This window comes from Scomber scombrus, chromosome 8 (genome assembly GCF_963691925.1).
Source record: "Scomber scombrus chromosome 8, fScoSco1.1, whole genome shotgun sequence".
In the NCBI taxonomy this organism is placed as follows: domain Eukaryota; kingdom Metazoa; phylum Chordata; class Actinopteri; order Scombriformes; family Scombridae; genus Scomber; species Scomber scombrus.
In genome coordinates this window covers 6,070,128-6,142,216 of record NC_084977.1, presented here as the reverse complement: position 1 = coordinate 6,142,216, position 72,089 = coordinate 6,070,128, and the positions used below count along the sequence as shown (strand labels likewise).

General features: G+C 38.7%; 3 protein-coding genes across 5 annotated transcripts; 2 read left to right on the top strand and 1 right to left on the bottom strand.

Moving 5' to 3' along the window:
- Positions 1-20,079: 20,079 nt before the first annotated feature.
- On the bottom strand, positions 20,080-27,021 carry LOC133984897 (kynurenine--oxoglutarate transaminase 3-like). Of its 3 annotated transcripts, XM_062424399.1 has the most exons (15): positions 26,949-27,021; positions 25,977-26,017; positions 25,486-25,576; positions 24,977-25,038; positions 23,933-24,077; positions 23,300-23,449; positions 23,130-23,216; positions 22,901-23,023; positions 22,665-22,785; positions 22,347-22,423; positions 22,170-22,259; positions 21,896-22,082; positions 20,888-20,961; positions 20,689-20,775; positions 20,080-20,557 (listed from the first exon to the last, which is right to left on the bottom strand). In XM_062424399.1, exons 3-15 carry the CDS (start codon positions 25,573-25,575, stop codon positions 20,501-20,503), a joined length of 1,350 nt encoding a protein of 449 aa, XP_062280383.1. In that variant the 5' UTR covers position 25,576; positions 25,977-26,017; positions 26,949-27,021; the 3' UTR covers positions 20,080-20,500. The 3 variants fall into 3 exon arrangements, with proteins under 3 accessions (XP_062280383.1, XP_062280384.1, XP_062280385.1); XM_062424400.1 differs by lacking the exon at positions 25,977-26,017 and having other exon boundaries at positions 26,949-26,992; XM_062424401.1 differs by lacking the exons at positions 25,977-26,017; positions 26,949-27,021 and adding an exon at positions 26,769-26,932.
- Positions 27,022-32,509: 5,488 nt separating this feature from the next.
- lrrc8c (leucine rich repeat containing 8 VRAC subunit C) lies at positions 32,510-41,839 on the top strand. The gene is made up of 3 exons (XM_062423966.1): positions 32,510-32,710; positions 37,395-37,537; positions 39,608-41,839. Exons 2-3 carry the CDS (start codon positions 37,400-37,402, stop codon positions 41,837-41,839), a joined length of 2,370 nt encoding a protein of 789 aa, XP_062279950.1. The 5' UTR covers positions 32,510-32,710; positions 37,395-37,399.
- Positions 41,840-44,986: 3,147 nt separating this feature from the next.
- On the top strand, positions 44,987-50,110 carry lrrc8db (leucine rich repeat containing 8 VRAC subunit Db). Its single transcript, XM_062424162.1, has 2 exons — positions 44,987-45,331; positions 47,553-50,110. Exon 2 carries the CDS (start codon positions 47,555-47,557, stop codon positions 50,108-50,110), a length of 2,556 nt encoding a protein of 851 aa, XP_062280146.1. The 5' UTR covers positions 44,987-45,331; positions 47,553-47,554.
- The last annotated feature ends 21,979 nt before the right edge of the window (positions 50,111-72,089 follow it).

Sequence of the window (72,089 nt, the reverse complement as noted above, 5' to 3'; positions counted from 1 at the left end):
ATGCAGTGGAAACTACAAGATGATGAACGAGGCTACCGACTTATCCATACCAATTACTTTTTATGTGTTGCATCAATATTACATGTATTTGGATGTATCTGCAATATCAACAAGAGTTGAGAGCAATATAAAGGCACCAGTTTCAGTTTCTCACCAGTTGCATGACAATCATCAACACGCCTCAATGGGCTCAATCGCATATTATACGGATTTGGATTTGTACGAGGGACCAACTGATTCGGACATTTGCGTTCTCAAATACAGCTCCTCTGGGTAATGTCTAGATACGTTTAGGTTTGCAGTGCCTGTGTGGAAGAGACTTTTGAGTCTGGCCATGTAAGTAACAAGAAACTATTGGTTGTAATTTTCTGTCTAATGAACCCTTGAATGTCAATGAGGATGGGGGAGGAGGTTTCACAGTATTTGGGGCAATAAAAGATGTATCCTATGTGGGGGGGGGAAATAGATTCTCCTGAAATACAACTTCCCCTTGTCCTCAACTGGCACAATTTAAATTATTGCTCTATCCCAGTAAAGTAGGACACCCCATACCTCCTAATCCATTAGGCAATTAATTTGGGAATTTAAAACATTGCTGCAGATTTTTGTGGAGAAGTTGTTGTAGTTGTACTAGACAGAGAGCACTCGGGGGCAGTCCCTGATACTTGAGTAGATGATTAAGTACATTTCTGCTCCTGAGAAGAGATTATGTCTTGTGCCAGTGCCCGAGTCAGAGGATGGTGCATGGTGTGTGGAACTTGGCAATGGTCGAGGTACATTGAGATAATGATGTACCTGTCCTCAACAATAACGCTAATCATATCTCACCTCCAGGGTATTGCTTTAAGGTCAGAACAAATTCACAACCATACATTAAGTCCTTGTATTGTTTTAATGAAGGTGCATGAATCCCTGCTGCTACGGACTGCACTTACACCTCAAATACCCGGTGTGTGTATAAATGCCTCCAAATCCTAATTCTCTTCTCACTTAACAGGAAAAATACGCTGAAATACTGTACACCTCGGAACACCAAACATTATGAGTAAGGAGATAGTGACATTTAAGACCGCAGGCCCATTTTTAATGAATGTGAAACCTGGCCCAAGTTTACACTGAAGCACAGTTGAGTGCCCTAAAATTATAGCCATGCAACACCTTTCCACTCTGCACACTCACAAGGGCAGCAGCAGCACTCCGAATGTATGGGGCCACAGAAGCGAGCATCTGTGTCGACGCCAGGGCTTGATGGGAGTTTTTCATTGAGGGAGACATAGAGATATATTTATGTTTCTCCCCCCATTACCAGAGCTTTAAATAATCAAGTAAAATAAATAGCATCCATTAAACTGATCACATTGTGCTAACTCAAATTGTGTTTATTATGCTAATGGTACATGAAATTAAGAAAAAGACCTTGATGCCAGTGGATTTAATTAATGGGCTTTGGGAAAGGCACTGAGACATAATTCATTTCTGAGTAAGTAAGTCTCATTTGCAGTTCCATGGGTCCTCATGCTGCTGATTGCCTGAGTTATTCTTGCAGATGTGCTGCTCACAGCATGTCCCTCCATTAGAAATGAACACCTCATTATATAAACTACCTAATTAAACATAATACAGCTCCGCATTGACTCATTAATGCGTAGCCTTCTTTTCTCTGAAGGAAAGAATGTGAGGGGGGAAAAGTGAGAGAGAGGCAAAGATAAAGCAAATGAGAGATAAAGAAAGAGAAGAAAAGGCGCTGTGAGCAGTCCACTGTAGTCCCATCGTACAAAACAGTATCTACACCCTTTCACAAATGGAAGTCATTGTTACAAACACAATAAAAAAAGTGATGAAAACATTGGTTATAGGTGTGATAAAACTGCTGAATAGAGTTTTTTACTCTCTACTGATACAGTAGGTAATTGTATTATGAAAAAAAACAGTAGGAGGAACATCCACATTTTCAGACAGACTAAGTTTCCTTTTTTTTTTATAAATGACCAAAGGCTAATATACTGGACACTCAAACTCATGTCTTTGCTGCTGGCTAAGTGAAAAAGTGAAGTAGAGAAGGTCAAACAGGGGTTGAGCAAAAAAGGAGATCAACCTGTAAAATTGAGGCCACCCCCCTTTGTTACTCAATCAACCCCAAAACCTAAACCAAACACTGGCTGTGTAAGCCTCAATAATTTAACACTAATTAAAAAGACACCCAGATATACAGCCACTTTCAGTGATGCAGTCATCAATTGTTGACAGGCACACAGCGCTCCATTCATTGCTTTGCATGTGTGTGTTCAGATGTGTGTAAAGACATTTTTTCAAAATGTTAACACTGTGACCAGTCTTTAGTTCCTCATGAAGCTATTTTAGGATTGGTTTTAAGGTCACACTTGGATTTAGGATTAAATTAAAGTCATGGTAAGAGATGAGGTTTGGAATATAGTGCTGACGGTTAATGTCCAGGTTGGAGGCTAAGAATGAAGGTTGTAAGTGATGGTCCTCACAAACATAGCATTACAAACTTTTCTGTGTCAGTTAGTTAATAAGTGTGTACACATACACTTAAGTGAATGATTTAGAAATATTGAGATATAAAAAAAAATGTATATGTGACATTTTCAGAGAACCTATTATGCTGGCCTCAGCTCGAAATGTTGCTTTTTGGACTGCACTAGACTAGCTTTGCATGATTCACAGTTCAAAAAAGCCAACATATAGACAATAATGCACGCTTTCATTATCTGCAGGATTGACTATTGTAATGCTCTACTTTCTGGTCTCCCAAAAAAGAATATAGCTCAATTGCAGTTACTTCAAAACTCAGTTGCACATGTGTTGACTAGGACACCAATTTTAAAGTCTCTGCATTGGCTACCTGTTAGCTAAAGGATTGATTTTCAGATCCTTTTATTGGTTTATAAAGCTCTTGATGGTCTTGGTCCTACCAATTTATCCGATTTGCTTTTAGCCTCTGAACTCTGTAGAAGCCTAAGGTCTTCTGATAGTAGCCTTTTAATTATCCCTGAAGTCAGAACAAAAACCCACAGAGAGGCATCCTTTTAATACAATGGTCCACGTCTCTGGAATAGCCTCACTGAGACCTGAGGGCAGCAGAGAATGTTGATCTTTTAAAAGCAAACTCAAGACATACCTTTTAAGTTTGGCCTTTAACTGAACTTTATTCATTAGTCTATTTATTTATGTATGTTTTGCTCTTGGGATATCCTTTTATTTTCCTTTTAATAACCTTTTATTTCTGGTTTTATTATTTTCAATGTATTATCTCCTCTCTTCTAGTATTTTATTATTTTATATTGTGCTCTTATTAGTTTATTTTTGTTTATTTCTAATTCTGCCTCTGGTGTTTCCTTATTGCAAATTGATGAGATTTATGACACTGTATCCTCAGTTCCTGTTTTTATTGAGTGCTGTTATTATTGAGTGCTTTATTAATTATAAAGTCATTTATTACTTTGTGTGTGGATGGGGGTAGGGTGGGCTTATTGATTTATTGTGTGAAGCACTTTGTGTTACATTTTTTTGCATGAAAAGTGCTATACAAATAAATGTAGTCATGTACACGACGACACTGATATTCAATCATTCAGTAGCTGTTATACAACAGTTACAGATGCTCTGTAGTCATTATTGTTGAAAAACACTAAATTACCGTTTTTTGCTTACAACCATGTTATAGTGTGTCATGAACACTTAAGTTTTTATATACTGATTATAAATGCTAAATAAGAGGGGTTTACACTGTGTTACCATACCGTCAGCCTGATGAAATCAAGTCTATGTCAGGTTTATCAGAGATGTGTTGATCTGAAGATGCAGTAAATGAGAAAGTGTTATCTATTGTTGCAGTTAATGGTGTTAAGGGTTAAACAAACCTGATTCCCTATATTTATTGTTTTAAAGTCCATGTAAAGTAAGAATAATTATGTGTTCTGAGTTTGACATACCACAGAAAAGTCTGTTGTTAACCACCCTGCCAAATTTGAATGATTAAAAAAAAAAATCGCCAAATATATGAAATTAGGCTTCAAAGTTGTGTAAAAACCAGCCTCTTTCTCTGCTCCCAAAAGCTGTGGGAGTGCCCGCCGAGTTCGCTGAAATCCCGCCCCCTACCAAGTGTCACCTGTCAATCACAAGTCACCACCTCTACCCGAAACATGGACGCTACGTCTGAGAGCTTTCTGCCGCTAGCTCGGCGGCTAACTTGGCGGCTAGCTCAGCTAACTGGCTAAGTGGAGACTGTAGTAGTAGTACAGTAGTAGTGTTAGATATTAACAATAACTCGCCACTAGGCAGGTTAACCACTGGGGAGAGCCGACTCTCGGTCTTATATAGTAGGGGAAGGACCAAGGTCACGCAGTACGCCACTGCGTCACGGAGTAGCCTTTTTTGCAGGCTCAGAAAATCAGGAAAAATGAGAGGGTGAGAAACAGTTTAAGACTATCTCCACAATTCAGTACTGCATAGTTATCAGCCTTTTCACATGTTTAATGAATGGACTTTACACGGACTTTAAGTGCATGCTTTGACTTTAACTTGAGGAGTTCATTTCTAAGATACACTCACTTATTTGTGTTGTACAGGCTTCTTCTCAACTTTTCCAAAAGAAAAATTAATGATATGACCTGCGATAAGACATTATGGAAAAATCTTTGCTTTAGTAGCGCTGTCAGTGTCTGTGTCTGTATGTAATCTGAGCATATCAATCAAAGGCAATTTAGTAAAACTGGACATCATGCTTCCTGTTTTAACAAAAATATCTCACACAAGACCCAACAGCAGACAGAGACTGGGGGGGGGCGGACTCTATCAGAGACTGAAACTTTTAACCTACAACTTTCTGTCCAGTAAATGGTCCTGGTACCATCAGTTCAAAGTCATTATTCCTCCCCATTCATTCCTGTCTCCGCCTTCCCCTCTGTACCCCTTCTTACCCTGTCAGACATTTACTGCACAGTTGTAGAAAGTGAAAATGATTGCAGACAATGTTAGCAGTGCCCAACATGTATTCAGCCTCACAGTAAGACCAGACTACCCACCTCTCTCTCCAAACAGAACTAGGAAACATAGAGGAGTAATGCTATTCACAAACTTCAATTCCAGGAAGCCAATAAAGATGCTCCAGACACAATATTGTGCAATAACAATCCACCTTAAAATACTGTAAACACAACATTAATATTTAAATAAAAACACTACTACTCCAGAGGAACAGCTACAGAAAATAATTAAATGAGTCCAGACACCACATGCTTTATCTTGTATATGTGCATTTAAACAGATGACCACAATAATAAAACAGATGTATTGCCATTACATGCCCACCGTACTTTATGTGAACTTAAGACCAGTGGGCATTCTCACTTCAACTAATTAGTAGAACAGACAATAATTACAAAAGAATATAAAGGGCTTCAACATCTCATTAGGAAAACATGGCATGACAATTAATTTAAACTTACTGGCTGATAATAGCCAGAGTTCAGTCACATTAAACTTTTAGAGAAGGGCTGAACAATTAATCACATTTTATTTAGATTGTACTATGGCCTACAGAATATTTGTTAAAGGTGAAATATGTCAAAATACCATTTTAATAGATGTCCTCACATACACATCATATTCTAGACTTATGAAAACTTACACCATGATCATTTTAATATGGTTTGCAATGAAAATATGAATGATATAAAAGTTATCATTCACTCCAGTATTGTAAACCATATCACAATTGCAATATAAGTCAAAATTGTTCAGGCCTGTTTTAGAACTGGTTTCAGCTTTTGGTCACCAGAGTTGACAGAAGGGTTGCCTTTGTTTGTTTACAGCTTGACTGATAACCACTAGTGTAAGTATAATATATTTCAATAAAGAACATGATTGGACATGCTGTACTTTCACCACAGAGATTTGATTTTTCCATTCCCTCTCTGCCATTGTCTCTCTTTGTCTTTCTCTTGGCTCGTCTCATAAGCAGCTCAGCTTCACTAATTAGGTAAAGATGAAATTAAACAGAAAAAATCTAAACATCAATAGACTAACATTGTAACATACTAAATTTTAATTCTGCATTTACAATAGAATTGAATTGTTAATGGGCTTGTTAATGGGGTTGGCTAAATTACAAAAGGTGCAGTAATGACCACCTGCAAGTCTGTTCAGAGTTTGTCACCTTCAATTAAAATCAGTTATGGAAATGTAAAATGAAACAAGGAGAGACTGAACGTGGTTCTTTGTTTTTGAGAATATATTAAAATGTGTCCAAAGTGGGTTTTTTTAGGTTAGCATGATTTGCTACATGGATATTTGCAGCGAGGTGTCTACTACGATCCTGCTGTGGCCCTCTGCCTCATCAGATTGTTATTGTTTTAAGTCACCTTAATGTACACAGCAGAGGTCATATCAATATTTTATTATGGTTTAATCAACAGTTCTTTCATAAAACGTGAATGTGTGCGTGTGTGTTCATTTGTATTTATATATATTTTATGTGTGTGTGGATTGAATCAAGCTTCTATTAAGAATTTACCTTCATAATTATGGTGCAGTTATGTCACAGCTTTATGGGGCAGTTATGCCCCGTGGAGCTTTCCAAACACACACACAACACAAAAACTCATCCCTGGACTATAAACTCTATATTACATTACCACATAGTCACAAAGAGAATTCACAACAGTTGCAAATGCTGATAATTAGTCTGCGATTGCTAGAAATTAGGCCATTATGAAAACCGCAGCCGCCCCCCCGCTGACAACTTCACTCCGTGATTAACTGTTAATAATTTTGCCTTGCTGCAAAAACACTGTTACGACTGCCTGTGTTGCTTCCACAGTCTGCCCAAATAACAGCACATTCACATACCTCTTTCCTTTGTCACAGCACAACATACAATACCTTTTGTTGCCATTTTAACACATTCATCCCAAATCAATGGAGGCATCAAATCAAACCAGTGTAACAGAGAGAATCTTCAGTCACTTCAATCAAATGATAAACCTCAAAGTCTTGAAAAGGTGATTCTCAGCTCGTCAAAAGGTCACAGTTCTCGCTCTGTCTGCCAAAAAACACAACATTAGCGACAATGCCGATGAGTTCGTCACGGTTAACAGACTATGTCATATTGCACCATTTTGCAGTGACCATGATTCCAAAGTAAAAAGCACTCTAAAATATTTATGAATGATGCCGTCGATCATTATTCACCATTTTGTATCTGGTGTGGAGAGAGCCATCTACTTGTGGATTTGGTATTCCATTAAAGATTGATGAACTATCGTAGCAGTAGAGCACTGATTGACGTCTATTCGTTTGTTTCAACTCTCTTCTAGCCACACCGATCACTGCGTTAAGTGTTACTGCCACTGGACGGGTGCAGGAAGGTGACAACTTAACTACTAGATGGCAGCAAAAGTGTAATTTCCAGCCTGTATTCTAAGACTTTCTTACAACACTGAAAAAAAGTCATTGTGATAGAATGCTTGTTTGATGCCATCCCCACTGGAGGAGCCAAGAGGAGGATGCTACCCTTGCCAAAACTAGTAAGAGATGTTGAGTCCTTCCATCCAGTATCATCAAATATATTATTTATATCTCTAAATCACTGGGACATGACTAGCTAACATTACCAACCTAGTTTTCACGCCACAAAAACAAAATAGTTTTAAGTTCCTGACACTATTCTGCTAACAAATGGATGGAGCCAAACCTGATACAGGTCATTGTATTGAGGGCCACTTAGCAAAAGCAATGAAACTTGCCGATTGGTCCACTGATATTTTATGTGGACCTGTCAATCATAAATGTGCCTAATTAGTAACTAAATGTTATCTCAAAAGAGGCAATCAGTAAACTTACTTGTGGATAAAAAGAAAGTGCATATCAATACTATTTTTCCTCCTTGATAAGATGCATTTCCCATTACAGCACGGCACTGTGCAGCGTAATGTATAATAGAAGGGTCGCTCAAAAATGTTAAATGCCAGAAGCAAGGGAAAGTAATGTATTTCACCAAGTTAGTGGCCCCAAGCTGGTGATGTTTGTTTAATGATGGTTTAACTGGTTGCAATTCTTATTATTACACAATATCTTTAAGATCTCAGTCCTGCTTGATTTGGCGAAATCCGTGGTTATCGTGAGTTAGCGTAAAGAGTGGCTGCTTTTACAGTGCAGCCAAACAAATCCACATTGTTTTAATATAGAAGTCAGTCAATAATCCCGCTGAACACAAAGCGAGTAGTGTACAATATGCCGCCTGCAGCTTTTCATCCAACACTGTGACTCCTTCTTCTTGTTCCATTACTGCGTGCAACACCTAAACATGATCCGCTGTCAAAAAATACAGAAAATGACCATATCATGTTTTGTAAACACATGTCTGAACAATTGCAGTTGGCGCTAACCTCAGTCACAAATACATTGTATTTTCTATGACTGCTGCAGAAGGAAATATTTCCATATCAATTAATCCGCTGATTATTTTCTGGATTAATCGATGAACCGTTTGGTCAATGCCATGTTTAAAAAATTGTGAAAAATAGTCAAATATACTTCTTGCCAATCTGTAAACTAACAGGATCACACTTGTATTTTATTATGTATTATGTGTATGTATTTTAACAATGAACAAGATTAAGAGTCATGCATGTTACTCCCTTTACTTTTTCTTTTAATTTACTAACATTTTTCTCCCTATAGAAAAATTCACTAAAATAAAGGCTTTAGAAAATTTATTATTACTTGTCATTCAACTTTGTTTTGCTGTGGGGGGGGGGGGGGGTAAGAACAAATATAATATACAGTAATAATGAAACGTTATTGCATATGCATTTCATGCTGTGAGTGGACAAGTAAGTGAAAATTGAAATTGAGTTGTTAGTGAGATAATTTATTCTTAAGAAAAACAAAAAATAATTGAAAAACTTTAAATATAGATATATTCTGATTTAATCTATATTTGGAATGTGTTTAATCACACATGACACAACATACAAGTTTAATGTTCTGCATGATGACATTTACACTCTGTCTTTTAATTACAGACTGTGAATTGTAATCTTTTTATGCACTGTTTTATTGGGTCTATTTATGCTCAGTATAGGGGTTGTGAATGTTGAAGGGAGGGCCTCTGGTCATTGCATGCCAGCCTTTCCAATGTAATGCAAGACCTTCCTGAAACTCTTGAAAGCTGACAGTGCTTTGACGTGAGCTGTGTTAATTACAGTAATGGCACGCATTCTCATTAAGTCATTGTTTACGTATCCCGGGGCCTTATGGAGCCTGAGTGGTGCTCTGGTCTGCTTGAGCACCGCCGCCTCGCTGGTCTGTGTGGCTATGGCCTCGTTAACACAGACAGCTGTTCCTCCCAGCCACAGCCATGGCCGACATGACAAGTGGCGCCGGACATGCCGCTGAACACACCCACTGCGGGAGCAACTGTCAGAAATAGAAGTATCCCACAAGGCAGGAAAACGTCAATGAGTAATCAGCGAGAAAGTGCTCCTCGGGTTATGTTTTTCAGGCCTGCCCCCGCCCCCTCGCAAACCAGCCGCTCCCCTTCACAAGACTGTTCATGACTGTCTCATGACCCTGTCCCTACCCCTTTAAAACTGGTGCAGCCAAAAGGTGCTGTTGGTGTATAATTCTAGCAGTGACCTGTAGCGAGGACAAGCATGTGCATGAGATAAACAGAGGCACAGGAATCCTATATGATTTCTTGGACAGGGCATGCAGCCAAAGAATCAATAGCCAAGTTCAGGGCCAAAGTTATAAAGCATCCCAGAGAAGGAAATCAGTCCTAAATGGCTAATGGCCTCCAAGTGACACATATTTGGTGCCTCTTCTAGAGCTACGAGAAAAAGCAATTCATCAGCTTTCTTAACAATGGAAACGACTCCTAGCACCTAGAGGTGTTCTAACCTGTTAAGAGTTATCAAGAGATGATTTGGGAATATTTGAGCTTATAAAAAGATCATTTGGACAAGAATGAAACAATTTCAGCGACTGATCGCAGGATGTAAATGAGAACCGATTCATTACCCTCACCTCCACCCTCATATAGTTTCCTACACAGGTATTTTCCCCCCATCACATGTAAGGAGCATACACTAAGGTAACAGGGGATGAGGTGAAAACAGAAATAGACAGTGTTCAACTAGATCCCATGCCTGCTGTGTGTGCATTGCATAATATATCCAAGAACAATGTGATTGAATAGCACTTACTAAGATCATTTATTTCAGCTGAGTCAAATTATGAGGCCTATTTTAAATTACACTGTGATTTAAGGCAACACAGTGTTTACCTAACAGCCTATGTAAGCGAATGACACATATAAATATGATTATTAATGTATGTTATATTTTATTTTGGCATCACATTTTTGCATTTATCTTTTTCCTAGATGATTTGCCAGTTCACTCTGCACTTCAAAGGTTTCCAATGGTCTAATACTACAGACTGAAACCGATAAAGAAAAAGGGAAAAAAACACTTGTGATAACTTCTAAATTTCTACTTTGTGGCTTTAAGTGTTGTAAAACTGTGACATCACACACTCCTCTTGGTGTACGTGTAGGAAGGAAGGAAGGAAGGAAGGAAGGAAGGAAGGAAGGAAGGAAGGAAGGAAGGAAGGAAGGAAGGAAGGAAGTTGACCCAAGTCCTGCCATGGGGTGAAAGTTTTTAGTCCTCGCTTAACTTTCAGTGCAATTCTATAAGACTTGACAAATATGGGCTCAGATCCTCATTTTTAACTCCACTAGTGGGTGCACATGGTACTGAAGATGATGTGAAGTCATGTGGATAACTGGTCAGCTCAAACCACTTTGTCCACGCGGCACGTACAGAGAAGAATAGCTCAAAAGAAAAGCTTATTAGAACATTATAAATATACATTAGAAACAACCTAAAGGGATCAACAGATTGATCGAGTCATAATCAGCACATCTACACGTAACACATTTCACACAACCTAAAAATAATAAAAAAGTATTTTCAAATAAGAGTTTGTACAAATTGATTAATGCTGGCAATATTTAAATTTCCGACTTATCATGTCAGAGGAAAGATGGCAGCGATGGCTTCGAGAAACGGGGATTGAAATGTCTAATAAGGGAACGATGCCTTTTTCCTCTGAATGTCTGAACTATAAAAGCTTTAATTTCCCTATCATCACTGGGATCTAATACCAATCTGTATTCTTTATTCAGGCCGTCTGTGTTGCTGCCAGACAAAGCCTTTGAAAAGCCAATTCCTGGGAATTAAAGAAAAGAGATTAAAATATCATTAGGTGCTACATAATTGAATGTCAATTTTGAATAAACTTGAATTCAATTCCTGGTCATTAAACTGGATGTGGTCTGCCTTTTTTCCCCCCTTTTTCCTCCCAATCATAGTTTTTGAGCCGGCAGATGAGAGCTAGGTACTAACTTCAAAATCATTAAATTGAGGGGAGTTTGTTTGGCCTTGGTGTGCCAGACTGGCTTTGATTCTGGCTCAGAGCGGAGGGATGAGCAGCTGGAGGAGAGATCAAATTGAAAACAAAGCTTCGGAAAATTGAAGGAAACATGAGCGTAATAATATTTAATAATTAAATTCGCGCAGACAATGGCGCCTGAATGAAGTAATCTGCAGAAAAGTGTGCAACGTCATTTGCATAATTGACACAGTTCCCCCTTCTACCCGCCTGTAAATGAATGATGAAGACAATAAAAGATGTTGCTAAAATTGGGAACAATAACAGCAAAATTTCATCAAGGCCCCCGTGCTCTGATTAATCTGCGCTTGCAAATCAGTGCAAGGGGGGGTGGGGGGAGAGAAGAGGGTGAGAATGTGAGGGTTGTGGTGGAGGGGGGGCAGGTGATTAACAACAGCAGGGACCGCTGCCATGGACGACGTGGCCCTATTTTGCTCAGCTCGAGGGGGGCACCGAGGCCTACGAACAGCCCTTCCACTGCAGCAGCTGCAGACACCGGCTAGCTGGATCATCCCCTGAAAGCCTGAATGAGTGCAATAATTTGTATTGTCATTAACCCCTACTGCACTGTGTCCATGCCTCAGCACTTATAAACCCATCATCATTTTAAGCTCCTCAACCCCCCCCTCCAAAAAATGGGGCTCAAATAGAAAAAAAAAAGTTCTGTGACATGAAAAAGTAGCTATAGAGTATGATAACAGTTTCATGTGACATTCCTAAATGTGTCTCATCTTTATAGCTAATTATTTGCTATCTGAGTGTACTGCCATTTTTAATTATTCAGTATGAAGGAGCCACATTAAAACGAAACCACAACACAATGAGAAGAAGCTATTTCATATTCAGGGTTTCTAATTAACAGTTTCTCTTTATACACATTTCCTATCTGTGCGATCATTTAGATAACAACTTTCATCATCATCTTTTGATGTTTACAAAACAACCAAAAAAACAGGCATTGTCGAGATTTATGCCGCGTATTTGTCTCCTAATAACATTTGAATTTACTAGTCTATTAACGTGATTAGATTCATATTCAAAGTCTGATTCGACTTGGACAGTTATTGCTTTAGTGAATTAAATAGCAGCGTGGGGCAAAAAAAAATGACGCAACGGAGGAAAAAAAAGGGGGTGGGCTGTGTCAGGTTCTATTATGCTGTAAACAACACAGGACCAGAGATAGAGATAGACAGATAGTCCACATTACAAGCAGTACAACACATGTAAAGCATGTCTCTCTGAAGGGAAACTGTCTGTCCTTTTGTGTCCATGAGTCTGCCATCACCTGCATTCTTTATCAGGTCATATCATTGGCTGTGGTCATCTGTCATCAATCTTAAGTGAAAGTCTTAAAAACATATGATGCTCTCACCACAATCCTCCCCAACATCACCCCCTGACCCTTTATTCCCACAAGCAGCACAGCACTCTTGTAAATTCCACTCAATTAGTAGCCTTAACACACCCGGAGAACATCCATTTGATTTTAACCTCCTCTGTCCAATTAACAAAATGTAGGTTGGAAAATAAATGGCAGACGCCAAAGCAAATTAATTATGTGTCCACCAAGCTGTTAGGCCGCGTGCACCGAGCAGGGGCTGGCAATAAGAGCTGGGCACACATCGCCATATGGCCTGCGTGAGAGCGGACGTCATTTGGGGGGTTGCAGCAGTGAAGGCAGTGGTGGTAGTGGTGCACCCCTAAAATTCTCACAGATATTTATGTCTTGGTCCCATTCACACGAGATATAACATATGCTGTGATGTGCAGCGGAATTAGTCCTATATCAATGTTTAGATGATGATTTTAAGTAGTTTTTTAAGACCCATCTGGGATCCCTTGAGCTATTGTTTTACCTCTATTGTGAATTGAATTCTGATGTGACGTGGTTCAGTACCAAAAACAGTTTCTGAACACTGCTTTTGTATTTAAGTTATTATTTCTTGCTTCTCTAATAAAGACTAGAACCAAATGACTCAAGAATGTGTACATACTTATACATCATGATGCTCTCTGCTGCCTGTGTAAGACTGCTGGCTCCATCAGATCCTGTGTGGCAAAGTTTGGTTGGAGAAACTGCAGAATGTGATCAACGTGGCCACCTAGAGGAAACACAGCATAACACAAACATCTGGTGTCTTTTTAAAAAGGCAACAATAACCTAATTCCTTCCTCATAACAGGATCATTATGTTAGATTATTGGCACAATAATCATAACTAACATAAATTATGACGGTATTATACCGACAGACATCTAATCCTCTGGGATCTGGTAACTGCATGCTGAATACGTCTGAGAACGGCAGCCTACATAATAATCCTATTCACATTTTTAAACTGCAGTCAGTGGCAGATCTCACACTACATTACAACTACTGTATGTGGCATTATACATTAATGGCATTGGATAAATGCATGTGACATGGCACATAGTGGTGGAGTTCATACTGGATGTGATTATGTAAAACAAACACTGAGCAAAGGTGAAATCAGTAAATGCAATAAGCATTTAGACTGTGTGTGACTAAGACAATAAAAATCTCATGAAATCAAACAAAAGCAGCTTCAGCACACACTCTACATACAGTACAGTAAATGTACCGAACAGGAGAGTTCACATTATGCTACAAAGTCAACCTCTCCGGATGCATTTAGTGCAAATATTTTTTAATAAACATGACTTGTGCCATCTGCTGCAAAGATTAAAAACAGGTTTAAGCTGATTAATGTTTTAATTAATAAACAAAAATGACAACAAACCACTTTAACAACTAATCTCAATCATTTCATGGGTCATGGTTTCAAAACATCTGCTGCCCTGGTCCTGCTTGACGCTGACACCCACTATTATTATTATTATTATTATGTCATATTTCTATTATTGTTATTGTTTGTATTGGTATTATTGTTGTTGCTGTTCTTTTCTGTGTCTCTTTCCTCCTCTCTCTTTTTCTCTCAACCCAACCGCTTAAAGCTGATGGTCGCCCAACTAGAGCGTGGTTCTGCTCCAAGTTTCTTCACGTTTAAAAGGGGAGCTTGAAGCACTGGGCTTTGAAGCTAATTTGACATAGAAGCGAAACTATGAAATTCATGACATCACGTGATGCTATTGAGCCCAAAAATGTTATAATATACAGTTTCAGTCACAAACCCCGCGAAAATTACTCATTTACTTTACAGATCAGAATTTGATCCATTAGGTCTGATCACACTTCAAAAGTCCACAAGAGCTGCGCAATTAGATCTTTCTATCCACATTCAAGTTAGCTTGAAGACTAAACCGGAAGTAGCCGATCTGGCCAGCTGAAGTTGCTAGTGCGCTACTCTATGGGGAATGTTGGCTTCTGTAAAACTAAGAGGATGGTCCAAACCTGCTCTATGTGAAAAGTGTCTTGAGATAACTTCTGTTGTGATTTGGCGCTATATAAAAACAACTGAATGTTAAATTGAGCAGTTTCCAGATAGTCATTTAGTAGAATAGCTAGCTGGACGTTCTATAACTACAGTATGAGTATGTGAACACAGCAGGGGACAAGAGGAAGGACCTCAACTGCAGAGACAATTGAAGGAAACAGAAGTTTTGTGCAAGTAGACAGGTGTAATTTCTTCCTGACTTCTTGTTGCCATGACATCACCAACCTGCATACATCCAAAAAGGTTCACACGGTCATGGTGTATAGATGTTAATCTATGTGAGGAGGGAGGGGGCGAACATCGACGCCCCCCTCCCCTCCTCACCTCAACCCCCCTGTTTTTCCGGCAGAACGGAGCACCTTCGTCCTCACCAAAAGCACAATTTCATGCCGAGTAGCTTGGAACGTTAACTATTAACTCTGAGGCTACAATTAAAAGCATTTCATCAGATAATGCTTCCTCCTCTCCCCCAGATTAAGTGCTGGCATACCGCTGTTGACTATGACAGCTGGAAATAGATTTTAACTTGGGTATTTACACCAAATTTGCAGAGCACACAAGAACATGCTCCGGGCGTGGACCACTATCATTTGTCTGAGTGGCATCATGCTACGAGGGTCTTCTGACAGCAAACATTTCAAGGGGAAAAAATATATATTATTATGTCTGATGGTTAAAGCTCATCTTTAAATGCCACATTCTGAAAATCACACAAGAACTTTTCAGTCTGAATTCTTACTTGGATTTTCTCACTTGTAATTATTGTACTTTTATTCCTGTTGTTACAGATCTTTAGGATGACTTGGAGAATTCTTACTGAAACATGATGGATGCTGCATGAGGAAACACAACAAACTCAATCTGCAGTGTTTTTATAGGCAAAGTTTACGTAGCTTAGTCATGACCTAGCACCATGGCATGTGTTAACTCAGTCATTTTCTATTACACATTCCTATGTGTAATAGGTCATTTCCTATGTATCATCATGTACATGTATAGGAGCTACTGTGAGTATGTCATTTATTCAAAGGCAGTGGGAACTGCCAATTAAACTTGCACATGTTCTGTCACATCTTGTTACAACTGAAACAAGTGTTTTAGGTTCAGAAGCACTTTCTACAAAACAGCTCTGATTTGTATGGATTCATTGATAAATAATCACTATGTGTATATACTTGTATCATTATAAAACTCATGTTCAATTTCTGAATAAGAGCGCATCCTTATTCACACTGTTGATATGAGCATGACTTATATATTTCTACCTCATTGACGCAAAAGTCTTAAGTTCTAATTATTGTTACTAAAAAAACCTTAAAATATCACAAACACAAATAAAATGATTTTACATCAGAGAATCTAAGTTTACACTGTATACTGCATCACTGTGCAGTGTCAAAGATTAGCTTCAGTCAGATGTACTTTGTCTCCCTCAAGTGGTGAAAAGGATCACAGCTGACTGTGCTCCAAACTGAAGTGTGGATGTGTTGATGAATCATTTACAAGTATTAATCTCATGAATAAACCCGTTTTCTGAGCATTTTATCAAGTCACAGCAGGAAAAGTGCAGATGTTAGCTAGAACTTTAATGATGGCTGCATTCCATGTAGGTGAGACTGTTCTAGTGACCTCCAGGCTGTAACTGCTGACTGAGGCTATTACATGTATTAGAGCCATCGTTAATGTTATTCATTTCACCTGCGTCAAAGTGAATTGTCATAACAAGCAGCCTGCAACCTTACAAATGTGATAATTGTGTCTGAGTAAAAAAAAGATAGCTTCTCAGTTTTTTGTTGTCTTTTCTGTTAAACAGCAGAAATTAAAGCTGCATTAAACTACGACCAGACAAAAATGTGTCAATTTGACTTAAATCAGATGTTTTTTAATCATTGGCTGATTGATTGGAATTTTCCTCTTTGTTTAATAAAGAGCATGCATTACACACCTAGATAAGATATATTCAAAAATATATTTCAAATTTTTTGGTCAGTTTCCTCCTGTTTCCACTGCACACTCATCTTTCTGTATGACAGAAAAATACACTACAATGTGTATGTACATGTACACGACTGGACAGGATGCAGCAGGCTGACAAACATTATTGTCATGGAGGAGCAGATGTCTGGAAAACTTTAAAAAGGGGATGTTGCTGAAGAAATATCAAGGAAACAAAGCAAAAATGTACCCAGAAAATCCACACGTTAAAAAATAAAAAAATAAAAAAATCACACGGATGATGAAAAAAAAGGAAAAAACAACAAATAAATCTGCATCCTCACAGCAAGATGCTATACACTCTCTCCTTCCTATTCTGGCTGTATAGACCTTCTCAGTCTCTTTTAACTAAGCATACCATCTACTCAGGTTACTGAATGGTGAGTTACACTGATACAAAGCTTTCTAAACATACAGAACATTATTAATATAGGATTTCTGGTACTGCTGACAACCCCAATATTCTGTGGTGCACCAAACAGTTTTATCCTTCATACCTAAACTACACAAACTAGTGCACAGTCAATCACTGCATAGAGCGCATAATGATGCATATTTGCTTTCACCATAACTGATTAAGCTCAGGATATGCCCAACCATCAAACACATATTCAAAAAAGAAAAGAGAAGCCTTTCAACAAAACGTTACATTGTGAAACACAACTTTCACTTAACTGCTATTTGTGTAACATGACTGATAAAATAATAACTGAAATATTGGACTGAATAATTAGTCTAACAAAACCACTGGTAATGTTGAGAACCAGAGCCTGCTAACCTGTTATATTGCCTCTTTGTGAGATAAAATAAGACATGATTTGTAAGTGTTGAAAATCTAATACATTTAGTTTTTATATGGCAATTTACAGAATAATTCATTTAGTCAACAGAATTCCATCAAATAACAGCACAATATGATCTAAATGAAAGTCAATACATCAAAATATCACCTGGCTGTACTGCTCTGATGGAGATATTGCCTCTCTCAGCCTGAAAAACCCAGTGAAACGTGTTCAGTACATTGAGGGATACTGGTGGTTGAGGACGTGCTTCAAATCACCTTCACATGCCGTTCATCTAATCATCTGGCCAGGCCCTGTACTGGAAACTCTGAGGATATTTACACTTATTCTGACTGAACTTCGACAAGCAAAGTAATGAAACTCTCCAAGATGGATTCAGTCAGACAGAATGAGGGATTGACCTTTTATTTAGGAAATCTTGTTTGTTTATGAACGGCTTTATCACTGCATGGTGACGTGCAGATTATTAAGTGTAAGGACATTGGCAAAGGTTAATGACAGTAAAATGTTTGCTAAACTGAGTACAATTTACAGTTTTGTGGTTTGCACATAAACAGCTCTTGCAGTCCGTGTTTAAAACCCTGCCCACACTATTTCCTGTCCTCTCTGTAGTGACTGTGCTTGACTGACAGCAGGTACTTTTTGGTACCTACAGTTTGGATACACATACTGTAGCCTATACACGCAATTCCCAACATAGCTCCACCCGGATTTACACTGACAGGAGTTTTAAATCAGTTATTTTAACTGAAAACTCCCGTGTGGGTGTGCAGGGCCTTTAGATCAGCATGTTTCTGTGTAAATATTACCCTGAGATCAAGGTGTGTTACAATTTCTCTGATAAACTTGAGTAACAACTTATTTGTCCAGACCAACTGTCCACAATCTAAAGACATTACGTTTATTGTCATAGAGGACTAAAAACACAAGAAAATAATCATATTAATGAAAATGGAAACAAATAATTCGGCATTATTTCCATTTTTTTTTAAAAAGGGGGGGGGCAGTCAATATCTTAATCAAGTAATCGATTAATCGTTTTTCTGCATTGACGAGTCAAAATGTAGGGTGAAGTAAAAGTTATTCAAACACATGAAAGTCAGCTACAAGTTATGTTGGTCACATAATCATTATACATATTGACTGAAATTCAGAAAGTAAAAGATGTGAGTTGCTTTAATCTGTCAATGAAACTTTAAACAGATATTCAAAGGTAGCCACAAAGGTAGTCATAGTCATATTACAGCATAGAACACAGTTCGGGTTCACAGTTGTGTTAATGTTGTAGGCCTACCTGCTACTTTTTTTGAGTCTTCAGGTGAACTGGAGTTCCTTTGTGAGCAGCTAAAGAAGTAAAGTAACCCAGTTTACTGCTCCTGAGATGATATTTGATCATGACACGACCTGCAAAGCAAAACAGGTTTATGTTGCATTCATTCCAACGGCATTGTTTGTTTTCTTAATGACTAAACTAGCTAGCCTTTACTTACCAGGGCCCTCTTCCATAAAGCAAGATTACCAAATATGTTAATTATGCTGGCAAACTAACCTATGCTACAAGTTCCTTATGTTTTTCAACTACACAATGACCTGAGATGGTTTAATGGTCAACGACGGCGTCAAGGCACCGGCGTAGCTACGCCGTCGTTCCGACGCAGAAAATCAGGCTTAAGACAGCAGGTTTCCCGCCAAAACTCACAGGCGCAGGTAAAATGTTGGATCCGTTTCCCCACAGCGCCTCCTACTGGATCCAAGAATTACCATTTGTAGTCATGACAAAGGATTAAGTAACTAAAAAGCCATTTTAAATAGACCTCATTTTAATTCTATTTGGCCACATTATCAATCACGTTTAATGGTCAATCACAGATTTTTCACTAAAGTTAATATTATAGTGAAGTTGGCAAAATTCGTGAAACTGCAGCATCTAATAATTGCTTACAAGCCTCAATCATTGGTCTAATTAGGAAAATCCTTTTGTGAAGCCCTTTTATCACATTTTATATCAAAGGAATATTTATACATATTGTCCAGCTGTACCAACACACTATAATGAGCTGAAGACAAGTCATGACTTCAATATGAACGCATCTACCAGCCTGTGGTGGTGTGTGTATAAGCTATAGTCTATAGAGCAGGACTATATCATGCATTTGAGTTACTGTGGAAAATGATACTAATTATGAGGTTCCAGCACAGATAAAGTGCCATGTTCATAAAATGATGTAGTTTTACTTATTCTGTTGATCGCATGGCGTTGGCATTAACAAAATAATCCACATGTATCAGGTGCAACTGGTGAAAACTGTTTTGTGTTATGCAAAGTGCAAGCAGCAGATACCATCATTAATAATCTGTATGTCTACACATCAAAGAGGCTCAACACTATCTTGAATCATTTTATTGGAAACTTTAGAGATTACAACACAATGTTCAAAGTCAAAACAATTCCTCTTTTGTGTCTCTAATGTTAATTTTTTATGAAAATAATGAACAATATTAAATCAAACAGTACCAACGACAATAGGAATGAATAAGGGATCATTTATAATTTATCCACTGTGTGACAATGGATAAAAAAACTAATCTCACTAGTTACCACACTAGTTATCTCACATCACACCCATCATTTGCCAAAATGATTCATTTCACTTGACCTGGAACCATCATCATGTCCCTTTAAACAGGATACAGTTCAAAGTCTGGACAAATCATTTTACAATTAACTGTCCAGTTTCTCTCCATTTCCAGTTTGTGCAGCATGTTGCAGTCTAAACGTACTCAAGTCCTCTGACACTGCATCCCATTAAATCTTATTCCAGTTTTTCAAGATGTTCTCTGCTGCATCAAGAGTACTATCTTGCTGTTAAGAGAAAGACAATACAAGGTTATGAAAAAATATTGTTTTTCTCAAGAAAAAGGGAAAAAGCATTACAAGAGATGTTTTTAGATCTGTTGTGTTTCTGTCTTGTAGCAATCAGTTTTTGTGTTTACCTTAATGAAACAAAGGCGAATATATTTCTCAAACTGATTCTTGGACTCATCTCCAACAAACGCTGTGACTGGAATGGCTGCCAGTTTCTATGTCAAACATATTAATAAGGACAGGAATAAACAAGTGGAAACTGAATGGATCCAATGTGAGCTGTGACCATTAAAAAGCATACTGTAGGGTAGCATACTGTTAATTTACCTTTTCTTTAATCATCCACTTTACAAACTTGTAGTCATAGGCTTCATCATCAGTCATATGTGACAGATCCTGATCTACAATGAACAAAAAGCAGCAGTCAATATTCATTTGTGGATTTCGACAACCAGTTCACCTGCTGATCCAGTTCCAAGATGGTAAAATAAGAGGACTTATTAAGTTTCAAGTCTCAAATTTAATACATTTCTTTAATTAAATCACCTCTCCTATTTATTAATATAAAGCAATAAAAAAAACAGTAGTAATTGATTTAAATAGTAAGGGTATGTTAGAGTACACAGATATGTCTAATGGTATTCTTGAAGATGTCTGTGGGTTAAGTCTTTTAGATAATAAGTTATAATGTATATTATACTACAAAAATGGTGTAGCCAGTCTACAACTTTGGTCAAATAATTCAAAAACTAACTGATGGAGTGTTGTTACATTTTGTTAAAATACTGATATATTCCAAAAGATGAATCCTAATGATTTTATAGATCTGCTGACTTTTCCTCTAAAGACACCATTAGGTTTACATTTGTGGTATTGAGTGAAATGTCTCAACAATGGTTTGGATGGATTGCCATGACATTTGGTGCAGATATCCATGATCCCAGTCAATGACTACTGAAGCATTCAAGGAATCCCTGGCATTTCATCAAGCATCATCACCATATCCAATACTTTGGTTAATGACCAAATACCTCCAAAACTAAAGACATTTCTATCAGTCTTAGCTGTACTCTGTGTTTAGTGCTAATTAGAAAATGTTACCATGCTAACATGCAAAGCTAAGATGTTGAGTATGGTAAATATTATGGTTTTACCATTTAGCTCAGACCACCACTGAACCAAAGTATAACCTCACAGAGCTGCTAGCATGGCCTTGCACAAAACTACTTAAAGCAAATGAGAAATTAAATAATAAACAAATGTTAACATAAAAAAGGTACTGTAGACGTCCACATTACATGCAAGCAACACTACGTTAAATGTGCAATAACTCACTGAGAGATGTGACATCCACGAGCATGAAGTAGCCTCCCTCTGGGATGACCGGAGTCATGCCGACCTCCTGTAAGATGGCAGCCATACGGTCCCTCTTCCCCTCGAGTTCTTCTGCCAGTGAGGAGAAGTAGCACTCAGGTTGACCCATCAGATCATAGTTCAGGAGCAAACCTTGTGCCACAGCCTCCTGATGAGGAACACACATAGACAAGCTATTACTTTGGCTTTCTCTTACCAATTTCATTGAGCATACATAAAAGGTTTGAAGGCTTACCTGTAAAGGTGTTGGGCAGGTGTACAGAGTATTCTGCATGACAGTCTGAAGATGCTTTATTAAGTGCTCAGGTCCTACAGACCAGCCAAGCTAGGAGACACAACGTTCAATTATTAGATGTGCATGAACTAATCATCGATTGTTAGAAATGGTGTTTCAAATCCACAGATTCCTCACTTTCCATCCAGTAACACTGAACGTCTTTCCTGCACTGCTGATAGTAATTGTTCTATCCCACATGCCAGGCAGAGTGGCTATATTAAAAGAAAAAAAGAATAGTAAAAACTCAATGAAATTACAAGTGTAAATGAGGTCGACGTCTGACCTTTTTTTTTAGGCCAGTAACACATTTTTTTGGGTGGAAGTTCTTTGAAAAGCAATCCTCAATACATACTTGGACTCTTATTTAAACATATTGCACATAGCAAATAAGCACTATAAATGCTAATCAGGGCAGGTTTTTTTGTTTATAATAATAATATATTGAAAACGTACCAATTTTGATATGCTGGTGGCCCTTGTAGATGAGCCACTCATAAACCTCATCACTAAAGCACAGAGTATCATGTTTAATACACAGGTCAGCGATCATCTGCAGCTCATCTCTGGTGAAAATCTGCAGGAAGATGATGGAAGCTGTTAAAAACACTTCATAACTGGTGCATTCAACTGTATGGAAAGGTACGTTTCTGAGTATCATGATCATGAGTACATATATATACTGTACATACCTTCCCAATAGGATTGTTGGGAGTGTTGATAATGATGGCCTTTGTCTTAGAGTTGAATTTACTGGCAAGCTCATCTGGGTCAAGACACCAGTCGGCACTTGTGATGGTCTTCTTTGCAGATTTCTGAAATGATTGCAGAAGAAATCCACAACATCTTCAAGACAATGTTGTAGCTGTAGTAAATACTGTTATAGAACATGAAGGTCAAACATCACTAGTTCAAACTTACAAGGCGTAATGGTATCAACACCGGTTTGGCCCCCGCCATTCGTACCATAGGCACATAGCAATCGAAGAAAGGTTCTATTATGATGACCTAAAGAGAATGAAGATGGTTAATGTTGGAAGTCTGTGGTAAACACCCAAGTATGACCCAGCAAGTGAAAACAATGTCCGTACCTCGTCTCCCTCTTCCACCAGTCCCTGCATGGTGCTGAATAAGGAACCATAACCGCCTACTGTGACTAGGATTTCCTTAAAGGGGTCAATCTGGCGTCCGCAGACCTTCCCATAAACCTGAGAAAGGGCCTTCACCAGAGACGGGTGACCCTATTGTATCAACACGAGATTTAAGTTACATTAAAACAGACAGTACATACATCATGTCGTGGATTTCTAGCATAGCAAAATATTTCAAGGAGTCGGAGACGGCGAGCACAGCAGAGCTCAGTGGTTGGTGGATACAAGATAACATAAACAGTTTACATCTCCCCCCCCCCCCCTGCATCACAAAATCAGACTGGGAGATCAGCCAGTCACCAAATGATCAACTGCTGTTTGTGACTGTTGTAATAACATTTCTTTGAACATTGTCCAAATCTGAGATAAACACTCCATTTATTCAAAATGACAGCTTACTAGTTGTAGCGGTAATGATTTTTAAGTTTTATTGCTTGTTTTTATAGTGCGGTATGCAAGCTCAGCACCTGCTTATGCAGGGGTCAAAATGAAAGAAGCCCTAAAAGTCTAAATCTTTGATACGATAAAGCTGCGTAACAAGATGAATTTGGCTTTTTAGTTAATGAGTCTTACAAAGCCTCTGGTGTACTGGTTCATCCTGTCCACCGACACCGCCTGCGCTAGTGCCTCCTTGACATAAGAAGGTGGAGGGATGTCTGGAAAGCCTTGTCCCAGGTTAACAATTGATGGGTCAGCTGCCAAAGAAGTGAACGCCACCCTGAAGTAACAGTAAAAAAAAAAAAAAACTATTAGTGGACTGCAATGAGATCACTGTATGTATCAGGACATAGAGCACATTTTTATCAAAAAGGTCATAAAAGGTTATGGAAACACATGTTATCTGCCTTTTCCATTGTGGGCAAAAATAACAGAAAACTCCATTACTACATTACCTCCCACTTGTGGTCCTTCATCTAAGCCTTTATTATCTTTAATTGATAGCTATTCACTCCATTCCAACCATGCTCCAAAAAGACTCCCTTGGAAGCAAACTCATTACATTAAGACATCACATCCAATATGTGCTTTCCTTGCTTCTTGGTTATCAATTATGAAAAGGAGGAGATGTGGTGTAATATATAGCAGCAATATTTATTCATTTGTATCAATCAGCTTGTGCAACTGTGCTACATAAATGGCCCAGTGGTGGTTGTGTGGAGAGGAGTGGATGGTGACAGTGGCTTATAAGAGGCTAATTTAACTGTGCAACAGTCCATCAGTATTATGTTCTGTGCATATTTACAGATATTCCCGATTTTAAAGAGGATTTTGACCATCAACAACCAAAATGAATCAGTGTAAGCATTAAAAGAAGAAAGGATGACTAAAATTCTGGGGACAGACACTATGTTGCAAAGTCATCCTCAGTCAACTGTTCTACATTTATCATGACCATCCTGCTTACAATTATGGTGTTTATAAATTTATTTTATGAATAAAATCCAGGTACACACACTATAATCAAGCACTAATCACTGTGTTTCTGGAGAGTTTGATATTGTGAATAATCGTAGCGTGGACATTTTCAACGTTAACGTGATAAAGACAACCGCGTAAAACTGCAATCTGATCAGATGTCTGTGATCGAAAGGATACATGTCATATTCTTCCACTTACCAGACATTCTTATCCAGTCCCTCAATTCTTTTGGAGTTTGTGTGCCGTGACGTCATTGTGTGCTGCAACACAAAGCCAAGACACATTAGATCCAACCAAACGTCTTATCCATTGCACAGTTACATTATGTTTAGCACTTTCTGCATTGCCAACTACCTTACTGTACTTACTTGTTTGTAGAAGAAGCAGTGTGGTAGGAGTAAAACAATCATCAACCACTCTAAACTGACACTGTTAGTATACAAGGACTTTGGTCCGTGGTGTCTGTCTGTATGTCCCTGCATAAATTGACTGCAGCACCCGAAAATTCTCCAGTGACACAATGCTATGACTCTGTTGGTGTTAACTGGTTGGAAGTGTTATTCATGTGCACCCAACACCCATCCTAGACCTTTTTAATAATGCCTAATGTATCGTCCTTTATGGGTATTTATGGTTGTCCTGACAACTTGTTTATCACAAACCAAATATTACACAGATTAATTTAAAGGATTTTACAGTGGACTTACCTGCGAGGTACAAAATCTTCTTCTGCAATGTATGTTAGCTGAGTGACATGCAAATCTTGAGCAAGTCAGGACCTGTCGTACTATGCTCATGCTGTGCAAAAAGAAATGAAAATGGAATGATGAATAATAGATAATAATCATTTATCTTTATCATGAACTCCTGTGTTAATAGTTAGTGTTCTATACATGTTTGCTCAGTTGTAGTGTCTCCTACTTTAACACAAAAATCACCATAGGTCTGAGAGAGTATATTCACTTTTCAACATACATTTGAAGAAAAATGCTTCAGGCTGAAAAGGAAAGCAGACTGACCGTCTAAACATGAATGACTGGTTTACCTTGATCCAAAGACTTGATAAAGTAGGCTCAGTTTGAACAGATAAACAAGACATTAATTACTAGTTAGTGAATCTGGCAATGCAACTACAAAAGCAGAGCACTGCATATTCATATCTGAATAATTATTCTGTTCTGTCGTTATATGTGTGTACCTTTTTAGTCAGTTGCATGAGGGATGAGTTCCATACTGATTCTGGGAAACAAAATAAGACTCAAACTTTTAGTAATTTTAATTGATTAGTCAAATAACAGAAAATGTAGGTAGAAAAAGAGAAGACAGGTAGGAAAAGTGCCCCAAAAAACTGCATGTTCCAGCTTCTCAAAAGTGATTTCCTGCTTTTTCTGTTTTGTTTTATACTTAAATCTGTATCGTAACTTTTGTATCCCGAGTTGCTTTTCCAAAATCTTATCTTATTGACAAAAATCATAAACACAAAAACAGTAATAAATGTAAGAACAAAAGAGGAAACTGAAATGTTAACATTTAAGGATAAACACTAAGTAAAAGGATAAAGCATGCATCTGTCCATTTAGCTGTAGAAAAGTTAAAAGACATACAGATATACATGCTTGTCAGTAATACTGCAGGCTTTATAAACCCTTCTGGCCTTTGCTGCATTCAAATGTTGCTCATGATTTAGAATAAAGCTGCATGTTTTCACAGAGTAGGCTCTAGAGAATAGTATTGGGCCCATTATTCACGCAATGTTTGGTATTTAGGCTGACTGAGCCTACAAATTTGCAACAGTAGATGGCGCCAGTGAGTAATATCAGACACAGCTACAACCACATTGTACTGCAAATACAATGTCATTATTTGGTACTGAGTGATTGACAAATGAAAAATACACTATCGGAGTCACACTGTGTTATTCGACCTAAGCAGTGACACGCAGGAGATATGTGTCAGTAAGACATGTGCTGTATTTTGCCTCAATACACACCGTCTATATAACGCTAGCACCCTCTAGCTAGCTTTAGCCAACAGTAGCTCAATAGACCTGTGGCTACATAGTGGACAAACTGTTCCGCTAGCTGGTTTTCTGCTGTATACCATCTTTAATAAAATAAATACTCAATGCACTGACAGAAGTTAAAGCTAAAAGTCAGCAGTCACAACTTACTCTTTACCAAGTAGCGGTCAGGTGGAGGAGGATATGTCGTCATACACTGCACACAGTGATGCTGCCTTCAAGACTGTCGGAAATTGGCAAGTTTTACATGTAAGCTACGGACATAAACAGAAGTAAACAGTGCATGTATTTTCAGGAGCACAGCAAAATACGCATTCAGTGTTTATCAGAATACAAATGACTGCTAATGTTCTTTTTAGTATTTGCTTAAACATTTGTTAATGAAGATGATAATTAGTTTAAATCGTATATCTGACACACATGTTATTCTCCTCCTACTGTCACTGCAGTAGTGTGTGATTTTTGTTATTTTGTTATTTTGTAACCCCTTCTCCGCCAGGGACCTTCATGTTATTTCCTCATATTACATAAAACAACACAGTACTCTCATAACAGACTGATCTAAAGGGGCTTTCTACATAGTAACCCTGAAAGCAGCACTGTCCCGAGCTGTGAGGTGATATCACGCATCTTTGTCAAAGCCCTGTAGTTTTAAGAATTATGATTACATAAGTGATGTTAATGGTTGCTTACTTTGTTTTTCTGTTTTTCTTTAGATCCACTGATCCATTTATAATGTCAAAACCAGGCAAATTACATGCATAGTGAAATGCCTTAGGTACTCAAATGACAGTTACAGTCAAGTGAGTAAAAACAAAAGTAAAGCAAACTCAAATATAGACTAGATACATGTACTATACACAGAATTGTGCAAATAGTTCTAATTCGGGGGAGGTGTAGTCCTCAATTAGTGGCAGACATGCTGCCTATTTCTGGCACTTTCCGGTGATACAAGCAGCTGATGTTCATGCCAACACAGCTGTCACTGTTTGTGGCAACCTCAGGGCAGTGGGTGTGTATCCTACAGCCAATAACAGCACACAGGGTGAGAGGTCAGAACTAGTAGTGTAGCGTCCAAGTTAGAGGCGTTACAGGCGCTGCTGTGTGCTGCTCCTCTGCAGTCAGTGTCTGTTTGACCGACACACACACACACAGATGCAGAGCAGAGAGATGGTGAGTCTGTATGAGCTTTAGAACAAAACTGCTGTGAAAGCATCAGAAAATAACATTAAGGTATTGCTCTGATTCACTGTTTTGCTCTCACCAGCACCATTCACTCTCTATAATTACTCTCTAGCTCGCTTGACCACCTTTCTCTCTCTTTCTTTCGCTGAAAGAAAGTATTGAATGCTGTATGTCAACAAACACCAGATGATAATTCCCTCATAGTATACCCTTAATGACCTCCATTAGAAAGACATGAATGGTAGACTACATCAGCCACAACTTACTAAAAGTGGTATGGCATCATATCATTAAATTAATAATACATCATGATAAACTAGAATAAATTAAAAAACAAATAGCTGAAGAATAAGATTAATGAATACATGATTATTAATGAAGCCCAGTATTCATTTACATTACATCACTGGGAAAGACAGGAGAGATATATTGTATGTATAGATACTATTGTTTTGATTAATCCTGACATAGACCACCTATTGGTTATTTTATATGCATACATTTAGAAATATTATACAACATCATGTTTGGCAACAGTAGGCTAAGGGGAAAAAAAGTAACTAAACATTATTTACCAGTTACTTTGAGAAAATGTCTTTGATATTGAAAATCTATATTCTGTCAAACATAATGTCAGCATAATGTCTGTCAGGCGTCTTAGGTGGTAGAGATGCTGATGGGCTTTCGTCACCAGTGTGATGGCATGACACATAGCATTATCAGAAAGTTATTAGCCATTATATTGAAGAGTGTTCCTAATATTTTGTCCCCATCCTGTACATGAGCAGTACATCAGCAGCACCCACTATGACCACAATAATAAACATAAAGTAGAATTATAACATTTGTGACAATGTTAACACAATCTGAAAATGTATAAACTTTGTAAAAGTAGAATTTAAAGCATAGCTGTTGTATTGGATTGAATTATATTGCACAGGTGTTCCTAATAAAGTGCTTGGTGAGTGTATAGTAATAGTTACTGGTTACTTTTCAGATTTAGATTTTATATTTAAAAAACGATAGAATACAATTCATTTCCAGAGATCAAACCAGTGGCTCCAAACCTTTTTGGCTTGTGACGCCTTATGAAAAGCAGTGTTTAGTTGGAGCCCCTTATCATATTTCAAATGTCTATTTTTGACTGACTCATAGTTGCGGTTAATTGTTGATTGATTAATTGTTAATTGCAGTTTTAAATGTCTGTAATATAATTTTTTTTTCTTCTTCCCTTTCCTCTCTTATATCTCATGACCCCCCTATATTTATCCTGTGACCGTTTGGAGGGGCTTGACCCCCTAGCTTGGGAACCACTAGACTAAACTACTTAAAATATTTGTAAAGTAGTTAAAACTAACTCCACTTCAATCTGCTGCAGAAGTCAAAATCAACACATTATTATTTGCTTTCTTGCAGAGAATGACATGAGAAGATAGATATCTTGATCTTCTCATTTAATTCTCGGCAAGAAAACAAATGAGTGCAATTCCCAAAATGACAAAGTAGCTTATAATTCTGTGCTTTAACTTGAGTAAGATTTTGTCTTTTTACACACTAAAAATCACTGGGTTAAACTTTGACCAAGTTTGGGCCAATAGGGCACATACAAAATACTGTGTTAATGTTACCCTAAAAGCCACTGAAGAGTTTTTTTGAAGAGGCTGTTTATTCCACTTTGCTATTTTTAAACTAAAATGTCATTCTTTGTTATTGGTTGTTAATGACTTGTGTATCTTTTGAATGTCATGTGCAAATACTTTTCTACAAGAAAACATGCATTTGTGACTGTTTTTAACTAAAGCTTGCTGTGTGTAATACTGGGTCAGAATGACAGATCACACGTACACACATATACATATATATGTGTATATACACTGTACATACCTTCCCAATAGGATTTTTGGGAGTGTTGATAATGATGGCCTTTGAATTTACTGGCAAGCTCATCTGGGTCAAGACACCAGTCAGCACTTGTGATGGTCCTCTTTCCAGATTTCTGAAATGATTGCAGAAGAAATACACAACATCTTCAAGACAATGTTGTAGCTGTAGTAAATACTGTTATAGAACATGAAGGTCCAACATCACTAGTTCAAACTTACAAGGCGTAATGGTATCAACACTGGCTTGACCCAAACTGGCTAAAAATCTTAACCCAGGGATTTTTAGTGTGCACATTTTTCTACTTCTACTTAAGTCAAGACTCTGAGTATTTCTTCCACTGGAATGTATGGAATAATACACTTTTATTGACTTGAACTCAATGCTTCTTCAATTCTGCAGTAAGTCCATAAATGCTGGTGTGTTTGAGCAAAGGTTGTCATCTCTCGTGTGCAACTCATTGCATTATGGGACACATGTAACATATTGTGTCCACACAGTAAGGTCCTTTCATTCTATTCACTGTGGTTGAGGGTGATGTAACTTTCATTCATGCAACACTTACTACAAAATTAGTCAACACTGTGTTTGAATACATATATATAGACTGTACCCCACCTGACCTACACACCTAAAACAAATAACCATGAGTTACACCACAGAAACAGAAGCAGCAACTGTGTTCAAGATCAAATTATTAACCTTTGAAAACATGACATGTCCAGACTTTACAGAATTTCTGACACATGGGAAATAGGCTAATACATTATAATAAAGTTACACTGAACAGCAACAGCTTGGTTGTCACCTCCAAAGGTGGCTCTTGCCGGGCCTTGCGCGAGGTTATAGGTGATGACGGACTGCATCAGGCCATCAATAGCCTACGTCCAAAATAAATATATGTTCTTATATCAGTTCTCTGTTCTCTAATACTCCTTTATGTATTAGTAATGAGATCATCGATCAATAAAGAGAAATACCTCCTCTTTCTATTTGATTATAAATAAGAATTATATTTACAGTGTTTTATTCTGAAGGGGCATATTATGCATTAGTATATAATTAGTTTAAGACATATTAGGCCTATGTATCTTTCAACAATTTTACACATATTCCCCGTCATATTTTTTATTCTGAATATTTTATTTGCATTCTGTTTTTACTGTAAAGCACTATGTAACTTTGTTTTGAAAGGTGCTATATAAATAAAGTTATTATTATCATTATTATTTTAAAAATTACAAACTGGCCAGTATACAGCACATTAGGTAAGCAGTGTCCCTGGCTCAAAAAAACACAGCTAAATGATTAATAATTGCTAATTCATTTGTTTTCAAAGGGGCTGAAAAAAATTCAACTCAGAGCAAAAAAGCACCTGACCTCATTTGTGTTTTCTCCCCATTGTCCAATAAGATGAATTGAGAAGCGGGTCTTCCGTTGCTGTGACAACATGAATAGAGACATCAATCACAGAGGACAAAGAAGTGTTGGCTGTTGCTGGACACTCATAGCTATATGACTTTACCTACCATAATTACTATGACCAATAACTATCTAAAAAAATAACAAAAGGTACAGATCTGTGAGTTAGGCTAAGGATAGGTGATTCAGGGGTTGCCTTGCAACAATTTGAAAAAGACAACAAAGTGGCTCTTTTGTAAATGTAGGCTTCGACAAAAAATGGAGGGTGGTGTGCCTTATATTTTACAAACATGCAACCTGCCCATACCCGCTGTGCTTAAAACCGCACCGACTCGTTATCCAACAGCATCACTAATTCAATTCTGTACACGACCTCACCCACTTTAAATAGAACCTAGCCCGACCCACACCCTAATTAAAATCAATCGACTACATCGAATGCAAAAACAGTCTCCATTTGCTATTCTTTTTCTCAACTCCTCAGGATCCATTTCAACGACTGCAGTGTAAGCGGATGTAGTACGCATCCATAAATAAAGTACATGATTTAAAAAAGCTTTTATCAACTGGAACTACGGGTATATTGGTGTGGATGTGTTACTAAAAATAAATATTTTTACGTTTGCAAAAATTAAGTTTTAAAAATATCTTAAGCATTGCACTCTAGACCCGCCGTCCACATGTGTCGGTCCAACTTGTACCTGCAAATTACACAGTAGGGTATTTTTCACTCGTTTACCCGTGGGTACCCGAACCCGTGCAGGACTCTGCCCTGGGCTATGAGACTTTACCAACCGAAATGAAGTCAAAAGCACTCTATCTGATTGGGGCTTTAGGCTTGTTAAACTATAAGGACTTCAAACTCTGACCAGTACAGCTTTTATATAATTTGCCCCAGTGCCTAACATTTCAGCGTGTCAAATTCATGGCAAAGACAAGGCAAAATCCATTTTCTAAGTGATTTTTGTTACTCTCAAAATGCATTAAAATGCATCATTTTAAACTACAGTCTTCAAAATCTTCTCTGTGGGAAAGCCCCCAAACCCCCCTTGTGGGGGGCTCAGAGAGGGGTGACCACAGTGACTCTAAAATCGCAGCTACGGCCCTGCTCACCAGGCTGAGAGGGGCAAATAAATTATTAATTTAGCCTAAATGAAAGGTTGTGTTTTTATTTCGGCTTTGCTGCAGTTTTGGCCTCCCTTCCTCTGCTGTCTCATAAACAACATAGATGACAACAATAAAGTCTGTGCTCGGCTTTCTTCACAAGTCCACGCCCCGCTGGCGTACAGTACATGCCTGCATGGTCTGGACGGAGATCCAGGAAGGTTGACGGACAGAGAAGAAGGACCTCCGCACATCATGATCCCAAATCTCCCCGCATGAAAAACGACTGATCTTCCAACTCCAGCTCTGATCTAAAGAAGGTAAATCACTATAATGATCTTGTCATAAGAGAGAGCAGATTGGTCCGGCGGATAGATCACAATAGCGTAATATGCGGTCAGCGGAGCGTCTCACCAACTATTTTACACTGAGATCACCGTTAGTTTCCCTTCTATAAACACAGTCATCAGTCAATAGGCGTGTAATAACATTCATCCACGTAGAGGAGCCTTAAAGTCGCCTTTAAAGCGTCCAACTCTCAGTCGTGGCATCACTAAATTCCCTCTTAATATTTCAGGGGGAAAACTGAAGCTTCCTAAACAGATGACTTAATTGACGTTTTATGCTGATCTCAGGATGAATCACATCTCCCCTCACCATATTAGCACTTTTTCCCTAGAGCTTCCGTTATTCAATAAAGTCTGCCAAAGTGCGTCTCATTATTAGGCTACCATTTCTGCAATGCGGGTAGTTTTTTTCCATATCCTTAACGAGACATGACTTTTTGTACGCCTGGGGTTGGGTGTGTTCCAAACATGTCTGTTTTTGGATATCTGGGATTCAGACAAATTTCCTGTCAGGAAGGGACAAGGATATGGCCCGGTCAGCTCAACTCAATGGCTGACTCATCCAGTGGAAAGACAGGATTTTTCCAAGTAGTCTTCTTAATACCAGCTATAAGCTTCAGCTACTGTCTATAAAGCCACTTCACACTACTTTTATGTGTGCTATTTGTTTTATATTTACATTAAAGTATCCTATTATTATATTTTTAAAGGTGTTGCAAATAGTTTTAAGATATCAGTATCTAAAATTTCTACAGTGTTTGCAGTACTCACAGCGTTGAAAAGTCATGTCTATAATATTCAAGCAACATCTGTTTCCATAATTAATAACCCTGTTACTCTAGACAATACACACAACACCAGGGCTGGAAAAAGTAGTCAGAACATTTTCCAGCATTGAAAACACTTTCACTATCATCATGAAAGTGTACTTAAAGTATCAAAAGTAAAAGTATACATCACACTGAATAGCATAGTGTGTTGTTGGGTGGCTGCAATTAATGATTGCTTTCATTATCAAGCAATCATTTGACTATCTTCTTGATTAATCATTTAGTCTGTAGAATGTCACAAAATCATTGATCAGTTCTTGAAGTCCATGATGAGGTCTTCAATATCTTGTTTTGTCTGCCTGCTGAAAAGAGACTAAAATGACTGATCGATAATCCAAATAGCTACATGAATTGATTAAGTGATGAATCGACTGTTCATTTTATCTCCATGTATTACCACATAAGCAGTATTTACATGAAAAGGTTATTGCAGTAGAGCCAATTTGAACCACTTGAACCACGTATCTTTGGGTAGTCTCAGTTAAAGAGCTTTTGAGCTCCCAACCCAAGGCTTGAGTTACCCAACCCAAGGCTTGTGGACCGGTACTGGGCCTAAAAAAATTTGGTAAAGGGCTGTGGGAAAATATATGATTTGTTAAAACAAATAAACAAACAAAAAATAATAATAATAAATTACATAACTGTAAAGGACATTCTTGGTGGTAATGATACCCTCAACAACACATCTAAAGTAAAGTAAGCCATCAGAACATGAGGTAACTAGTCAGTCATCAACACCTTTCAGCACTGAGTAGTACATGAACACAACAGTGAAAAAAGGTTTGAAACTACTTTTTTAAAATGATGATATGTTTCAATCTTAATCTGTAATGTAACTGTAGCTGCCAGATAAATGTAGGGGGGAAAGAAGTACAATGTTACACTCTGCAATGTAGTGGGATCGAAGTATTACAAAAAGTCAAATACTCAAGTCAAGAACAAAATACTTCAAAATTGTACCTAAGTATTACCTGTGTAATTGTATTTATACCACAGCAGAACTCAATGTCAATACTCATCATTTGGACTATTTCTTCATTAAAAAGTAGTTCCAGTGAAATCTGTTGACAGCTGCTGATAAGCTGAAGAGTAATTGGGATGTCATTTTTGAATACAGATGTTTCTATTGAAGTGTTTTTAATTTCCACACAAATTCCACTGACACAGATATCTCTTGGCAATCTATGTGGACGGTGACAACTAGAGCTAAGTGAGAAAAATGTTGTTATGTACTTTGTCCGAACTGACCCTTTAAAGTCAACCATCAGTAGACAGTTCAGTGTAAACAGCTATACTCTGCATCCTTTCTGCTGTTATGACACTGTTGTGGAAGAATCAATAAAAGCATTTTGTGTGAAAAACACAATTGAACTATCAAAAAATGGGATCTCTTTAAAAAGCCCCTCGGCTTTTAGGAGCCTATTCAACAATACCTGCAGTTAAATTCATTAATAATGAACTCAAGTTTGAGTGTTGATGTATTCAGCTGTTGGCACCACCTGTCTTTTTGGTATTATGAAGCTGCAGATGATAAAACACTGTACATTATGGTCTGGCCCCTTTTAGATGAATCATTAAACCTGCTTACATTTTTCACAGCTTACGTTAGCATGTGGAAGAGTTCGAGATGTATTACCCAGCTGCCAAGTTTCTTTTGAACTTTTTTTTGTATTTTTTATTGCTCCCACCAACACATTAACAACATGGTTTTATTTAGACATGTTAAATTAATTCCACACTGAGATGTTTCACTACAAAAAAACACCGGTGCTTATGCAGAATGTTCAGCGAGTATGTTATTTTCAGTTTGAATGATGCTGCAGCACACCGCCTGACAGATACTGGAAACATTATACATGCAGCTGTAGTAAGCACTTTACAGAAGGTGACCACAGCGAGGGGGTGTAGAAAGCAGCATCAGGAATCCTACCACTGTTAACAAAGGCAGAGGACTTTTATACCGCCTCTGAAGGGTTTCATAGCTAGAAGACCATGCGCTATGTAAATAAGGACTTGGATCTGGTTTGATTCAATGTTGTCAGTCACAGTGCTTCATTAATAACCAGGTGTGAGGCCACTTTACAGACAAGTGGACTTCTTGGAATATGAAGTTAATGTCCAAACACTTGTCACAAGCTCTACCAAAGTAGTAATTTATTCAGTTATTTGTGGGCACTGACTTTTAAACAATTACATTAGTAATACGCATTTGTATAATGTTGGCGCTCCAGTGGAGATTCTGCATTTCCTCTTCAGGGTTCAAAGCCCTGTTAGACAGGCAGTGGGAAAAACTCTTTGGATTTTTGAGTCAGGATATAACAAAAGTATACAGCCATGGTAGTAGCTCTATGTGGTTATACAGAGGCACAATGGTGCTTTGAGCTAAATGCTGAAGTCAATGTGGTTATGTACTCAAAATGACAAATGCTAAAATGGTGATATTTAGCAGGTAGCCTACAGTGTAATCTTTACAGTGTTGTGAATGTCTTTAGGTTTTCAGGTATTTCATCATAGTCCAAATGAATAGGCTAATTAAAATTTGATAATGATAATGGTGCTAGAAAAAGTTGAAGGATCGCCAAAGTTATTACAATTCATCCTGAACTACAGGAACAGCCAGGTTAAACAAAGTCATTAGAATATATAACAATAGGACTGGGTATCTGCAATCGATCCTTTTTGCACCCAGAGCTAGAAAATAGGACTATTTGTATGGACTTGCTCACAGCCAATCAATGCAAACATTCTTCGAGCTAATGCAACATGTGATTGGCCCACTGCCACAGTAGCTACAACCTGTCTATGGTTGCATTTTATGCAATTTAATGCTTCTATTCACATGATGGGTATCGAATGAAGTACTCAATTGGTAATGGTATCACTTTGAGGGTACTTGGATTGGTGCTGGTATCGCCATGTTTTAAACGAGTTAAATTATTATAAACCAAATTAATAGACAAATTAAACTTTTGTAATGATAACGGTGCTAAATGAAAAGTCAACCTTAGGGAGACCTGAATGTGTATATCAAATTCATGGCACTCCATCCAATAGTTGTAAAGCTAGAGGAATGGTCAGGTAAGGTATTAGAATTTATAACATGGGGAACTTTTGCTGATTTTACAGGTTTGGGGCAGTTCTACTCATATGTGATAAGGGTTAGGGTTGTATAAAGCCTCTCAAGGCTCCAGACTGAACTGTGTGAAACCTGATAAAGATATTATGATGTACGAGCTCAGGGAACAGAAAGACCGAGAGTCTAACTGTAAATGTTTAGATGTAGTTGGATTTGGTACATTAGAAATCTTTAAGACATATTATCACTTTGAAGATGATGTGGTAGACATAAAGTAACATTTTTTTTGTGTCACGTCTCTTGCCAAAGTTTACTCTACTTTTAGCTCTGATTAGCATCATCAACTTCTGAGGCAAATATCTGGTGATAGCCGCTTAATGTTCCGATATGATCACTGGCTCATTTCTAACTTCCTCTGTCATTTGATTTTGAGCAGGGAGTGTACGTATGAGTGGGTTATTTCACTATAAACAGCTGCCTGCTGCTGCTGGAAATGATACTGATGAGAGCGGGGGAGAGAGTCCACTTGTGAGCCATAAACCCATAACAATGAGCTGAAACACTCTGCTTAGATGTGAGGGGAAACTCAAGAGTTGGATGATGTCAGAATGAGTGGCAACTCTCACGCTCTAGATATTTGACTGAGAATGAAACACAAATGGTCTTGATTTCAACCCTCAGTGGCTTAACAGTTTCTTTTATTATATTTCTCTAATGACATGTGGCCTTATTTTCCATTTCATTGTTACAGGCACCATGATTCCTGTAATGGAATTCCGGCAGTTCTCTGAACAGCAGCCAGCGTTCAGAGTGCTGAAGCCGTGGTGGGATGTGTTCACCGACTATCTGTCTGTAATCATGCTCATGATCGGCGTCTTCGGATGCACTCTTCAGGTCAGTAACACCGCTCTGTTCATTATGTTTTATAATGGTTTAGAATGCTTCGGTGTCTGATTCTCTTTGAGAGTGAAGAACTGTAATGCATGCTAATATAACATGATTTTGAGCTGCATCATGTTTATGAGATAAAAGTAGTTACGGTTCTATTTTTTCATTAAGTCTAGAGTAATGTAATTCACTTGAGCAAAGCCCATATGCTCACTGATGGAACATTACTGCTCTGTCTCTCGCATTGGCCCCAACCCAGAACCTCTATTTCCCTGCTTTTACAACCTGGACTGTGTGGAGCAAAGGAAGCATTCAGCACATCAGGCGTTTACCAGTGGAAACATACTCACCCAGCCCCTTTTAGTAAACATAAGATTCCTAACTTCAGTGGCCTGGACCAGGAAAAGTTTTTAGCTGCCGTACAGCTCTGTAGTCTGTAGTGTAAATTCTGGATATTATACCAAAACACTTTTAGAAAAACTGTTAACAGGATATTTTATCTGGGTGGGACCAAAGCCATTGTTTCCTAACCCTATCATAACAGTGTTTGGACATGGATCTAAAAACTAAAATGAATAGACAATTAATTATGTAGCCAAGTTTACTTAATATGTCACAGCATTATCAACATGATACTTTGTGTAATTACTTGATAGCCTGACACAATAATCCCTGCATTTATAGTAGGAGGGAGAATTTCAGAGAGATGTAGTTAGTAAAAGTCTGCAGATCAGCTCTTCAGCAGACCTGACTTTGCAATTTAATCTGTAATGTACTGCACTACAACTGCATTGCCTTTACTGTAGTTTAATGTCATTTGCTTTTGTTTCATTTTGTACTCATTGCTCATGATTGTATTTTGCTTGCAGTTTAATTGAAAAACATACTGTAATTGTTTCTGATTATATCATGCTGAGTCTGGAGTATCGGGCAGCTAAATAGAGTGCACAAAATGTCTTCCCTTCAGGCTTGCCACTGCTAAAATAAAGTGCCCATTTCCTGTTATTTGCGTTGCACGGCGAAGCAGCTGTTTTTCATTGTTAACATTAAAAGTAAACAGGCATATGTTGTTTACTGATGCCAGCTTGTGGTCATATTCAGTATATTTATACGCTCTCAGGGACATCAGGTTACGCAGATGTTACATTCACTATACAGTAATAAATGGGTTGTTATACATGTAGAGGGTCAGTTAACAGGTTTCTCCACTGCCCCTGAACCCATTTTGAAAGCATGAATTACTTCTTTCACCTGTTGCAATAAGTGGCCCCCTTATTTATTTATTTATTTATTTACATGTGTGTGTGTGTGTGTGTGTGTGTGTGTGTGTGTGTGTGTGTCTGCGTGTGTGTGTGTTAGTGTGTCTGCGTGTGTGTGTGTGTGTGTGTGTGTGTGTGTGTGTGTGTGTGTCTGCGTGTGTGTGTGTCTGCGTGTGTGTGTGTGTGTGTGTGTGTGTGTGTGTTGTAGGACTAATGACGCAGTCAGAGAAGGCCGGGTTCTGTCGTGAGAGCACTTTGAGCTGGGGGGAGACTGATTTATTTAGACCTCTAGAGGGTACTCTATGTTAGTTTCAGTTTTAATTGGACTCTTTATGGAATCATTTTAATGATCCAGGAAGTACAGTTTGAGTAGTAGATGAATGAGTTTGAAGACTTATCAGACGCCAAATCACTGTTTATAACATTAGGAAGAATTTTACTTCTCTGGAAGTTAATCCTTATCTCATCAGTTGCAGGGTAAAAAGTAGAAATACAATGTTCATATTACAAAGTGATCCACCAAGAATGGACATATTTGATTGGCCAACAAAGCGCTTTGCTGATGAAGGCGCACTGCGTTTTGGCAAAACTTGAGTCAGGTTCAACCTCTGCATTGGCACCACTGCTGCATCAATAGAGTGGTCTCATTAAATGATGTGGCTGTATCAAGCAGGGTTGTTGTCAGACTGAATGTGGCCTAATCTGTATCCTGGTCATTTAAGTGCCTATAAATACATTGACTGTTCTCTCACAATGTCTGAATGTCTATTTTACGTAATTTTGCTAATCTTTCTCTTTTTTTTACATTTTGTTGTAGGTAATGCAAGACAAAATCATATGCCTTCCTCAGAAAACATCAGTGAACACAAATGAAGTGGAAACGACGTCATTGTTACACCTGCAACCCAATACTTCAGCTGTACCGAGAGAAATGAAGGGCCTGAAAACCAACCTGGATCTTCAACAGTACAGTTTCATCAATCAGATGTGTTATGAGATGGCTCTGCATTGGTATGCCAAGTACTTTCCTTATTTGGTTCTTATACACACCCTAGTTTTCATGGTGTGTAGCAACTTCTGGTTCAAATTTCCTGGCTCGAGCTCTAAAATAGAGCATTTTATCTCCATGCTTGGCAAGTGCTTTGACTCTCCGTGGACTACACGAGCTCTGTCGGAAGTCTCTGGGGAGAATCCTGAAGAAAAGGACCATAAAAAGACTACTAGGTCCAACATTGCTGTGGCCCCTGGAGAGGGCAGTTTGGAGAAGACACAGTCCCTTCGGTCTATCCCGGAAAAGATTGTAGTTGACAAGCCGTCAGCAAGTGCTCTTGACAAAAAAGAGGGGGAACAAGCTAAAGCACTTTTTGAAAAGGTAAAGAAGTTCCGTTTGCATGTTGAGGAGGGAGATATCCTCTACATCATGTATGTTCGCCAGACAGTGTTCAAGGTGTTTAAATTCCTCCTCATCATTGCATATAATAGTGCCCTGGTGAATAAGGTGCGGAATAGAGTACGTTGTGAAGTTGAGATACAGAACATGACCGGCTACAAAGACTTTCAATGTAATCACACTATGGCTCATCTGTTTTCCAAGCTTTCGTACTGCTACCTGTGTTTAGTTGCTGTCTATGGATTTACAAGCCTTTACACCTCCTACTGGTTGTTTTACCGCTCACTGAAAGAGTACTCCTTTGAGTATGTGCGACAAGAAACAGGCATCAATGACATCCCAGACGTCAAGAATGACTTTGCCTTCATGCTACACATGATTGATCAGTATGACCCACTTTATTCGAAAAGATTTGCCGTTTTTCTTTCCGAGGTCAGTGAGAACAAACTGAAACAGCTCAACCTAAACCACGATTGGACTGCAGAGAAACTGCGTCAGAGACTCCAGACCAATGGCAACAACAGGCTTGAACTTCAGCTGTTCATGCTCCCTGGGTTACCAGACACTGTCTTTGAGTTAACAGAGCTCCAGTCTCTTAAACTCGAAATCATCAACAATGTCACCATCCCTGCCTCAATCTCTCAGCTGGAAGACCTTCAGGAGCTGTCTCTTTACCAAAGCTCTCTAAAGTTGCACACAACAGCTACCTCCTTCCTCAAAGAGAACCTTAAAGTGCTTCGCGTGAAGTTTGATGATAGCAGGGAATTTCCAAACTGGATGTACGGCCTGCGAAATATAGAGGAGCTCTATCTCACAGGATCACTATGCCCTGATGCCAAGAATATAGTTCTTGAGTCATTGCGGGAGATGAAGTGTTTGAAAACTCTCTCCCTTAAGAGTAATTTGACCAAGATACCGCAGTCCATAGTGGATGTTTCCAGCCATCTGCAGAGGCTGTACTTACACAATGATGGCACTAAGCTAGTAATGCTCAATAACCTGAAAAAAATGAACAATCTGACAGAGCTGGAGCTAGTGCGCTGTGATCTGGAACGTATTCCACATGCAATCTTCAGCCTCACGAACCTGCAGGAGCTCGACCTGAAAGAGAACAACCTTCGCTCTATAGAGGAGATCATCAGCTTCCAGCATCTTCGAAAACTTATTTGCCTTAAACTTTGGTACAATGGCATCATGTATATCCCAGAGCATATCAAAAAGCTTGGCAGCCTAGAGCGCCTCTACTTCAGCAACAACAAGATTGAGATATTGCCTTCGCACCTGTTCTTGTGCAACAAGCTGCGCTACCTTGACATGTCCAACAATGACATCCGATTCATCCCTCCAGAAATCGGAGTCCTTCAGAGTCTACAATATTTCTCTGTCACCTGTAACAAAATTGAAAATCTACCTGATGAGCTCTTCTTTTGCAAGAAGCTCAAAACGCTAAAGCTTGGCAAGAACTCGCTGTCCATCCTCTCACCAAAGATTTCCTACCTAGTTCATCTGACACACTTGGAGCTCAAAAGCAACCACTTTGAGGTCCTGCCACCAGAGCTGGGTTTTTGTCGTGCTTTGAAGCGCAGTGGCCTTGCAGTGGAAGACACAGTCTTTGAAACTCTGCCTTCAGATGTCAGGGACCAAATGAAGGCTGAGTGAGATGCCTTATTGTAGCCACAGTGCCTGCTGTTTGTTCTGTCTACCCATTCAGAGCATTTGTTTTTTATTAACTCATTATCATACTTGTGTATTACTGTAAGAACCTTTTTTTGTTCAGGATTATTATTTTTTTTATAAAGTGTTCCTAAGAGAGGGAAAATTATCTTATTTCATATACTGTCACATAGAGTGTGGCTGCACTTAATGACAGGGGCGATGTTCTGTTGTTATTAACTTATTTCATATTTGACCATAATACATTATTTAAGCAATAGTTTAACATTTTGGGAAATACAAATATCCACTTTCTTATCAAGAGTTAGTTAAGAAGATTGATATCATATCTGACAGATAAGCTTTTAACTACAGCCAACAGATGATTAGCTTAGCTTAGCTTAGCTTTGCAAAAAGACTAGAAGCAGGGGAAACAGGTAGCTTGGTTCTGTCCAAAAGTAAAACAAATCTACCTGCGAGCACCACTGAAGCTCAGTATTTTAACGCAGGGGTGTCAAACTCAGTTTCATCTGGAGCCACATCAGCATTATGGTTGCCCTTGAAAGGCCAGTAGTAAATATAAGACTTTGTAAATGTATCTACTTGTTATCACATTACATAATTGCCTCTGCATTTGATTAGTATTGCTTGTAGTGATAAGTTAATCATTAATAACTAGTTTTAAAAGCAGAATTCTAGGAAAAAATGGGCAAGTAGCTATTTAAGTGTACAAATATACAATTTATTAGAAAAAAATGAAATATACGAAGTAAAATAATAGTAAGTAATAAAGTCAAAATAACAACAATGGTTTGTTTAGTTTATCTATCTATCTACCACGCAAAATTAACACTTATTCTTCAGTCCAGTCGTCTTTAAATGGATGCTTTTCACTGTCAACGTCTTTTTTTCTTTTTTTTATTGGCTAGTTTTGAACAAGACATTTTATTTGTATTAACCGGACCGCCTACATTTGTCAATAACCTTGCTAACTGTGGTGGCTAGTGGCAGCTCAATGATGACAGCTGAGGTGTCGTGATAGCGATGCATTTAGCCCACGGGCCTTGAGTTTGATACATGTGAATTAAAGGCAGCCCGTGGAGTTTTGTTTACATTGAGTGTTACTCATCAAAACACACTAACTGTATCCTTAAGATATAACTAAACGCTGAATTTAACCTCATAAAACATTTGCAAAGTGAATTTTTAAAGAACCACGCTAGCTGTTTCCCCCTCCTTCCAATCTTTGTGCTAAGCTAAGCTAACCGTGTCATAGCCACAGCTTTATATTAAGCATTTAGATGACAGTAATATCAATATTCTCATGTAACTCTCGGTAAGAAAGCACATTTTCCCAAACTGTTACATTATTTCTCTTAAGCATATTTCCTGTCACTGCTACGTAGACTAATTTGATTACTGAATCTCTTGACCTCACTTAAGTCTCAGCCAGTAGCCAAATGCTGTATATGTACTTTGTGTTGCTCTTATAAAATCTTATATTTTGTGCAAGAGACTGTTAGATCTCATGGGCCGCAGCAGAGTAAATGCAAAAACACAGATATACAGTATCTTACATAAGTACAGTACATGTAATACCTTAATTAAACAATTGTGTATTATAGAAAGACACCTTTTAAAGTCTATTAAACATTAAGGATTATGTCATACTGGTGTTATTCTTCGGCTCTTGACATACAAAAAAAGTCTGCAGCATATGACAAAAGATGTATTTGTATTAAGAGAATTTTACGTTTTTGACTAATAAAATTGATTTATTTGTAAATGTCATTTCTTAGGTTGGATTTTTGAAAGTCCTAACATAAAAAACTACTCTAAAAACATAAAATGACTGATGGATTTGGACAAAGACTGATTTTAGCCTTTAGTTATTTTTATTAATTTGATTGGCCCTATATAGGCAAGGCAAGGCAAGGCAAGGCAGCTTTATTTATATAGCGCATTTCATACACAGTGGCAACTCAATGTGCTTTACATAAAACAAACATTTAACAGTAAGAATTGGAAACAAAAAACATAAAAAACATGTAATTTGAGAAATAAAAATAAAACCCAATAATAGTATAGTGCAGCAATAGTGTTGAATTTCCAAAAAGCTAATTCTATCAGTTGTATTACCTGATATTTGAAAGTGGTAACAGCACCATGCACTCTGTCTTATTCTCAACTGTGTCGTAGGATAAGACATCTCCTGCTGGCTGATGAGGATTAATAAGATAAAGAAGATTAGTCTATTATTATGCATACATGAGGCATACAGAGGAAAGACTAAATTGGGTTTGGAGTGTCTTTGACAAAACTTTTAAAATGTATTGAGTGGAGAAAAGCTCTTTTGGCACACACAGATTGTGCCTGCCCATGCTGTCAGTCCTAGATAAAATGAAGAATCTCAATATTTATCTAAGTGTACAAGGAGTTTGTTTTCAGTACAATAACATTTAAATTAAGAAATAAGAATAGAATTGGGTAACTCAAGATAAAAATGCCAGTAAATGTGAACTCATATTAATGTAGAATTAATCTATACATCTTAAATTACAGTGGACATTTCTGCTTCATATGTTTAATCTATTTATTACCCAATTAATGTATTGCTACAGGCAAAAAAAGATAAGGCCTACCACTATAAATATACCACCTGCTTTCCCTTGGGTTGGAATGGATGTAGTATACATAGATACCAAGAAGTTTAAAAAAAGATTGTTTGAAGCATTTAAAAAAAATGTTTTTTTAAATAGACAAAACTGGTATTATTATTATTATCATATCCATTAATTGGATCATGTAAGGCTGCATGTGGTTTACCTAAAAAATGAAGCATTGTGCAAAGAATGGACCGGGCGCAGATAGCCTACAAATAATAGTTCATTAGTGCCAATGATGACATTTAACATTTATGTGTTATAATTTAAATGTAGAATGAAAAAGCCTGCTGAGTTATTGCGTCTGGCTCTTCGACAAAGCTGTGATATAACTTTAAATGACATTACTTTGCAATTTTACGACGATCCCTAACTTCCGTGGGTCATCTTCCTGTCTACCGTAAATTCAGGGAGAGTTTTTAAAGCGCTGTATGGGTATCATATCACCTCCTGATGACAAAACAACAACCTTGTGCAACACCCGGGGAGATCCATCCTGCACAGCACGTTGGAACAAGTAAGAAAACGGGTGGGCAGGTTGAAAGGTATTGAGGATCAACCTTGGTGAATGTGTGGATAGTCTCCAATCTCCAATCAAAACGAGTCAACATCCAGCAGCTGGTGCTGGCGCGCCGGCTGTGTCGCCAGTCAGAGGCAGAGGACCCGACCATCTGAAGCGGGGTGGGGGTAGTCTGCTAAGCCGCTTACAGCAAACAGGCCCACGGTTGAATTGATGCAAAGAATGAACGGATCCATTACAACAGCGAAACATGGCTGATAAGATGCGTCGTTGTTCGGTACTGGCATCTACATAACTGGATCAGACCTGCTGAAGGTGCGTATCTGTGCAGGTCTCCGTCTTCTGTTTAACTCTGTATATAAGAACCGCAGTGTTATGCTCCAATAATATCGGCGATAATGCATAGTCAATCAATATGATCTAGTTGTGATTTTACTGCATAAACGTAATCTGAATAGATCGTAATTGTTTATTATATTTTTGATATGAAACGCTGATTTTTGTGCGGCGTTTAGGGGCCTCACGGACATCAGGTGCACCTCTTGTTTTCTGCCCATGGATGCGCCTTGCTGCTGTAGCCGGTCTCAGCCTGCTCTGCAGCCTCACTAAAAAACAGTGACCTTCATGCTTTCAACATAGACAATGGAAATTAGTCGCAGCAGCACAAAAGATCCTATTTTCTCATTTTATGCGTGGCTATTTAAAATAATATAATAGACAATAGCCTTTAAAATATTATACACAGGAAACACACAGATATGTAGTCTGAGTGTCACATACAGTATACAGTATACAAACAGTATTTTTAGTCAACAAGCCAAGGCTTCACATAGTGTGTTATTGTGTATATGTATGGTGAAGGTATGATTGTAAACTCTGGCTTATTTGGAGTGGAGTGGGTTAAATCCAGAGAAAGGGAGGCCACTGTATTATTGATCATACAATCTACTTCATAGTTGTGTTGTGTATGCATGCACACACTGTCTCCACAGACAACTCTCATGCCTCGTCCCAGTTCAAGGCCAGTGCCCTACATAAATCCTTAACAATCTGAGAAGGCTGTCCAGCCCCCCCCCCCCCCCCCCCCCCCCCCTCCCCCCTCCAAATGTGCCCGCTCCATGTGGCCTTGCCTAAAATTAGAATACGTGACCAATGTATCCTTCTATTCATCACTATCCCATTGTACACTGGTACCTCTGACTAATTGGCCTGACCAAATTACCAGGTGTATTCAGGATGTCCGTACACAAAGTGACCAGAAAAATAGAAACACTTTTATGTAGTGCACAATACAATAGTTCTATAATAAATGCTATCTGATTTAAAATGTTCCGTTTTTGTTGAGACTAATTCAGTTGTGTGTTCACTCTATTTACTTTTGAGGCTGTGTTTGTGGGCTGCATTGTATTGAACTGCATTATAATAAAGGGTGTTTCTAATATTTTGTTTACCTCATTTACATATATGGAGGAGCAGAATTATAACAAACACCATCTCATTTAATGTGACCCAATACAACAATGCTACAAACTACAGGCTGGAAAGTGACCTTAGAGTTCAATCAGCACCTCTTTTTCATAGTGTCAGTAAAGAATTTGAAGTTTCACAAAGGCGTGCTTTATTACAAAAAAGCAGTATTGGCTTGAATTACAGTGTGCAGATGTCTTTCTATTTCTGGTCACTCAGTGTATCACCCACACAAAATGTTACAATGAACAAGCCACTGCAAGATGTAAATAATGGATTATGAACAGGCATAAACTCTGTCCTGTTTGGAGTCTGGACGAACTGTTCAGCATTACATCAGCTGTTAAAATCATTTGCACATACTTCATCATGACAGAGAAATGAAAGATACTGTATATGGATATGTTGTCATGAATATGGTTTTGCAACTCCACATCATGTGTGCCAGAGGAAAGCCAAAACTCACTCTGTAAACTTAAGTATTATAGGCCATGTCAGAGTTTTATGAGTTTTATAATAGTTATCACTTAATCATCCATCCAAGATTGGCCTCCTGGTGGCAAACAAGGACATTTCAGATTTTACAAGTTGGCCAGGACTGCCAAAACATTCCAAAAGCTTTGCTGTCTGTGAGGATAGAAACTGGAGCAGCTATAGGTGTGTTGCAACAGTCTTATTATTGTTAGTTTAAGATCCCCCGAAGGAAAAAAAGTTTTGCAATAAGTTTTGCAATAACAATATATATTTACTTGTGATAAAAATGCTTGCTAAAAATGAAATTGCTAAGACGAAGATAGCAATCAATGGGTCAGCCAGTCAGTGCTCAGTACATGTAGTACAGAGGACATAGTCAAATCTAATCTTACCCAAAAAACCTTTTCTGCAGAAAGGAAGTTGATGTATGTGCCAAAGCCTGTGTCCAAAGCCAAAGTACAGTGGCTATATAAGTCATTAAGATTACAATAAAAGATTGAAAATAAATATTCTGGAATTTTTACATTCAAATAAAAAAAGAAAGAATTGAAAAATCAAGCATAATGTTTCACACAATTCACATTCTCTGTTGCAGGAATGTTCACCCTCACAGAAGTAGCCGCCCTGAACGACATCCAGCCAACATATCGAATACTGAAACCATGGTGGGATGTCTTCATGGATTATCTTGGCATTGTCATGCTGATGTTGGCAATATTTGCTGGAACTATGCAGTTAACCAAGGATCAAGTGGTTTGTCTCCCTGTGCTGGAGCAAACTCCAGACAAGGCCGGGGGCTTCTTGGCACCCCAACCCCCAGAGGCAGCTGATGGTTTATGGAACAGAGAGAGCGCCATCGGGGAGCAAGCCGCTCCACTGATGGCTAAAAGGCCTCCTGATAGCATTGCCCCCACAATTCAAATCACACCGCCAGCCACATTTGTGCAACCTCCCCCCACGGGTGTCAGAACCAAGTTGGATTTCCAGCAGTATGTTTTTGTCAACCAGATGTGTTACCATGTAGCCCTTCCTTGGTACTCCAAATATTTCCCGTACCTTGCTCTAATCCATACTATTGTATTAATGGTCAGTAGCAACTTCTGGTTCAAATACCCAAAGACAAGTTCAAAAATAGAACATTTTGTTTCAATCCTTGGAAAATGTTTCGAATCACCTTGGACCACTAAAGCATTGTCTGAGACTGCGTGTGAGGACTCGGAGGAGAACAAGCAGAGGCTGGCTGGGGCCTCCTCCCTTCTGAAACATCTGTCCACAAGCAGCGAGGAGGGGAGTCCAAACCAGTCCGCCCCAATACTGACTAAATCCGGGGTCACCTTTTCTGCGGAGAAGCTTGTGAGTGAAGTTCCCTGCATGACCATACTGGGCAAGAAAGATGGCGAGCAAGCAAAGGCCCTGTTTGAAAAAGTCCGGAAATTCCGTGCTCATGTGGAGGACAGTGACTTGATTTACAGGCTATATGCCATTCAGACAGTCATCAAAACAGTGAAATTCATTTTGATCCTTTGCTACACAATGACATTTGTCGCATCTATAGATTTTGACCACGTATGTGAGCCTGAAATAAAGCATTTGACTGGATATGCTAAGTTCCAATGTACACATAACATGGCATTCATGCTAAAGAAACTGCTTGTCAGCTATATTGCTATCATATGTGTTTATGGCGTAATCTGTATATACACGCTGTTCTGGCTTTTTAGGCGACCACTTAAGGAGTATTCCTTTGAAAAAGTCAGAGAGGAGAGCAGCTTCAGTGACATTCCTGATGTTAAGAATGACTTTGCTTTCCTCCTTCACATGGTCGATCAGTATGACCAGCTGTACTCAAAGCGTTTTGGTGTTTTTCTTTCTGAGGTGAGTGAAAACAAACTTCGAGAGATCAGCCTGAACCACGAGTGGACCTTCGAGAAGCTGCGGCAGCATGTGACTCGCAACCCTCAAGACAAGTTGGAACTTCATCTTTTCATGCTATCTGGAGTGCCGGATGCTGTGTTTGATCTCACAGATTTGGAAATCCTTAAACTAGAGTTAATTCCAGAGGCTAGGATTACGGCTAAAATGTCACAAATGGTAAACCTCCAGGAGCTGCACTTGTATCACTGCCCAGCTAAAGTTGAACAGACTGCTTTCATTTTTCTTCAGGATCACCTCCGATGCCTTCATGTCAAATTCACAGATGTTGCTGAGATCCCTAGCTGGGTATACTTGTTGAAAAGTTTAAGGGAGCTGTACTTGGTTGGTAATCTGAACTCTGAAAACAACAAAATGATCGGACTCGAGTCTCTCCGAGACCTCAGACACTTAAAGATTCTGCATCTCAAAAGCAACCTCACAAAGATTCCCACAAACATAACAGATCTGTCTCCGCATCTCATCAAGTTGGTGGTTCATAATGACGGTACAAAACTCTTGGTGCTGAATAGTCTCAAGAAAATGATGAATCTTGCAGAGCTGGAGCTTCATAACTGTGAGTTGGAGCGAATCCCCCACGCTATCTTCAGTTTGACCAACCTTCAGGAACTTGATCTAAAATCCAACCACATTCGTACAATCGAAGAGATCATCAGCTTCCAGCACCTCAAAAGACTGACGTGCCTCAAACTTTGGCACAATAAGATCATCACCATTCCATTGTCAATTAGCCACGTCAAAAACCTCGAGTCGCTCTATCTCTCACACAACAAACTCGAGTCTCTGCCCTCGTCATTATTCAACCTTCTCAAGTTGAGGTACCTTGACGTTAGCCATAACTCTGTAGCAGTAATACCTCTGGAAGTGGGCTTTTTGCAGAACCTCCAACATTTTTCCATTGCAGGCAACAAAGTCGAAGTAGTTCCCAAACAACTGTTCAAGTGCAACAAACTGAGGACATTATGTCTCAGCCACAACTGCATCTCCTCCATTCCAGAGAAAATTGGCCAACTAGCACAGCTGACCCATCTGGAACTGAAGGGGAACTGCCTGGATCGTCTCCCACCTCAGCTCGGTCAGTGTAGCCTCATCCGCAGAAGCTGCCTGATTGTGGAGGATCACCTCTTTGACTCGCTCCCGATGGAGGTCAAAGAGAGCATCAATCAGGAATCCAGTGTTTCTTTTGCAAATGGATGCAAGTGTTTAAGTGACGGACGGTAGTCACATCCTGCATTACATGTCGGGCATGTCCTTTTTTTATCCATGCCATTAGAAACAGTAGTTCAGGGTGCAGTACTAATATGCTTTATGATGGTTTAGTTAAGTTATGAAGTAGACATACCACCTCACATACAAGGTAGGACATTTTAGATGGACCCTGGACTTTCATGACTTGTGTCATGTCTGTATTTTTTCATTCTGTTTTTGGTTGTTATTAATATGAGTAGCAATTAAATCACTCTGCTTATACTGTTATCATTTGTATGCAATAATACCTGTACTAGATATGAAACTTTGTATCATTTTAAAATAATCTCCTCCTTTTATCACAAGTGATATATTTTCTTCAGACTGACTAGATACAGTTGATTGTCTTGAACTGTCAGTGAACAGTTTAAAGGAGTAGTTGGAAAATAAACTCATCTTCATTCTTGCTGAGAGTTACTTGAGAAGATTGATACCATTTTCAAGTGTGTGATCTAAATATGAAGGTATGGCCAGCAGCAGGATTGTTGTTTACCTGTTTGCATTATTTATGCTAAGCTAGGCTTACTGGCTGTAGCTTAATATTTTGCAGGAAAACATGTCAATGGTGTGGTTCTTCTCATGAGTCTCCACAAAAATGCAAATAAGCCAAATTCCCGAAATGCCGAACTATTGCTTTAAGGGACGGTGCACTTGAATTACCAAAAACATATTTTCTCATCTACTTAAAATCATATCTGGTCATGATGGATTTTTTTGGTTTTATATACTTTAGCTTTGACTGTGGAATCGTGTTTGTGATGCTCACAGCATTGAAAAATGACATTTATTACCCAAAAATTCACCAGCAGCAACACAACCCTGGATAACCCACTGACCTCACTGCTTTCACTGCTTTTATTAAGTGCTTTATATCTACTTTACACTCAAACTACATTTCTACAGCTGTAAACTGCTACTGTGAGGTCTGCAGATTATCCAAAATAATTGGGACATTGTATCTGGAATGAGATGCTGTTGAAATTTTCGATGTTGTAGGTATCCTAAATGAAACTACATTCACCTCTCAGAAAGGAACACATATTTCTAAACCTGGGAAAGTAAAAACAAAACTATCTGGATTTCTAGATGCCATCATGGTAACTGAGAAAATATATGTTTCTGTAATTTGGGTTAACTGACCCTTCAAAACGTTTGACTCAAGGTCCACTCTCCAGCTTCACCGACATGATCATGTATGGACAAAATGACTGTGCAAACTCCAGCTGCTGAGGAAGACCGCAAGAAGTGGTTGAAAGCTCAGGACGAAGCCAGTAAGTGGACCTTGAGTTAACATTTTTAGTGAAACTACTGTTGATCAAGTTCAATGTTACTCCTCTACTCTTAAAAACTGTTGATTTGTTTACAACCACACAAATGTGATTTGCTGCACAAACACACTGAATACCTGTAGGTGTAACTTGGTGTAATTATAACCTGATGCATTCCACTTTCAAAATACTTGCAATACATTTTCATGTTATACACCAAAGTTTCCCACCAGATCCTTCTCTCTAAGTCTTGAAAAAGTCATGCCATGATGTTTGATACAACTGTATTCAGTAGACAGTAGATGGTTTCTTGTGATCAGCCAACCCACAATGACCCTTTTTAATTATTTTTTTACTTTTGCTGTAATGTTTTATTCTTGCAAATGATGCATTTTTCATGTATTTTGTGTGCTCTTTGTAAGTATTTATTATTTATTTGTCTTTTGTCTGTTCTTTCCACACAGCAGTTTGTAAATGTGGTTTTAAAATGTGATATTTAAATAAAGGAATTGCTCTTATTTAAAGCTAGAAAAAGAAGCTTAAATTTCACTGTAATGCTGGTTTTGCACAACAACAATGAAAAAAAATAGAATTTGTCTTTATGACTGTGCAGGTAAACCTGGATGCCTAAAATATCTGGCTGTTAAAAACCCTGTGAAACAAATTGTATTTATCTTATACATTCACTGGTAATCGACACATATGTATAATATAATATAATCATCTCATTGCATGTCAGTAACTGTTTCAACACTGTATTATCAGATAAAAAGTGCCCAGCATGCTGAACTCTGCCATCAGGATCACAAGTGGGAAAAAAAACCTTGTATTTCCTTTCTATAATATTTTGTATTAGACCTTTAATTTTAATGGGGTTTCTACACATTTGGACTAATAATGTATAACACTGTACGTTCATAGAGGTATTTTTCAGTTTGTGAACTATATTGTGATGATATATCATGCTATCATGGCTAGATTCATTTTAAATAAATTTCACACAGAATATAGTGTTCTATAACTACAGAATATAGCAAAACACATTTTAATTTTGTATTTTAAGACGCTATAAAGTGAATATGCAGTTATGCACTTCCTCAGCTTCTATCCCCCGTCTGTCTGACAGAATACCAAACTAATAGTCTATTAAGTATCTGAGAAATATGCAAAGCAATATAACACACTACATATGATGTATAACACACGTGAAACTGTTTAACATGCTGAGAATTTCACGTGTTCCTATATTTCACTTTGGCCAGTACATAAGAGTGATTCATCAATCTTGCTAACGTAAGTGTAGGATGAGCAGGTCACTGGTACTGTGTTGCATTTCACAGAATAGTTTAAATTCTCTTTCTTACTGACCATGTGGGATAATATGTGTGTGTGTGTGTGTGTGTGTGTGTGTGTGTGTGTGTGTGTGTGTGTGTGTGTGTGTGTGTGTGTGTGTGTGTGTGTGTGTGTGTGTGTGTGTGTGTGTGTGTGTGTGTGTGTGTGTGTGTGTGTGAGAGAGAAAGAAATGTGGATAGCTGTGATGACGTTTTCTTATAGAAATACTGAGAGAGGCCAACTCATTTCAATGGAACAAATATGGGATACAATCAATAAATGCTGATATTATAATCAATTTGATTTGGATTTGAATTTTATGTGATGGTTGCCACACACTCTGCAAAAATGGAAAGTCATTTTTGAATGATACTATGTTGTAAAGCTTATGACATAAGGCTGATTTTGAGGGAATGTGACAATATGACAGCTGAAGAATTCAAGAAGGTTAAAAAGGGAACATTTTTAGAACATATTTCAACATTAATTTTATGCCCTAAGTGGCAGTTTGTCTGTGATAAAAGAGTCGACATAAAAGAGAACATCCAGCACTGAAAAACACTGTCACAAATAATCCTCACACCAAACCTCATACATTTATTCTGATATAAATGTAGTGTCATTCTGATATTAAACATGATATTTGTAATTTAACCAGGAAGTGGTAGAGGCCAGTGGATGTTGCAGTGGTGCATCGATGGGTGCATCTCAATGTAAGACTGAAGACATTTGTTGGATTGTGTTGCCCTCAGGTGGCCGTAAATAGTTACTACATGTGATAGTGCTCAACAGCACTGAACTGTTTGAGATGTGGGCTGGGTTAGGGTTAGGGTTAGGGTTAGGGTTAGGGTTAGTAGTTTTAAGCTGCTTTTCAGGCAATCATTTTATTCAGGAAATTGTTAGTAATTAATTAAACACTGACTTGTATAACTGTAAATTGATTAATTAGGTGAAGCAGGTGTGTGTGGGTATTTATATATAGGCTACTGCTATATGTACATTCTTTTTTTAAAGGGTTAAACAATTAAACATACTGCTTTAATGGCTCTTTAACAAATTCTCTAACATGAGGATAGACTGATAGACTTTTGTTAAATTATTAGCTAAAAAAAATCACATCATAAAGTACTGTATCATATGCCTAACTTAGTACAGTAAAACTGGGGTAACACCATACAAGAAGCTCTGGATATGACTTTCACATTTTTCACAAGTCGTCTTAAAAAATCTTAAAATCTTAAAAGAGGAGTTACAGTCATCTGAATCTATTTCTTAACTCTCCAGAGTCCAGCTCTTCTGTGAGAGGTTGAAATGGTGTTTCTGCACCTTATTCACCTTTCATGCGTGTCACTGTTACATTTGTCCCAAGTGTTATCTCGGTGCCCAATTTTGGATTTGTAGATTATTTGATGTGAATTTATTACTGTTCAATTATATGATGAAGGAGCATCAAATGGGAAGAGCAGTTGTTAACATTTGGTTAAAAGGTCCTGGATTAAGATGCAGAAGTGGCCAGCTGAGGCCTTACTGAAGGGGTTTATATGTTCTCCCTGGTTTCCTCCAGGAACTCATGTTGCCTCTAACAGTTAAAAAAAAAAAAAAAAAGCAGTTCATGTGAACTGGAAAACCTAAATTTCCCTGTGTGAATGATTGTCAGTCATGTGTCATCCTATATCTCATCCTACAGTAACCCCCATCCGACCCTGTGTAGATAATGGGTGGATTTGATGGATGGATGGATATATGACAGACTGTGATCAAAGGGCACTGGAATTCAGACTGCCATATAAAGTTAGTGCAAATAACTGATACATGCAATACACACAGTTGACATATGGGCATATATGAACATATACATTTATGCCCCATATAGACATATATAAATATAAAGAAAAAAAACATATGTATACAACAACAATAACATTTAAATTAAAAACTAAAAAAGTACCTTAAAGTGCAAATTATAGTGCAGCATTGTACAGTCTGACTGCAGTGGGAATGAAGGTAGCTCTGCTTCTTACACTTGTTGGGTTGTATGAGTCTGTTGTTGAAGGAGCTGCTTAAGGCCATCACAGTCTGATGCAGAGGGTGAGAGGTGTTGTCCATGATGGTGGACAGTTTGGCCAAAACCATCCCATCTCCCACCACCTCTATGGAGTCCAGGGGGCAGCCACAGACTGAGCTAGACATAGATATAGATATAGATATAGATATAGATATAGATATAGATATAGATATAGATATAGATATAGATATAGATATACATATACATATACATATAGACATAGATATAGATATAGATATAGATATTGGTATAGACATAGGTATTGGTATGGATATAAACATATTTAGATATAGATACAGAATTAGATATAGACATATTTAGACATAGATATAGACATATATAGATATAGACATAGATTTAGACATATAAGGACATAAATATATACATAGATATAGAGATATATTGACATAAAAAATAACTTCACATTAAAAGCATGTGAAGTGATAATACAGCTTGTGAAATCCCATTAAAAAAAATTCAATAAAAAAAGACATATAGACATAAATATAGACATATATAGACATAAATATAGATATATATAGACATAGATATAGACATATATAGACATAAATATAGACATAGATACAGACATATATAGACATAAATATACATATACATAGATATATATATATATACATATATAAACATAGATATAGACATATATAGACATAAATATAGACATATATAGACATAAATATAGACATATAGACATAAATATAGACATATAGACATAAATATAGACATATAGACATAAATATAGACATATATAGACATAAATATAGACATATATAGACATATATAGACATAGATATAGACATATATAGATATAGCCATAGATACAGATATAGATATAGACATATATAGATATAGCCATAGATACAGATATATAGATGTATAGATATATGCACACACCATCTAGATGATACCATATAGATGCTTTATTAGGGGAGTTATTGGTTTTGACAAATCAACTAATTAATAAGCTTTTTATGTGTGCTTATAACTACATTATAGTGTTAAAAACAACAGTGTTAGCTGCTTGTAAATAGTAATGTAATATGACTGCATGTTGATAAATACAAGTAATACAAGAGTTTAACCAAAGGTACAGATATAGGTGTCTTTCTTTTTTTTTTAGACCTTATGCCAAATTTTAAATAAGATCATTTAGAGTTTAAGATGGAATCTCACATTACTACTGTTGACTACTTACTATAGACACCATGTTCTGGCGTAAAGCATTAAACTGTGCTCCAAACAATACCAACATAACCACATACTCTTATTACGTTGCATCTTGCACCACTGGCATTCTACTTTTGCACAGCATACCTTTAGTCTACATTGTGCTTTAGCATACACTAATATAAACATCTGATGTTGTTTTGTGAATTCCACACAGGACACACATCATCAAACCAGACTCTCGATTGTGACTATTGTGCCATTTGTCTCCACAGTGCCGGGCTGGGAGGGGTAAACACATGTCGTGATAACTCTGAGAGGAGCAGCGGAGAGGAGGTCTGACTTTAAGCTGGCCTGACACCGTGGGTTGTTAGAAGTCTGCCATCAGGTGGATGAAGAAAACACACTGCCTACAGTCCAGCCTTCATTACTTCCTTGGGATCAAGCAATGGCCTTAGCACTCGTCACAAACACTTAGCGTGCTCTTCTCTTCTCTTCTCTCTCCCTCCCTTGCAGGACTTTACACTGCCAGCCATGTTTTGTATGAAGTGGTCATCACAGAACCAATGGCCATCAACCCATATTGCGACCTGGGGGGGGTGAGATAGGGGTTGGGGGGTGGACTAAAGCTAACATGATGTCAATTTCATAAAAGGTTGACTGACTCCTCAATCTGTGCATCTCTCCTTTTTTTTTTTTCTACACACTGCACAATTTGACACATCAAGCGAGGAGACAAGTTATTGTTTTAACGACCTGCTGTGCATCCTGCTTCTCTCTCTCTCTCTGGTTTGATGAGCGCTGCCTGGTTTGTCCTTGGCAGACAACATATTTTTTAACAAATGCAGGTGTTTATGGAGGATAATAAGCACTCATGCAATATCCAGGAAGTAATACCGGCGAGAGAGAGAGAGAGAGATTCACGAGTTTGGAATGTTGTGGCTAATTTTCTGTTCTTATGGTGGTATATCTGAGAAGAAGACATGAGCATTTATTTGGTGTGAGAGCGACTGTGCTGTGATTTTGTTTTTTTTTTGGGGATATGTGCGTATGTGGCCCGTTACTCCACGGATGCCCCGAGGAAAGTGGCAGATCTTCAGCGACAGCACTTTGTGAGCACTTGCACAGCTGATGAGCTGTAATTATGTTTTAATTATTTCTGTAGGGCATCATTCTCTCCTGACTTGAAAATTCTCCTCCTCCTCCCCCCCACACACACACACACGCTCCACCCCCCACCCCCACCCCCCCCGCAACCCCCTTGCAAATTAAGACGTTCAGTATTTTGAAAACATTTGGTGATGAAACTCTCTTCAGCGAAAGTCCGTTAATTACCGCACAGCCTTTCGTGTCAGCACCCATAGAAGGCAGCTTTGATGTCTGCTGCCCAGGATGATAATCAAGGGCACGGATCGCATGTGATTGGCTGTAATTGGGACAAGTTGTTTCAAAAAAAAAAAAAGGGCACCACATGACTTTGACGGCTGCTTTGCACAGCCACTGCTCCAAGACACTAACCTCCCCTACACCCCCACCCCTCTATACCCCCCCCATCCTGTGCCCACGGGTGAGGAAGCCTTGTCACTTATTAAGGAGGCTGTTGCCACGAAGTGACAGATGTCCTGATGTGATCTGTCTGCATCTTTGGCCTCCATCTGTCTTGTTAGTACACATAGTTAAGGATGGTGTGAGGAGAGAGAGCTGTTGTTCTTTCATATATGTTAAATGTATCGGAAGCTCCTGTTTTCTGGGAGCTGAAGCTAGCTCCCCTGGCAATCCTCTCTCTCCACAACAATCTCTCAAGCTCTTCTTCTTTTCCACCTCTTGTGTTTTTTTTTTTTTCTTGTTTTTTTTTTTCTTTCCTCCACCAGTTCTGCAGGCCCTGATGTTCAGGGTTCAGTGCCACTGAACTATCTCTAAATCTCCATTTTTGCTCTGCTTTGCTCCCTGCTTGGCAGAGAAAGATTAGGGGGCTCGGGTCCTGGGGTGCGTATCCCACCCTCTCTCTCGTCCTCACACCCTCCCTCTCTTCGCCCATCCTCTGAGATTCAAATCCTTTTAGCTTCTTCCTCAGGTAAAATTGCCAAGGACCTTGTGAGCCCTAGGTTCCCCTGGAGGTAAAATCTATAATGGAGTTTTGATTTGAGCAGGAGCAGCCTTGAAAATGGACTTCTTTAACTAGGTAGCTGCCTCGCAGAAGGTCAACAGTACTCCAGGTGGACACAACATGCCACAACTGTGTTAGAAAAAGGCAGAACAAAGGAGCAGTTTTACTCCAAAAGAAAGTGACCCGTAGACACTGTTGTAAATAAAAAATCAAAGTGATGCTTTGTGTGTTGTTGTTTTTTCTTCTTTTTTAAATTTCACAAATGGAATCATTCAGCATCGCTTACAATCTCAGCATCGAGTCATACATATTGTAAGGATGTCTCTGTTGGCAGAATATTCTCATGTTTACCCCCGATGCCAATCACACATTTGTGGCTGTGTGCCATAAAAATTACATTCAGAAAACACTCTGCAACTAGAAATGACTGCAAATGTATGAATATGTCAGGAAAGAGTTGATCAGTTTACATCTAGCTGACAAGATTTGAAGTGCTTTGACTTGAAGATAGAGGGCACCAAAGGCTCAGTTTTGGAATGACTGCTGTTCAAACGTCAACACAGAGGATGGGAAGTGTTCTGTGTATTTTTGTAATTTTAGACTATACAGGGTCAGGTTCAGGTTTAGAGTCAAGGTTAGGGTCAAGGTCAAAGGTGAAGAACTTCAAAAAAAAAAAAACCAACCCATACATACATAATTTGACAAAATAAGGGAATAATATTAAATAGCAAAATGTAATAACAATAATAATAATAATAGTAATAATAGTAATAATAATGACATAGTAAGATAACATAACAATAATAATAATAATGATGATGATGATGATGATGATGATGATGATGATGATGATGGTGGTGGTGGTGATGATAATAATAATGATGATGATGATGATAATAATAATAATAATAATAATAATAACAATAATAATAATTATAATAATAGTAAAAAATAATAATGATGATGATGATGATGATGATGATGATGGTGGTGGTGATGATAATAATAATAATAATAACAATAATAATAATAATGATGATGGTGATGATGATGATGATGATGATTATGATGATGGTGATAATACTACTACTACTACTACTAGTAGTACTAATATTAATATAATAATATAATAATGATAATAATAATAATAAGTCATGATTACTTGTAGTGGTATTCATGATATTGTTATTTTTCAGCGTCATAGTTTCATGATTTAAATCATTTGTGGCCATATGTAAAAAGTATCCATTTAATAACAAGGAGCAAATTGACATGCAATGAGCTTAATCACCACAGCAGATGTTACAGACTGCTAAAAGAGTGACAGAGTTTGAGAATTAGAAAATTTCACACAAATATGCTTCATTACCACTTTATTGATGTACCCTCTGCTGACTCTCAATTATTCATCAGCCACTCAAAAAAAAGAAAAACAGGGAAAAAAACTGTTTGCTCTGCCTCCGTATGCTCCGTATCAAAACAGAAATCACATCCCTGCCGCAGCTATAATCTTAGTTAATCAGCATCATTTAATGCACTTAGCCGCACTGTTTCAAATTCAAATGAAACACTTGTGTAAAAGCAATCGCCGTCTGCCCTAGTTCTCATCGATGGTGGGTTTGTCAAAATGATGCAATTGGTCATTACCTCGCATCAGATGCCTTGGAGACATAATTCTGCCTGACAGTTGGATTCTAGCTTTGACAGCCTCGAACTTGTTGAGTTTTCTCTAAATACTTGCCATTGCAATGAGTTAAACATCCCCCGGAGGCACCGCAGAGTTTTCCTTTTGAACAAACACCCGAGGGACACCAAGCTGGGACTGCACGAGGAACTGGAGGTCTTACGGAGAGGGCTGTTTGGGTTTATCTAATGGTACAATGGGTAATTTCTTCTGCCACTGCAGAGGGAGGGAAAAAAAAGAGGGATGAAAAGAGAGAAGGGAGTATGTTTAAGAGAGAATCTTTATCTGGGCTTAATTTCCCATGCTCAAGCAGAGTGGAGGATTTTTTTGCTGTACAGATCTCTTTTGTCAGATCTTACCTACCCATGGAAGACCCAGGGGCACTCTAAGAACATACGCATCACCTAGATTTGCCTTCCAGCCCACTTCTCTCCAGCGACTGCACCCTCTTCCCCGCCGGCTTCTTTGTGTAGAAGAGACGAGCGAGCATTTTGGAAATCAAATCTCAGTTTGTCGGCGTAAAAACTGGAGCAGACTTCAATTTGAATAGATTTATTTCTACATTGTTTCTACGCTAATTGTTCCGAGCACATTACATACATGCGACGAACCCCCTACTTCTTCTTCTTCTTGCGCTTTGCACGGTTGTGATGCAAAACGGGGTTGAACGGAGAGCCGCTGTGAGAACTACTACGTATGTCTCGGTGCCCCTCCCTGGCTGTACCATTTGAGAATCCCTCCAGAATGAGAAATGTAATCCTCCACTTGCTTATCAACCAAAAATACCAACATTATTATCTTAAATCTGTGTCCTCTCCTGTTATCTGCCACCTGCCAGTAAAATACTCTTTTAGTTTCCAAGCTGCATGCTTCTGTTCAAGTCTCAAAACACCCTAAGAGGCCCGAGCCCCCGGAACGGAGTGTGGCTGGTCTCTGAAGGCCGAGCCACTTTGCAAGGGAGAATGCAGGCAGGTACAGCAGTCATCATTGTCAAAAAGGAGTGCACAACACTACTGGGACAAAGGAAGGTGCTGGTGAAAACACGAGGTGAGTGGAACAGGCTGAGGTGGCGAGAGAGAGGGAGGGGAGGAGGGAGGTTGAAGAGAGTCCCAAAGCTCCCCTACCAGTGATGACCAGAGTGTCCATCAGCGAGGTCTCACGGGTGCCCACTGAAACAGCAGCGCTGGCAGAGCTAAAAAACACCCACCCTGGGAAAGTGCTTTTTCTCCCGCCAGACGCCGAGTGATGGATTGGGCCGGCCAGTGCACACAATGCATTTGTGAAGAGAGAGAGAGAGAGAGAGAGAGAGAGAGAGAGAGAGAGAGAGAGAGAGAGAGAGAGAGAGAGAGAGAGAGAGAGAGAGAGAGAGAGAGAGAGAGAGAGAGAGAGAGAGAGAGGGGGCGGTGGGAGGGTGAGGGTGGTGAAAAAAGACAAGGTCTGTCAGAAAAACACTTCCACTTTACTCCTAGAATGCACTAAAATATTTAACGCTTCGATATTTATTTCATTATTCCACACATCGGATGTGAGAATGGACATACACACAAATGGAAGCGTACAACAAAAGGTTTAAAAGTCACATACTGTATGCCGAACCGGCTCAAGTATAGACAAAGAGACGCACCGGGATGAATATTTCAACGGGGTTGCCATATTTTTTTTAAAGGCAAAGAAGGAAATTAACTACGATTAAACACTTCCAATGACAACTAAAGGGCCTTGGAAAGTTGGGGAGTAGATTTCCAGAGTGGCCGCCGTGTGTTTTTCTTCCTGAATGATGGAAATGCTTCTACTGAGAGGTACGCACCACACCTGCCAACCTCAGGAGTCAACAGTATTGATTAAACCGCTGCATCCTCTTAAATCCATCCCCATTTCCTTTGAAGGCGAAAATCATCCTTGATATCTGCCAACAGCTTACTTACTTAGGGATTTCTTCCTTTCCATCTAGGTTGTATTAATTAATGCATGCTTTTCTTAAATTAGCCCTCTGAGGAGCTATAACTCAAATTCCTGTATTTATGGAAGTAATAGGTTGGGAAAAAATGCTAAACTGAAATAATTATGCAGTCCAACACTTTGCTTTGAGAATAAACTGCAAGAAACCTGATGAAATATGAATGTGCATTGGGTGCAAAGATAGTTAAATATTTACAATCCTGTGTTAGTCCACAACCCCAGTAAAGATGCTAGTCAACTGCAATAATTGCTTTACTGCAAAACTTTGCACTTGATTTACAGATTCATGGATTGTTGTACAAGTTCAGAGCGCTTTTCTTTACAAAAAAAAAAAAATCCATCTATTAAAATATATATATATATTTTCTGGAAACTGCACCCTACACAATCCTGCATACATTCCATTTTTCTGCTTAATATAATCATGCAGGTAGTTGCATCTTAGGCATAAAGGGCATGCAGCAGTAGGATGGTGAGGGAGCCCCCTGAGGGACTGATCTTATATCAGGAGACTGTATATTTCTACGCTAAAGAGGCTATTCAAACCCACCAATGCTTGAATTATTAAAGACACTGTAAGTTTTTTCAAAGCCTTGATTTAGCTTTCTTAAGGGGTGGGATGTGTGCAGTGTTGGTAGTGATGTGGCCAGGGGTTGGGGATAGTAGGGAGGGGAGGAAGAGGAGGAGTGTGGTGGGGAGTTGTGGTGGTGGGGAGTTGTGGGCTATCAGAGGCTGGACTGTTTTCTGTTTTCACCCCCCCCCCCCCCCCCCTCACTCCCACTCCCACTGTTGGCCCTCATCTGCTAAAATGGCCTTTTACTTTCTAAGCATGCTTTTACTGCCTTTGAAGAGTTATTTTTGTTGATGAAAAGGATACGCCGCCTCGGTTAAAGCAAGCCCCGGCTATTCACGAGGTTGTTTAATACTTTCCCCTCAGTTTGGCTTATAAATTTATCATCAGTAAAGTATACCAGTGGTCTCATGCCTTAGTACAGGCTTCAAGCTAAGTGGCTAGGGCGACCGAGTGAGTGAACGAAGGACGGAGAGAGAAAGGAAAAAAAAACACAGAGCGAGAGAGAGAGAGAGAGAATGAAGGAGAGAAAAACGGTTTAACAGTGGTTGATCCCGTTCTGGAGTGGAGGACTGTGTACTCAAGGTTTTAAGACATTAAAAGTCTTAAAATGGCTTTATCGATGACTCTCTTGATTCCTAGATACAGTACAGAGGCCTCACTTGTTAACAACTTGTATGTTAATGACTTGTATTAGAACTGATCAATCTACTTTGGATGCAAGCGGTTCCCATCGCTTTGAAGTGAACGCATTGATTGGAGAGAATATAACAGAATTAAACAATCGGTCCTCCTAAGTGCTGAGTGGAGCTGTCTGTTATTGTAAGCCTGCCTTCCTTTCTATTAATAGATAACAATACAGCAGCAGTAGTAGAACACAGATTACTATATTGACAGATTACTCTACAGGCTGGGTGTTGAAACTGGATGACGTGGATTATCTTCAATGACGAAGGTTTTAAGCTTTCGGTGTCGATTCTTTTCTACAATATCCATAAATGGTAATTATGATATATAGTAAAGCTCAGGGAAAGATTGTGCTCATGGTAAATAAGCTAAGGCATATAGGTTAAATGTAGACGTACATAGAAGTCTAGCATACTACACAGTCTTCCACCAACTCTACCTCCACACTGCTGCATCATAAAGGGTGCTACTTTCTGCACTGGATATGAATCATGAAGTGTGGAAATATCCATTATCAATGTAATTTAGTTCCTATATACCAGAGGTGACCAAATTATTCCATAAAGGGTTCATGTGGCTGCAGGTTTTCATTCCAACCAAGCGGGAGAACACCGGACTTGACTCATTTAAACAACTGATATCAGTCTTCAGACAGTTGATTGGTCATATCGCGTGTTCTTGATTGGTTGGAGCAACAACCTGCAGGCCCTTGAAGGGTCTCGGCCCTCTATGGAATAGTCTGGACATGCCTGATCTATATCAAGCTTTAAAAATCCCATTTATTTACAGAGCTTGCTGTGTACACATGAGGTATTACGCTTTCCAAGTTGTTGCCACAAAGTTTGGAACACACTATTGCCTAAAATACCATTGTATACTGTGATACTGAAGCTGCACCAATCAGTATTTTGGATCAAATCACTATGTGTAACATGAAAGGTGCTAAACAGCTTAGCATTTGTAGCGTCTTTCAGCATTGTTTGGGCCCAAACCTTTACTGTTGTGGTTATCTTTCACTGCCATCATTAACCTTGTTTCCAGCAAGAAATCTCTTTACACTACTTGCGCAGAACCAAATAGACACACTTAGCAACTAGCTGGTGAACATAGTGGAGCATTTAGCAGCTAAAGAGCCAGATATTTCCCTTAGAAGTTATGAAAACACACAGCTAAAAGCAGATTTACTTTAGTATACATTATACGCATATTTAAATTTCTTGGATTGCCTGAAACATGACATCAAATAAATGCTAACCCTTTCCCCATATCAACTTAAAAAGGTGATAATATGTTAATGTTGTGTTTAAAGCTTGCACTGCCCCCAAGTGGCCAAAAAATAAATCAATTAATACCGTTTAAATATTTCCCTTTAAATAAATCCCAAACCTTATTTTTCTATGATCACCCTTCAAGAATTTTCCACAACTTCCATATAAAGATGTTCAAGATCTCTGTTATAATTTAGAACCTGGCTTTAGCCATGTTAAAACCACCAGATCCTGTACATAACCACACATAACCTCCAACACCGCCACCTCTGCTCTCTGCTCCCTGTATTTCACTGCTAGATAAATAAGAAGGGATGCTGTTTATGGATGCTATTCCAGGTGGAATATTGCTGGTGTATTGCCCATCAAACAGATGTCTCTCCTGAATTTGTTACCTCAGGATCCTCCCTGAATACCAAATCAGGGGAAACATACAAGTTGTGCATGATTCTGATTTATTCATCCAATCCTATGCACCATACAGAGACAATAGCATGCAAATCAATGGCATTTTATTACATATATACTGTATAGAAGTATGGATATAGGAATTGGATGTTTTATTGAATTGTCTCCTGCAAGGACATCATAGATAAATAAATGATACAGCCTCGAATTGCTGCTGTTTCTGACAAAATGAAGGGACTGGGATTTGGATGACCGTTAGGAAGCCTCCTAAAACAAAACGCAGGTTGCAGTTGCATTGCAGTAGCACGGCGAGGTGGTCTAGACTCGCTCCACGTTCGATCCCGCTTACATCATTTCCTTTCTTAAAGTGGGAGGGCATGGAACTCATGATATCAACCCCCCCCTTCTTCCTCCTTTAGCCGACCACATGGCCCAGCCTTTCTTTATTGATAGTGGAATGCTTGACAAAGCAGGGTAATTAAAGCAATAGTGCCGGGTTGGGTTTCATTGATAAAGATTGGAGCCGATGCACCTCTCTGTGGTGTGTCAGCAGCAGAGAGCTCCCATCCTCTGGATCCCTCATTCGCCTTTCATCTCCCCCACTCAGCCATGAAAAATTCATTCAAGACCTCCAGAAATATTTATTGTAAAATCTTAGGGAGAAGTGGTAGCACTGAAAAATTCATGGCCTTATTCGCCTCCAACAGCTGTGGACCCCTTAATTAATTTGATTGCTCACATTACACAATAAATTCATTTATACAATATTTATCTGTCCCTTTCCTCAACTTGGTCTAATCAAACAGACATACATACAAAGCTAGTGTGTTTTTTTCATTCTTTTTTTCACATTCCCCACAGTACAGTATATTTTTCTGTATAACAGGAAATTTTAATTTTTTAATCTCACACAATACTCTGTAGACATGCGGACGCGGTATCATAAGAATCACTAGAAAACAATAAATAGATTAGAAATAACAAGTTTTATCACCATACATTTGGTGTTAATAGTGTTTTTGTCTTATTTGCTCTTTTAAAACACGAGATGTCCCTGTATAGGATAACTGAAAAGATTACAATAGCTCTTATGAATTTGGATATCATTTAACATTTTCTGACAGACTGTTACATGAATTGTGATAATGACCGTCCGTGCTCTGTGCTACTTTCTACTGGGATGTCCATTATTTTGCATTGTTTGATGTGTGTTTTCCTTCTCCCACATGTAAAGCTTGACACACATCAGTGGGGCTGCTGTTTATAATGGTGAGTGGTGACAGTCATGCTGCTTTGTTGGTGTTCAAATGTGTCATCACAGCTAAATTGATGCTGATATATACCGCAGGACAATCCTTTCATTCAGTATTTTAGACCTCCTGTCTCTCATCTCCAGCGGTAATATTACAGCTTCACCCTAAAAACTTCAAGTTGGAATGAAAAGGATTTAACATGTAGCTCCAAATACCTCCACAGCGATTGAAAATCACTTTCTAGAGTCTGTTATTCGTTTGCCTCCTTAAGGGTGTAACATTTTGTTTCTCAAATTGGGTTTTGGGCATACGCAAACACAAAATGATACGCTTCAAGATTATGTTTGTCTTCTTTTTTTCCCCCAGACGCATTCATATGAGCAGCAACCAATCTGTAGGAAGCCTTGACAGCTAGTAACAGCGAGTAACAGCTCCATGTGACAGGTGTCTTCCTCCGGTATGTAATCACAGTGTGAGGAACCATGCTGTGCAAAACAGACAACAACAGTTTTTATAATGATGGAATATCTACAGTGTGCAGACTTAAAACGAGGACTCTTCAGATGCACTTTTGAATTGCATTTTTAAGTCAATGGCAGCCGTGTAAAAAAAAAAGCACAGCCTGAAAATAAAACACAGTCTCCTAAAGGTTAACTTTACAGTTAGTGAGTTAGGGTAGATGAGAGATAATAGGGCCTATCAGACAATTCATTACCCCTGGACCCAGGTATTCAGTCTTGTTGCCCACTGAGATTTGGTACTGGTCCAGTCCTGCACCAGATGTAACCCAAGAGGAGTGCCGGGTCAGGGTTAATGGCGATAGCATAGTATCATGTTCTGCTCTGTTGAAGTCCACCCTCTCACCCTGCCAAGAGGGCTGAGAGGTCAGCGGGTACATTAGTCTCAGCCCTATTCTTCATTAGCCTTGCTAATTACAGGTCTCCTCTACGGGGATGGCAGCTCATGCCTGGGACAAGCCTTGCGCTCTTCTGCCTCCTGTCTTTACTTTACGCCACCACGGGGCCCTGCCATATGCTGGGCTTTGGTCGGCTTCTACAAAAGAGATACTTATTCTTATACTCACTGCTTCTCCAGCCAGTTTAGACATATGTCAAGTCAACACATATCCACACCCAAGATCACTTGCAGGACTACGCTCTCTGACATGAAGCCCCAGAATTTTGCGCACTGACAGGCCTTGTTTTCTGCTATGAGAAAGCTCTCTTACAGGTCCTTTGCACCATTATCGATGGAGGGGTGGCCTGTGACATTGCCTTTGGCCTCTATCGCCTATTGTTGTTATGTGTAAGACAGCTCTTCTAGCGCTGGCAGTGCTCCGAGAAGCAGCGCTGCCTGCTGGGCGAGGTGTCAGAATGATGATTGCTTTCTGACCTTGGCCGGCTCTCCATTACATCCATAATGAAACCTGCACCTCCTCTACAGCTGCCTCTAAATGGTAAAAGGTGCCTCGCTGTATGTCTTCGCCTTTGATTTCTCATGGTTGCTGGCATTTGATCCTTAACGCGTTTCCTCTTTTGGTGACCATGCACCTCTGGGACCTGCCATCATGGCGCAGTAGTTGGGTGCCTTGGTCGCTCCACAGTCATTCATCTGTGGCCCAGTCTGCTGCTCTTTGATTACACTGTGTGAGCAAGTAGGAGAGACCTTTAAGACTGTCTTATCTCTTCAGACTAAGAGCAAGCCTGTGACCCTAATGTGGAAAACTAACCTCACTATAACTCAAAGAATCTACTGGTTGTATCATTTGGGCCTAACAATTTGAGTAAAAAGACTTTGTTCAAATTTACTGATTCCTATCATGATTGTAATTTAAATAAATAATTTTCTTTACGTCTTATTCCAGACCTGTTGGTGGTATATTATATATATTATATTATACATTGTACACATTTAGCAAAATAAATTTGTATCAAGCTGACTCTAAAAGCTGAATTATGCAGTTACTTGAGGTGTTTCAAGGTTTTTAACTTAATTTACATGTAAGCTGAGCTAATTTTATAAAGAAAAAATACCAGGAGATGAAAATACCAGCATTTAGTATAATAGAAATTACACTATTGGTACTGACACGACTTGATTTAAATTTAAAGGTTTATATATTTGTTTAATTTTTTAGCTTATTTAAAGGTATAGTGTGTAGAATTTAGTGGCAACTAGCAGAACGAACATAGCAGAAATAGAATCTAATATTCATAAGTATGTTTTAATTAGAGTATAATCAGCATGAGCCCTTTATATCTACATAGAGAGAGGGTCCTCTTCCATGGAGTTCTTCCATGTTGTACCACCATGTTTCTACAGTAGCCCAGAACGGACAAACCAAACACTGACTCTAGAGAGGGCCTTTTGTATTTTTCGCAAGTAGGTTGTGAGGGGAGGGGTATTCAGTTAGTTGCAATCTGCAACCTCGCCACTAGATGCCACTAAATCTTACACACTGGTCCTTTAAAGGTGACAATTAACATCAATAAACATATGGCTCATCTGCAGTGATGGGACAGATGTGACAGTCACAAAACGGGTATATAGTTGTCCCTGTATTGTAATAATAACTGATAATGAAGAGTGCTTCTTTTTAGATGGAACAAGCTGAGTGTAATTAGCTCTAGCATGAGGAGAGTTTCATTTTGTAGTTGAGCCATCTCATAGAATTAATGTTAACAGGCTACAGCTGATTAAATTTGCTAGTGACCTTATAGCTGGTGAAGTTGACACCAATGTCACCACCTATACTTTCACTTTATGTTTTTACAGCTTTGTAAATTGCACTCTTTAAAATCACAGCTCTAATAGTAGAAGGATTAATCCCTACCCTATACCCTCCACCAAAGCAGTAAAATGTGCTTTTGCTATCTAATTAATCAATTTTTGAACAAAATACTGCAAGTGGGCGGCAGGTCAGTTCCCTCTGCTGTGTGTGCAAGTTGTCAGCTCATGCTTTTGGAGACTGAAGGAAAAGAGAAGAGCGGTTGTTAAGTGAGAAAGTGGAAAGGGGAGCTTTTGAGCAGCACAGAGGTACCATCCCATAACTTCTCTGCACACAGGCCTGTCTGAAAGGTCCCATTGATCAGCTGCGAGTCTCTTGTTCAGCACTAACCGCTATCCCTCATCCCAAACTGTCACAAAGCCATCAAGATCAAATCCCGCTTCTGCATGGCAGGCCTGAGAGTGCGTTTCCCTCTGATACCATACAACCCCAATAGACAGGGGAGCAATAGAAAGCGCCCAGTAGAAAACTAGAACTGCTGCCACATCTTTGGCAACCATTACTGCCTTTTTTTGTGACACGTTTTTTGATATGTCACCTTCTGATCTGATGCGGGTTTCTGCTGGTCTCGCCTCAAGGGGTCGGGGGGTAGGCTGCGCTTGCAGAAAAGTCGGCGAGAAAACGAGCACTTTACATTCAATTGCTCCCCGTTTGGTACTTCTTTCCTCGCCACATCTGAGGAAGAGAGCAGACAAACAGATATCCAGAGGAGCTTTCTCTCCTTTTTCATCCCCATTGTCAAGTTAATTTACAGCAGCATCTTCCTGGATGCAGGATGCCATGTGAGTTATTGATTATTTTCCTGCCGCTCTCAGAGCCATCATTCTGAGCCTTGATGGAACAATGAGGGAGGGTTGGGCCCCAGAGGAGTTTTATGTACAACTCTGTACACGCCACTTTACACTTGTAGTCACTGTCGGGAACATACAGCAGAATTCAATTTACACCGCTTTTAGACAAATGTAAACAAGGCACAAGTGCAAATCTCTGTAGTCTGGGGTCATCAGACGCAGAGCAGGCAGGAATGTGATTTGACTTCCACTAAAGGATGTGTAAATTAGAAAAAGAAAAAAATGAAAAGTAAATCTTCAAAACAATAGCTGTGAAAACACTTTTTTACCGGTTTAACCATTTTTACTGTTGGGGGGGGGGAGATAAAAAAAATGACAATTTGATAACAGCGATGTGACTACAATAGAACTGGCATGCTTTATTACACTATCAACACATGCGATGTGAGGTTGGAAGCGGTGCACATCTTCCCTTTGAATCGTTGTTAATTTGAAGACAAGTAAATGAATTCTTTCCCCGGAGAGTGACAGACTGTGAGAGCATCTTGAGCCGAAGCGAAGAGTTTCTGGAGGGAAAGTGAGGAGGAGTGACCCAGTGGAACACTGTCAGAATGTCAAAAAACCACCCTGACTCAACTAATCCCCTCCCCTATGAAGCGCCCCCTCCTGCGATTAACTGTCTAATGAACATGCACAAAGACGGCGATGAAATAGGTCAGAATAATGCTTCTTAGGCAGTTTGATAAGACTTTTTGTCCTCTGATTAAAAATTCTTTGGTGATTCCCCGGAGCCAAACATTAGAACCAAAAGATTAGGTCAAATAAAACACTTGGCCTACAATCCTTAGCTGTTTTAATTTTGCATGCAGTTGTCTGTTGAGTCGAGCCTTTACCTGAAAACAGCTGGAGCTATTAAAATGTTGAAGAGAATTTATTTTCCAGCACGCGCTTGCCATCAAATATTGATCCACTCTGTGTGCGTACGCTCATTTTCATTTCAAATGAGCAATATGGACAGTTTTGTCCCATGATTGTATAGCACTGCGCTCTATATAGCACGTCTCGGCCTGTGCTTTACGTCGGTGTTTGCTAACAGTTTGCTCAATCGGTTTTATACTGTGTCATCAAAAGAAAATCAAACAGAGGGATTGTTGCTTTTGATGTGAACAGATTAATCCATCAAAGATTTTAATTGTTTCTAAAACGCTTTCAGATCTTTAGTATTCCCTTTGCTGAGACTTTCTTCCATCTGTCTCCCAAATGCTGTACCATGAAGGGGGGATGCAACATACACACACACACAGGCAGACACACATGCACATACACACAAACACAGGGCCAATGTAAGGCTCAGATAATTATTCATTAAAGGGGTAAAGTTGTGGTACATTAATTTTTGAACTCCTGTAATTGATTCACTATTAACGTATATAGCAAAGATCAAAGGATACTATCGCTGATTAATTCTCGTCATATAAGCACTGCAGTTACTGAAGCGTGGGTGAAAATGACCATCTGTTTACTCCCTTTTTACATTCCCTCTCAACTTCAAAAACCAATAAAGCACTGACATACCACAGTATGGTATGATATGGATGCAAAAATAAATAACATATATATGTACTGAATGTTAAACACTATCTATATTTTAGTACTTGAGGTGTCATGATCACCAAAACAAATTCACACATGAGAGTCGGGTGGTTTTTGACATTGTGTAATTGACTTAAAGGACTATTTTGTTAAATATGCTTATTAATTTTGTTTAAAGAGTGAGTTCAGAAGCTTGATATTAGTCTCAAGTTTCTATGTAAAGCCTATGTCAGGACATGTTTAGCCTAGCTGAGCATAAAGACTGGAAGCAGTAGTAAACCAAAAAACCACATGTTGTCATTTTTAGATTTAAAGGTGCAGTGTGTAGGATTTAGTGGCATCTAGTGGTAACGTTGCAGATTGCATTTGTTTAGGAGAATTTATGGGGCACGAAACTCATGAAAAACATGAAACGCTCTCTAGAGTCAGTGTTTAGTTTCACTGTTCCTTATGTAAACATAAAGGACTCATGCTAAGGTAACAAAACCAAGACAATTCTTACTTTTAGGGGTTTGTACATCAATTAAAACATACTTATGAATATTATATTCCATTTCTGCCAAGTCCATTCTGCTAGATGCCACTAAATTCTACACACTGGACCTTCAAGTTCCTGTACAAGTTTAACAAATGAGGTACATTGTGTTAATGAGCAAACTTTGGGCATTGCCAAGCTAGCTTTTTCCAGTTGCTAAGCGAGGCCAAACATGTCCTACTACTGCTCACGTTTAATTTTTTTATTAGTTACAATAACTTTGTACTGATAGTGCAACAAGTAACTGCTAAGATCTTATTGGCCAAATTAGCCTACACATTATTTGGAGGTAAAACTAAAGGTAAGTGCACCTGAAATGTCTCTAATAATCTCTAATCACAGGAGAACTGTAAGGCAGGTATGGTATATCAAAGCTGGACCAGGGAACTGTGCTGAATATTCACAACAAACAGTTGAGTTAACAACTTTACTGTTTGCCTACTACCCTGGGGGTTTTG

Coding starts and splice junctions, on each gene's coding strand:
- lrrc8db (XM_062424162.1), top strand. CDS start 47,555: ATGTTCACCCTCACAGAAGTAGCCGCCCTGAACGACATCCAGCCAACA.
- LOC133984897 (XM_062424399.1), bottom strand. CDS start 25,575: ATGAGCATAGTACGACAGGTCCTGACTTGCTCAAGATTTGCATGTCAC. Junction 23,024..23,129: donor TGTTGATACCATTACGCCTT/GTAAGTTTGAAC, acceptor CAATCATTTCAG/AAATCTGCAAAGAAGACCAT. Junction 20,776..20,887: donor AGTGGATGATTAAAGAAAAG/GTAAATTAACAG, acceptor TGTTTGACATAG/AAACTGGCAGCCATTCCAGT.
- lrrc8c (XM_062423966.1), top strand. CDS start 37,400: ATGATTCCTGTAATGGAATTCCGGCAGTTCTCTGAACAGCAGCCAGCG. Junction 37,538..39,607: donor TCTTCGGATGCACTCTTCAG/GTCAGTAACACC, acceptor ATTTTGTTGTAG/GTAATGCAAGACAAAATCAT.